Source organism: Rhamphochromis longiceps, linkage group LG9 (assembly GCF_057381845.1).
Source record: "Rhamphochromis longiceps isolate RC_006_pf linkage group LG9, R_longiceps_female_GT1.1, whole genome shotgun sequence".
Lineage (NCBI taxonomy): Eukaryota > Metazoa > Chordata > Actinopteri > Cichliformes > Cichlidae > Rhamphochromis > Rhamphochromis longiceps.
Window position 1 is genome coordinate 9,584,975 of NC_140565.1, and position 72,089 is coordinate 9,657,063.

Below are 72,089 nucleotides of genomic sequence, written 5' to 3' on the forward strand. Positions count from 1 at the left end.
CTCAGTGCACAGAGCTTTTAGGAACATCGGTCACAACCTGATGCTAATGACATCTGATGAAAGGTCGGGAGATGAGCGCGCGTGACGAAAATGCATGCGAGCGCCTGGAGTGAGCATCAACAATGAGGCTCTATAACAAGGCTCCAGAAATAATAACCAGCCAGCGCTCGTGCAATCTGTGACAAATGCTCGGCGGCGTGCCCCGACGATGGCTCGGCTTCGGCGTAATGATGCTTACCTGGAGCAAGCGGCAGAGGTTCTGTTTCAGGTTGGGAGTGAAGGATGCTCTCCCGACACGAGAAGCATTGACCTGGTTTCTCAAAATAGAGCCATTAAACGCGACGCAAGTGGAGTATTCACCGGGTCGAGTTTAGCAAACTTTTCCTCCCCTGCGACTCAGCTGCATACGCTATCAGAATAAATCACCTACGGCCTCCATGACACGGACTCACGGGCCAAAGAAAGCAGAAGAAGGAGATACTGAAAGGTCAAAAGTTTATCGAAGAGAAAGAAAAGTGTGCATTCAGCTCTTCACTCACGGGTAGACAATGGGATGAGGACGGTGAATGCGACTGGACAGCGCAGCTGACCTCAGTCACTCTGCCACATTCACTGCTCCTTCCACTTTTATATCACCGGATGCCAGTTTCACACCAAATCAATAGGAGCCCTATAGAATGGCTGACTTGAAACTAGCTGCAAAAGTAATGACCAAAAAAATATCAATATGTGTAGATAATGTGGCTCTGAATGACTTTATTGCCACGCCTGTAATAGAAAGCCATTATCATTTCAGTGCTGAATTCTCTAACCAATTGTAATTGCAATATTATAGCCTATTGCAGTACAGTTGTGGTATTTTTATTGATGTTCGTCTATATTCCTATCAGAGGAGTGACCTGGGAAATATTCCCAATCTTGCCTTGTTTATGGAGATTGCTTCCTGGTTCGGAATGTGTTTTAGAACAAACCCATGTGTAAGAAAAGCCAGGTTTTTTGGTTTGGTTAGTTTTGTTTTTTCCCCCCACTTGCCCACTTTCTTCCTGGGACAAGACCCAGCTGACAGCCACGTCACAGTTCATTCCAGTTGATCCAGGCAGCGTTTCCCGGCTGCCATTTTTTGTTTGAAGAAGATAAGGCAGGAGTTCCTCGGCTTTTATAAAGGATGTACCCTGAGATTAGTGTGTGCGTGTTTACAGTGGACTGGGAAGATAACTTCTACAAGGCATCTCAAATATGCAGGTGTTTGTGTATATTTGTGCACAAGCGCCTCACCTCTTCCATCAGCGCTTACCTCTCAATGGGACTTCCAAAGAAAAACAGTGAGGGGCCGAATGTAAACATGGCGCACTCTGACTGATGGGTGTGATTTTGTGTTATATCAGCCACTGCTATTCAGCTGGGGAGGGGGGCGTGTTTTGAGGTTGGTACAACACACTTCACGTAGGTGCTTTGGAGAGGTGTGTAACATCACCCGACTGTCAAAACACCTGGCGTGTTGCAACAAGCTGCTTTTCCGTGTCTTCACATGGGGTTTCTATAGGATGCTGTTTAAAGCACTTGCAGCAATGACAGCTGTCCGCTATGAAAACACCGGAGCTCTTTTATTACGATGAGTTTGTATGATCAGACTGATGCTGCAGTTTCACCATCTCAGGTGTAGCTTGCAGTAATGGCCAGGAGACTTTCTTCAGTTGTTGTTCTGCCAATTAAAGCAGCTCATCAGAGACTGTCGGTGGGACTGTTGTTAGTCTAATTAGTGGCCATAGGCTACGTTGGAGTCACAGTGCTCTGGCTATAGCATAAGCTTTTATATGAGCAAGTAATCACAAGTCCAGGCATAAATCCCCTCAAGAATGTTTCTTTACCTGGTAAACAGCAATGCAGGTCGTTTTATGGATCCTTAATGTTCTGATGCTCATCATTTTAGCACCTTTACGAATGTATTAGTACAAGGATATAGGGGCTTAGGTTAAAGCCTCCCATCTTTTCAAAAAGGTGTTTTGCTGATGTTTGATCTTGACAGTGCAGAACGATGTGCTGGAAGGTGCTTTTTTCACATTTATCTGCTTAAGGGTAAATTCAAACAAGCTGAAATCTCAGTTATTAAATATAGACATACACAGATAAGGCATAACATTCCGATCACTGACAGGTGAAGTGAACAGCACAGTGATTCATCATGGCACCTGTTAGTGGGTGAGTGATATTATTGAGGAAGTGAACATTTTGTTCTCAAACTCGATGTGTTAGAAGCAGGAAAAAATGGGCAAGTGTAAGGATTTGAGAGAGTTTGACAAGGACCTAACTGTGATGGCTAAACGAATGACTGGGTAAGAGCGGCTCCAAAACTGCAGCTCTGGTGGACCGCTCCTGGTCTACAGTGGTCAGTATCTACCAAAAGTTAGTGCTTATTCTGATGGAGCGTTACCCTGACTGGTCTGCAAGGCTCCCTTATGCACGTGGGAACAAGCTACTGTAACTGAAAGATGTCAGAATACACAGGGTAGCACAGTTTGTTGAGCTGACCCCGTCCACCTCCAAAAGCACCAACAATGGGCATGTGAGCATCAGAACTGGACCACATTGCAATGAAGAAGGTGTCCTGGTCTGATGAATGACGTTTCCTTTTACATCTCATGTTTGGCCCAGTGTGCGTGTGCATCAGTTACCTGGAGAACACCTGAACCAGGATGCACTATGGGAAGAAGGCAAGCCGGGCAAAATTCTGATGCTTTGGATAATGTTCTCCTGGGAAACCTTGGGTCCTGTCATCCATGTGGATGTTACTTTGACACGTGTCACCTACCTAAACATTGTGGACGGCCATGTAACCCTGTCATGGAAACGGTACTCCCTAATGGCTGTGGCCTCTTTCAGCAGGATAATGCAACCTGCCTCAAAGCAAAAAAGGTTCAGGAATGGTTTGAAGAACACAAAACCGAGATTGAGGTGTTGGCTTGGCCTCCAAATTCCCCAGATCTCAATCCAATCAAGCATGTGTGGGATGTAGTAGACAAACAAGCCTCATCCATGGAGGCCCCGCATCACAAATAACCAGACTTTAAGGATCTGTTGCTAACATCTTGGTGCAGATACCACAGCACACCTCCAGGGGTCTAGTGGAGTCCATGCCTCGGGGTCAGGGCTGTTATAGCAGCAAAAGGGGACCAAGATAATATTAGGCAGGTGTCCATAATGTTGTGCATGATGTGTGTATTGTTGATTCGGATTATACATTCTAATTGCTTATTTGTCATTTCACTTCCAACTGTGCTCAAACAGTCATTCCAGAAATGAGTGCCGCTCACCTTGAACAGGACAGCCCTGTCCCAAGGATGTCATATGGTCAATCAGACAAGAGAAACACTCATCAAACCGAGAAACAGATGTGCTTTCAGTTATTAGAACTATGAGCAGCGCTCCTCATGGTAAAGAGATCCATTCTGCCAACAAAAATAGATTAGTAAAAGCAGCACATCATCTAAGCTGATGACAGGTTTCTGGGATTTCCCAGAAGTACAACTCCTGCCAAACAAGTAATCTGAGTGTTGGTAACCCTCATGCCCCCACAAAGCTTGTTTTCTTTAAATCTTAGTTTGGTTTAGTGGGCCTTTGACATCATATTCACACTGGACGGGGACTTTTTATTTTGTACTTCAGTCTCTTCAATGTCAGTGTCCGCTGAACGGTGTCTGAGCTGCTTGAATGAAACAGATGGACAAAAAGTCACAGGAGGCGGCAGTTACAAACAGTCATCATGGCACTGCAGCAGAGAAGGAGCAAAAAATGAGATGGCGCTGATAAATACCCAGGAATACCGCAATGCTATTGAGCCTGTGTCAGGCGCAGTGGCCCGTGGACATGGGATGGACTCAAGCGCAGATTCAAAACCGGAGGCCAGGGGTGAGGTGTAACGAAAAGAGACTTTATTTTTACAATGCTCAGAGGCTAACAGAAAGTGCAGACTAGAATCAATGAACATAAACTAGATGTCTGAGGCGAGAGAAAAATACTGTGGTGAAAACTAGATGGCAGGGATAACTGGGTGCAGGTACTGGGCAGGGAAAACTGTGGCGGGCCCGGGCACTGAAACAGAGGACAGAGCAGTCAGGGGAATCCCACAGAGGGTTGCGAGTGAATCTAAAAAATAGTACACTGAGCTGTCTTACAAGCTTGCAGGTGGGGGTTGCGTGGAGGGGGGAGGCAGGAGAGGTCCAGGTGGGTGCTGCATGCAAGGCAGGGAGGCAGGCAGGAGAAAATGGCAGCTCCAAAACGGAGAGGGATTACCGGTGGCAGCAAACTGGTATCCAGGAGAGCTTGGTAGGTGGTTTTCAGAGGCTGACGAAAAAAACAGAGATACGGTTAATACACACGATTAGTCACCAAGGAACGGACGTGAGGCCGAGAACTGACTAAAGTTGGCAGATAATCTGGCGAAGACCAGTTGAGTGCGCCGGTCATAAATACTGCTGGTCCGATTGCCATCAGGTGAGGAACAACAAAGACTCCACCCAGTGGGGAGGAGCTGATGCTGTGGAAAACCACCCAGACCACGACAGCCTGGGAACGAACTGTGTGATTAGAGACAAAAATGGGTTTTTGCCCAGTCTGAAAGGGGCTGAACTCACTTTAGGATCTTTAAAGTAGTATCATAGTAATCTTAACAACTTTCTGTGTTCTCATCCAAATCAGGGGTTTGTTTTCTGCTGTCAAATCAAACTTTTGCTGCATTCTGCAGACTTATGAATGGAATATGAAGCAAAGATTGAAATCCCATGTCCTTTTGTCCTTTCACCCATCCTCTCCTGGACAGCAGGTCCCATCAAACAGTGTCATCCCGCTTCACAGCGATGACAGGTCACCATTTGGCCAGTGGATGTTTAACCAATCCCAAGACACCAGCTGGCACTCAAGCACACTTCACATTTCCCTCCAAAGTGAGCCTCCTGTTTTCCATCCGTGCTCCCGGGAACAGAGGGGAGGGCGGCGGTGGTGGCAGCAATTGAGGGCAGGAGCACTGAGAGGAGGAGGGGTGAGCTAACAGGCAAACACTAAAGGTTACCATCCACCATTTCACATCAAATATCAAGGACACCAGTAATTACCGCATACAGCTGAGAGGTTCCGACACAGGCTGGGGTATCTCTTCTATCTGACCTTGCGTCCACGTGAACTGAAATGCTGGAAGGGTGACTACACGGAGAAACAAAATAAAACTAGGAAATGACACTCACTAATTGCAATACTCCCAAAGTGCAGTGTACGCTCATTACATGTCAGGATGTGTCCAGTTTTCCCATCTCTTTTCTCCCTGGATCTAATCCTATTGCCGCTGCGCAAACACAGCCTACAATCCTCACCTTTTTGTCAATGTCGGGAAGCATAACACAGCATCTCAATTGGTTTTAAATTTATTTTTAAGGGGTAGCTGTGTCAGGACACAGAGGAGCAAGAGCAGGGAAATAAATGGGAAATGAAGGTAAAAAAAAAACTCCTATTAACATCCCTCTGTTACTGAGTGTTCTCTGTGTGTGTGTAGCTGCAGAATGAACCAAGGGTGTCAGCCTGTGAATTTTTGCTTGCTGGCTTTGTGGGTGGGCACAGGGCCTGGGGTGCATGTGCTGGCTGGGCTAATGCAGAGTCAACCGGGAGAATTTGATCCCTGGTTTGGAAGGCCAGGCGTATTGTTAAATTCCCGGATTAGGCGGCTGTAAAGGGAGGGAACGCTAACTGTGGTGGTCAGCAGGCTCGGCTGGGATCAGCACGCTTATTGAGGCTGTTCTGAGTGGCCGTCACCACCCGATAGCCCGAGATGACACGATGCCCAGCCACGTCGCCCCCCTCACCACTAACCCACATATCACACCTACGTACAGAAAGTCCCAAATAACTGTGCTAAAATCTGCCGTGGCTGCTAATTAATTCTCACAATAGGTCAGCCAGCTGCTCGGTCATGTTGGACATGCTTTGACTGCACGTCTGGATTAGCTGACAGTTTGGAGCTGTGCGACAGGGAATAGTTCTTGTGTATTATCAGATGAAATTTAAAAGAAAAAAAAGAGCACGCTCTCTATGAATAAATCTTTCTGGAATATGTTTACAGCTAAAACAAGATGAGCTCACAATTTCGAATTCCAGAGGTTTCGAATGCACAGCTCTGAGCCAAGAATAGCCATGATGCAAAAGTGTGACTGCGCCACGCATGAGACATGTCTTACAATGAAAGCAAGAAGTGTGGAGTCTCCAGCCGACAATGATCAATTAGAAACTCGCTCAGGTACCGCGCATGCTGTCATGGCTTATTTGGGTGTTGTTGCCACTGCTGTTGTTTATTGAGCCTCAGCCATTAGGGTTTCTTGGGGAAGAGGTGGTGTTGAGCGTGCGTGCGTGTTAGTGTGTGTATGTGTGTGTGTGTGAACCCCCCCACATCCTCTTGTTTTTCTCCTTAGGGAAGGCAAGCATGTCTCCAGTCATTACAGGCGGTGCGTTTGAGGTGAGCAGGGTGCTGTGTGTCTACGCTCGGCTCTTCAGTCATTTGAAAGCCACCCCTCCCGTCTGCCCGCCCGCTCCCCTGCTCAGTCTGGGTCTGTGTGTCGCGGTTGGGAGGCACTAGCTCGTGTCATTGCTCTCTGGGGCATTGCCCCTGCCCTGTTTGCCTGTCTGTTTACCTTTCGCTTAGTCTGCCATCTAGTCTCGTCCGTCTTCTTGTGTCACCTTGCTGCCGTGGCGTGGCAGGCCTGGCGGTGTCTGTCCTTTTAGCCAGGCTTCAAAATGACACTGGTTGGGAGATCATTGCAGAGACGCTTTCACACATTCTTTAATATTAACGACATGTTGTGCGCCTGCACATGTCAACATGTTTGTGCAGAGAAACGGCTGAGCGGCTTTCACACATGAATTTCAGACACTGTTGGAAGCATAGTGTCCGCGGTCGCTCTTTGTCACACAGCAAGGCTTGGCCAATCACAACTCATCGCTTTTTTTTAACGTGCGGGGTGACTGACACGAAGCGGTACATTTTGTCCCAAACCGTAATCTTTTACTTAACACAACAAAGTAGTTTTTAATAACTAAACTTAAACATCCATCCGTTTTCTTCTGATTATCCAATTCAAGGTCACAGGGCTTGAGCCATAGGGCGAGAGACACGTACAGGTCACCAATTGTTGAATTGCCACCAATGGTGCACACTGTACACATTTGGAAGACGTGTTAAAGAACACCTCACAAAATCTTTTAACAGCTCACCTTGTTTCCAGAAAGAGCCGCATTGGTAGAGCTAAGTAAACACTGTAATTGCTGATCATTTTGCCCCATAGACGAGGAGAACTGTCTCACATCAACATGCAGGTGAGTCTTGTTTAATGGCCTGCATAGACACACATCCAGTGCTGGAGGCTTCATGATACCCTCATTAGAAATGAGCACAAGCACAAACGAGCACCAGTAACGTAGCATTATACTGACATCGCAATGTTGCGTGACAGCTAAACGCGGGTTAAAGTGTGGTGTTCTCAAACGCAACTCCATCAGGTAGTGTTGAGAAAATTTCATGTGTGAAAACAGTTCAACTAAGTGCTCACAGAGCACTGACCATTAAAACAGGTTTATTTAGTTTTTAAAGAACTGCATGTTGTGCTCAGCAGGAGGCTTGAATGCTCTCAATATTTTGGTTTTAGGCTACCAGGGTGTCTATTCTCAGACTGTTTCGGGGACTCATTTTTTTCATAGTGTTTTGAAAAAGTACCCTTTTTTGCACACAGATAATCAGAATTAATATTTTTAAACAATCTATCAGAAATCATACCAACAATCTAAAGAAACAGCTGACAAAGAAAGTCATTGACATCTGTCAGAATGGAAAGTTTAAGGCTCTGGGACTCCACTGAACCACAGTCATAGCCATTATCCACCATGACTCATCCAGATGGTCACAAAACAACCCAGAACAGGAAGAAACATTTATTTTAACTGATTCATTCATCTATATATATATATATATATATATAGTGAGTGTGTAAATAAACACTTTATTTATAACAGATAAGATTAACGCATGCTGTCGTGTCTCTGTGCTAAATATGAAGCTAAGATCTGTTAGTAATTCACTGGCTTGATTGCTGAAGCTGACGTGATGTGCAGTTAGTCAGGTTTGCTTTAACTGCTGAGTAACTGTTAGCTGTAGCTTCACATTTAGCACAGAGACATGACAGATCACATGAATACCACATGAACAGGGAAAGTCGGCGAAATCTGAGATGCGACTTATCGAGTTGTTGATCTCATAACGATGTGACACGTTTTCCAAGAAGACGAACTATTTAAGTCTAAAGACGAAGTGGTTGTATTATTAGCTGCATATATGATCAAAGCAGAAGTAAAACTATGCATAGTGGTAGCTGTAGCAGGCTATCTGTTAATAGTGTCAGCAGTGGTTCTAAGTATCAGTGGTGATAACAGTAGCTGGATTAGAGCTAGCTCATTACCTGCCTTCTCTATCTCTAAGAGACTACTTGCAGATTCTGTCGGGAACAAGTCAGGCGTCAGTCTGCATCAGCATCTGTTTGACAAGCAATTGAGGCCATTAGTATGTACAGTTTGTACTCGGTGTATTTGTTTATGTCAGTCTTACTCCCTGGAGCCGGTGGTGGTGTGATGGTATAATTCACCACTCCGCCTGCTTCCCGGAAACCGCTGCTTGGAACAACAAGTTTCATTGGAAAGCAGTCATGAGATATGAATGAGTCACTCTCAGCTGGGCAAAGGTATCTGCTGAAGAGAGAGGAGGAGGGGAGGAGTGAGAGAGACAGAATCTTGATGATTATCATCTGATTGCTTCAGCAACCAGATGATGACAGTGAGCAGAGTTGTTTTTATGGCAACCTTAATGATTATTTATTAAATCTGCCTTTCGCTGTCGCACCAAGCCTATTACACAGAGTCGCTGCATAGTTTGTTTTCCTCTTTCGGACACACTAGCTACAGCCGAATGACAAATTAAAGGAAAAAACCTGAACGTGCCTGTGGAGTGGAGGCTTTTTAACACCGCTGCTTTCTGTGGTGGGATGAAGCAGTTTAGTCACCGGTCATGCTCTGTGGTGTGTCTTATCAATGTTCAAATGTCACCTCCATCAAAAAACTCCAAATGGGGAAATATAAGTAAAAGAATGTGCAATAAAATTGAAGTGACATGTGCAAGCAAGACACGTTGAAGCATCTCTGCTGGGTTGTAGTGGTCCAACACTTCACTGAGACAGCTGATGTAGGTTTTTCCTTTAATTTGTCACCAGTATGTATGTTACCTCTAATTGGAACTGAAACCTACACTGTGTGGGTCACCATAGATCAAAGTGTTCACTCAAGCATTCACCTATTATGTAATCTTGGGAAAATGGCCTCAGAAAGGGGCTATCGTGGAAACGATTAGGCTAAAGAAAATTCACAATGGAGCCTGACAAAAGCCACGGCATAAAAGGTTATGAAGGGAAACAAGGGGTTTCAGGATAGGATTTCCTTTTGATAGGGAAAGAAAACAAGCAAAGTTAAGGGACAGAGAGAGACTGACATAGGGGAGGAACTTGTAAAAGGAAATGCCGATGACACACAGATCAAATAAATGACATAACCGTTCAAAGTTCAGCAGCCTTCACTGGTAGGTGAGGTCATACTGGGTAGGATTTGTTAATTTGGCAACGACCAGCGGTTAGCAGCCGACTCCGTGTGTCCTAATGTACAGACAGGCGCTGAGTCGACAAAGCCTGTTTGGAGTCAACCTTTAAAAGTCACGACCTTAGTGAAAGGTGCAGCAGAGCTGATGTGTTTCCTATACAGCACGGACACCTAAAGTTCACACTCTGCATCAGCTGCTGCTGATCAGCTATCCTGACGAAAACGCAATTATGATAAAGCGCAGCTCACAATAAAGATTTTCCAAAGTTCATTGCTTACAGTGCCATAAACTTTGCTTGGATGAGTCTTACCCTGCACTTGGATTGATACAAGGAAGCAGGCTCTTAAAGGCTTACTCATACTGCAGTGCTCCTGCTGCTCCAAGTTTCACTTTAAATGGTTGTTTGTTACAACACAAACCAGGGGGGGAGGAAAAGTCCCACTTTGTTTGACCCAGTGGATGAAAACAAAGCCATTTCTCCACGTTTTTGCTTGTTTTGTTTCCTTTTCACTTCTGCCTTTATCGTAAAGTTTCATCCGAAACTCATTTGTGACCCAGATCTGTGACAGATCACAGATCAGGTGAGCACGATAAGCAAGCAGTGGAGTCACATTGTTCACAGCTGTGTGAGGACAAAGACCCCCTCGGCAGAAGACTGAATCCTAGGTCAGTGACTTATATTGAGATGTGAACTCAGCATAGGGCGGGAGGTGACTGTAAACGCAGATTTGGTAAAAGATGAGAAGGAAAAAAGGGTACAAAGCTCGTTATACTTATTGGATTTTTGGAATCAACTCAAAATGACATATTAAATCCACAATACAGTGTGAAACAGCTGCAGGCTGTGTAGTTCCCCTTCTCTATGTCAAATGGCTTTACCAAATAAGGAAGTTCCTCCCAAGTAACATGACGCCAGGTGAGTTGTGGCTTGAGGATTAAAGATTGACACAGGGATTAGTTTTGTGCATGGGGATAAAAGGAAGTCTAAGAATAGAAAAAGAGCAGTGGAGGCTAAAGACTGTATCTGCACAGACAGCGAAAACAAAAGAAGTTGAGACATTTTTTTATTCCCAGCTTGGCGAAATTTGTAACAACAGACTGTTTTACAAACGCGGTGCACTGGAGCAGATGTTGGTCTGCTTCGCCATAAGCAAACCCATCTCTGGAAATATCATAAAAATAATCCGCTTTTCCGAAACAACCCATTAACCTTTGTAATGAAAAAAAAAAGCGGCGAGTGGCTATCGTTTATCCCAGTTTATACCGACAACCTGAATCGACCACGAGCCAAACCGTCCGAGATGTTGGTGGCTGTAATGTGCAGAAAATAAATGAGAACAGGCCTCGCAAAAGCGATGTTTAAGCAGATATTTAATTAAAGTAGCAAAACAACAGTCACTTCCACATGAGAGAGATTGTAGATTACAGATATCACGAAACTGTGAGTCACTGTGAGTGTTATTCATGCACGAGGAATTCGCTGGCCTGTTTTCTGCAACTGGGTGATAGTTGATCCTGTACAAGAAGCTGGGAATACCACATTCAGCTCACTGTGCTCACGGTCATGTTGACCTGATAACCCCCCCCCCCCACACACACACACAGCTAAACACTCTTCTTTCTCCTATCTCACACCCTAAAGTGTACAGTGAGTGTACAGCCCAGCTTTCTAATCAGTGGGTTGGACCAGTGTTTATAAAGTGGCCAGCCCCCGAAAGAGCCAGAGAGTGCTGGTTCCCACAGAGGTTGGCAGAAAATAATAAAATGCTTAACATTCTTCCACCCCGTATAATGGTAGCAGCCTTTAGTGCAGTGTTGGCATCACTAGAGGGAAAAAAACAAGTTGCAGCCCCTGAATGCACCACCCCGTGTGAGACAATGACCATTGAACTGTCCCGCAGATTTTCCGGCACTTTTTAAGATCTACTGCTGAAATCGCTCCCCGTGTGACAGCGGCATTCAAACAAAGCGCTACTTGAAATCTTTGGCTGGCACAATATGTATTGGTAGAAGTGAATGAAGCTCAGCTTGTAGGGGGTATGTGTGGTCCTTTCACTGTTTGTTTTTTTCTATGTTCCAGAAATGTAGCTGGAGACTGTTTGTTTCATTTGAGCAGCGAGACTCCCGAGGGCTACGAGAGCATGTCTGTGAATCACAGAAACAGACTCACTGTTGCTACTCACTCGAGTGATAACCTTAAGGCTGTATGACACAGCCTCCACGGTCAGTGGTAATTTGCTGTTGTCAAAACACCCCCAGCATACGTAAGTTTATACGCTTACAAATTCCTGCTACGTTACGGTCCTTTGTGATTTGACACGGACACTTTTTTGCTCTTTGCGAACGGATTTCAAGGCAGCACAGCAACCACGTGTTTAAAATCTCTCATTTATTGAGTCTTTTATTTCAATATTTTAATGATTTATGTTTAAAATAATATAACCTTAAGGTTTAAATGGTTTGGTTAATCCTCACATATTGCTTGCTTGTGAGCTGGGTATATGCAACACATAAAGACTAAGAATCTGCATGCTGAAGCGAGGCAACGCAATGGTAATTATTTCTAAAAATCTTGCTTCTTGGCATGGTAACACTTTAATTATGAAGTCTCCAAATTAACTTTAATTACAATCGTTAAAGGGACCAAAAAAAGTAAGTGAGACTGGATGAAAACAATAGTTTTTTCCCCATTTTGTAATTTTGTCACGCATGTCTATTCAGAGCTCTTATAATGTCTCTTATAATGTCTTGCTGTAAGATATTTATCACATTCACTGTGCAATTTTCACCATCTTACGTTTATGTGACTACATTTGTGGGTAACATTTGCTAACTAGCACTAAACACAGTCCAGAACTGACCCCACTTTTTCAGTTTTGTTGGTATTTAGTTATAAATGATTGGTCGTGCTGACTTTTGTGGCGCTGAAATAAATGTGATTGGAAAGTTGTCACAGTTTATCCCCACAGTGTCATGAATTTGGACCCAATTTCACGACATGTCTATCCAAGAATACTAATAAGGCCAGATTTACTAACACAATGCACGTCGCACTGTTTGGAAAACAGTTCAAATTTTGTGAATCACCCATAAAACTAAGAAAACCTAAGCAGATCTACAAAAGTAGCGATGCAATACAATGTCTGTGAGGTTCATCTTCTAGGAATTATGGCGCTCATTTACGTAAATGTGAATCTTTCACTGAGTGGAAACATTTTACTGAAAACTTTACCTAGAAAAGTTCAATGAATCTCCACAGACTGCAGGATATATTCTCCGGGGACCACGAGTAACCACAGAATGAGTGACATTGCCATACATGTTTGATTCTTGATGTTGTTTTTGTTTCTTTGGGGGTTTTTAATCCAAATGAACAAATATCAACAATAATTCAATTTTTTTTCAAATCTGAAAATAACTGGTTCCAGTATTTAGTTGGATGCGCCTGGTAGAATCAGGCAGCAGTGCTGCATAATATCTTGTTGTTCTCCCCTGAGAAATCTCACCCACTGACATAACAATGAATGAGCTGAAAAAAGAAAAACCTCATCAGCATCATTTCATTTTTCTGTTGAGTAAGAAATCTGGCAATAAAATTAAATAGAAGGTATAAATGGACAATAATGGCACCTTTCCTAAGGCCAAGACATTCTGAGGAACTGTTTTTGTCTTTAATTATGGCAGAGCTGTTGATTGCAAATTAGCCGCAGAGCTGAGCTCAGCATACTTAAATTGATGTACTTTAAAGGTCAGTGATGATAAATATGGAATTAAAATGCTCTATTGCGTGTGTATAAAGACACAAACTAAAAATAAAAATCTCAAACGCTCGGGATGACCAACCCAGGCCTGCTTACCAAAAACAAAGAAAGATCTATTTTGCCCTCTGAGTGCAGCTTTGATCGGGGACGACCCTCCATCGTACTGGAGGTGGACGATATTGATTTCCACCCCAGTATATCAGCAAACTGATATATCAGCCTGTTCTGAATGCGAGCACACAAAGCAATTCACGACCCTCTATCGCCAAACATCACATGAGCATTGTGACTGATTGCTGTGTCTCATGTCCGCTCAGCTAAAACACACACATCCACGCACTCATGGGGCCCACTCTTCATCCTCAAGGTCAAGAGCTGCTGGGGGGCCAGGGGCTCCTCACTGACGACCTGATGGGGTTGACACCGCATGACCCATTGTGCCCACGTGTTGATCTGTCCCAAGCGTTGCCTGACAGCTGCACGTAAGGCAGGCGTCGCCCTAAACCATCAATGCATTTCAATGAGAGGATCTCAACATGTCTGTGTGTGTGTGTGTGTGTGTGTGTGTGTGTGTGTGTGTGTGTGTGTGTGTGTGTGTGTGTGTGTGTGTGTGTGTGTGTGGCAGGAGGGGGCAGGTAATGTAGCAAGCAGGGGACTGCAACAACACTAAACACATTTGCAGGCTGGACGAGCCTCAGCCACGTGGAGTGTGTAATCCAAAACCAGGCCAATGATTATCTCCCCCTCCCCACACGAGCACTGACTCAATTCTGATTTATGATTCGAATGAATATCGATTTTCCAGGAGCTCCCCCCCCCCCGATTCCTTCTCTCTTTCCTTCCATTTCTCCTTTTAGCAAAAGAGTGAATGATGTATGTACATTGATTTCCAATCAGTTATTTTTATTCTCATTTTATTTAAGCTTGGACAAATTTTCAGTGGCCCCAGAGGAGAGCAATGCATCTCTATCAATAGCTCTGTGCCTCATTACTAACTGGCCTTCTGATTGTAAGCAGGCAAATAATGAGTTTATTTCTCGAGTCAGCCACGTCTGCTCCAAGATGCCGCGGACACAAATTTGTTACCCAACAGCGTTTGACACTGACACTTAAAGTAAATTATAACATCAGCTCATTTATCTTGTTTATCTGTTGTATATAAATGTCTAGTGTGTTTGCATGTGGAGCTAAAGAAAAGGCTACTATTGGTAGTTCATTTTCTAAAATTCATTATTCTGCAGGTAGTTTAACTGTAATTGTGTCATTGGTGCTGTGGCTTTAACTTTACACACAAGAGGTGTGTTTGTGTATTTAATTGCTCATAAATTTAACTTCTCATTTGGTCATTTGCCCGATCACATTCCATTCAGTTTGATTTATATAGCACCAAATCACAACTGCAGTCACCTCAAGGCGCTTTATATATTGTAAGGTAAAAACTCTACAATAAAACCGGACCAATCAAATGTCCCGCTTTAGGCAAGCACTTGGCGACAGCGGGAAGGAAAAATTCCCTTTTAACAGGAAGAAACATCCAGACGTGACAAGCTGGGATCGAAGGGAAGGAGACAGGACAAAGGACACACTGTGGAAGACAGACAGAGATTAATAATAACTAATGATTAAATATAGAGTGGTGTATAAACACATGTGAATGAAAAAAGGTGCGTGAAGAAGAAACACTTCACATCATGGGAAGCCCTTAGTTTGCAGCCTAGGCCTATTGCGGTGTAACTATGGGAGGATTCAGGGTCTAAACCCTTTCAGCCCAACTGTAAGCTTTTTTACAGTAGAGAGGGTGTCTGGTTCCTGGATCCAAAGTGGGAGCGGGCCTGAAAGCTCCCAATCTACTTTATATATAATTCACACATAAAGTGATTTTCTCATTTCATACTTTTTTGTAGCTGGTTGGACATTCCAGGTGTTCATTGCAAAGGCAACACACGAATGGATTCACCATCATCAGCTCCCATTGGTAAATGCTTCAATTACTCGTCTCGAAGCTTTCTCGTGATTGGCCCACTTTGTGCCAAAAATGACTGCTTCACCTGTCAAAGACACAAGTCATGTCCCTTAAAAAAATAAATCTATCACTCTTTAAAATTGTACATTGTGTCACATTAAACTGGAACAAAACGTAATATCATTGCTGCATTGATTGCAGCTTAAAAAAGGCAGTGAAGAACTGCCTCGTATTCTTTGTCATTTCCAGCAGGGAGCAACTCCTTGGTTTCATAGTCGTGTGGTTGTGCAGAAATCTGAGGGAAAACAACCGTTTGGCTCACTTGCTCTGAGTTTATGAAACACAACCAACATGTTCAACTCGAGGCTTCAGGCTGGGACTTCTCTAAGCAGTGGCCGATGTCATGGTGGCCACATCTGACTTTTGTATACAGTCTGTGGCTGCAACTAATAAAAATGTTCATGTTTGGCTGTTCTTGATATCATACCCAATTTATCGGTTAATCCTCAGTCTATAAATAGTTAAATGTCCATCACAAGGCAAAAGTGACATCATTAGATGTTTTGTAAGAACTAAGCATCAAACTTTTTAGACGTAATCTATGTTAATCAGATACTCACGTCCAGTCATAACTTACAGGAAGGTGATAAAAAAAACTGGAGATCAGCCTAATCTCTCTTCCCAAACCCACTTTTAAAACACATCAGTAGGTCTCCACTGCACCCAGGATATTCAGAAAACCCCATAGAACAACTCACTGATTGGGTTGACAATGATTCATTGAAATGGGTCATCCTGTAATTGCTCTTTCCTGTGGCTACTGGCTGGGCTGGGATTACATAACGATGATAAAGCTCCGGACCTGGCCTTCTGAGATAAAAGCTGCCATGCAGGACCCCGTGCATTCTCTAAATGCTTCATCTAAGAGGTCTTCTGAAGGAAGTGATTACTGCGGAGCTGCCCACTATTGCTCCGACGGGACCCGGCGGCGTACTCTGTTATTCATCAAACGGTGTAAGCTCTGGCAACTTCGGAAATACGTGAATAATGAAGCCGGGCATATTATTGTACGATGATAAGCCGCACATTCTGTTACATTTCACGCGGTGACAAAAGAAGTTTTAAAAGCTCTTATAGAATGGACATGTCTGCTGAGTCCTGGAGGGGCCACAATGAATAGCCCCATTAGTAACATCAAAGCAGAGTGGAATTCTTTTGCAGGGCTACTGAGGCCAGCTCCAGGCTTCACAAGACATCCCATTGCCATATGACCAAATCAGATGCTCTGGGTGACCAACGTGACCTCACAGCTGAGAGCAGCACAAAGGGCGCTCAGTTGTCTATTCGGGCCAGCGACAGAAAAATAGTGCCACTTAGAACACAATGCAAGTCCTGTGTTGTGGTGTTGTTTATCTCATGAGGACCAGCTGTGCCAGGCTGTGCAGCAACTCAGTGCTGTGAACTTATGCAATAGCTGCAGGAAGGAGATGCCTCTGTGGCACGCGAGTAATTCTCCAAAGAGGAAATGATAAGAATAAAGCTGGGTGACGTAGAGTAATGGCCAGATATGTGATGGAATGCTACTGGAATGAAACGTCATCCGCGAGATGACAGGAAGGAATTTTGTGTTGGTGTAAACTGTCACGTTTCTCCTTTGATAAACACAACTATGCGTACTGTTAGAGTCTGCCTACACTAAAGTATAGGTATGTGAAAAGAAACATCCAGGCTATGAAAAATGTTAGTCTTGTCTGATAGTGTTGACTGTCATGCCCTTTTTAATTTTTTTTATAGCCTATAGCACATTTAAACAACAGAAGCTGACCCAAAGACAGGCACATTTAAATTTTAAGTCTCAAGTAAAAGAAAAAAAAAGTTTACAAAGACACAAAAAGTTTGCTTTCATCTTAACTAATTACTGTGGAAGTAAAAATCGTGGTGACTTAGAGTCATTAAGATGCATTCAGAATTCATCGTATAAATCATGACGCACTCCTCTCCCCTACAAAAGCTGCCTTTATAAGGTGAAAGTATCGGTATCGGCAATACTTGGGGCATATCAAAATGTGCAGTATGGCACAGCACTAGTACTTCTCACTTCTCATATTAAAACAAAAGATGAAGACAAGTAGTGGAACTATTCTAAAAGTGTGTTTTCCTCACTTCCTGTCTACACAAACACGGGGCACAGCAGTGCAAAGCTAGGCTCAAAGATTTGGTTAAATTCCCGCCTAAACATGGTCTAGAATGATCTTGGGAATAATTGAGTGTTAATTTATACAGGATTTTCTCCATGTATCATAATAATTAAATTGGGGTAAAACAAACTCTTTAACTTTGGGGAACTACTGTTGAATATTAATTCTGCGTTGTGCTCTTTTAAGTGCAAATTAGGGTTTAAAAAGATACTTTAAAAAAACCCCAGTAAGGGCTGCACTTGTCAAACCTCAACCACAGAGTGTAACTTTGATCTTCCTTCAGTAAATCAGCGATAAAGCAGAAGTCTACATGAATGTAGTCATAGAGGAGAACTGAGGACTAATGTTTCCTCTAATGACAGCGTGTGTCGTGATAACATAATATCCTGCCATCCATTAGTCACCGTGTCCCAAGACACGTCTTCACCGAGTGGAACTTTCAATGGCTCTTGTCAACACAAGCACTTCGCCACAGTTACGGCCTTGAAGACAACCCCCTTCAAACAACACTGTTGCAACTAATACTTGTGACAAAAGTTGCACACATGTACACAAGAGGTTTCACCACAGAAGAGAAACTGTTTCGGCTCACATGCGCTGTCTGTGGCGAAACACCGTCGACAGAAAAAAAGACTACGGCGAAAAGAGCCCGTCGCTGGTTATATATATGTGGCTATAAATACCAGCCAATCAGAGACGAGCCACTGAGAGTTAAACGAACCACTTAAAAGCGGAGATGAGTTAGCGGACCGACGCGATTGGTCGGCTGTGATATCATTCGCGGGCCCTTGCTCTTCTCGTCGCTGATTGGTGGAAAGGGAGGCGGGCGTAACTGATGACGACGAGGGGGCGGCAGAGGAGAAGAGGGAAGGAGGGGAGGGGGCATCGAGGTTTGAAGAGGGAAGTTTGCAGAGCGCAGTTGTTCCCCATCCAGTGTGGTGCAGTGTTTGCAAATACCTTGAACGAGAGCGAGAGAAGAAGGAAAGGGGGGGATTGACTGGCTGACTGACGCGCGGAGTCTTCTTCTGGTGCTGCTGCTGAGTACAAGTCGTTTGCATCGCGGAGGGATCGCTGCTGTGTCTTTCACTGGGTTTTCTACCTGAGAAAAATATATTTAAGTGCAGCTAAAACAAATTTAAATAATAAAAAATCACAAGCTCGGGGAAAAATGGATGTTCTACCCATGTGCAGCATCTTTCAAGAACTTCAAATAGTTCACGACACGGGCTATTTCTCAGCCTTACCGTCACTGGAGGAGTACTGGCAGCAGGTGAATATAAGTTAATGTATCCGCTAGCAGCTCTTTTTTTCCACTACTAAGTCTCAATTTGAGCCTGTAAGGCAAAGCGGAACTGAGCAGATTTCATGCTCTTCTTGCTGTAACACATGACACGGCGGACAACTTCAAATGTATTTATATGTACTATGTCCGTGTATGTACGCTGATAACGGTTGTACAAAAACAGGCTCCCGCTGCTTAGACGGATCCCGTTTCATTTTCTGTTTGGTTCTGAAGTTTGTGGCCGGCTGAAGTGGATCAGTGTGTCAGTCTGACAGCTGGAGTCCGAGATGAATGGGGAGAGAGTAACTCGAGCAGAATCGGCGTGCTGCTGCTTCACTGCCACTGCTCTGTTTGGAGCACGGCTTCTGCTTGTTTTTCGGCCGATGCTTTCAGGGCACTGGGGTGCTTCTGTCAACTGCTGACACATGCTGGCGAATGACAGCGGTTGTGGGAAGGAAGTGCAGTTTGAAATCAGCATGAGAGTAGAGGATGTCGTTGTCGGTGCTTTTCAAATCACAAAGTTATAAGTCTGTTGTGGGATCTGCGTTATACGTCTCTGTGCTTCAGAGCATTTGCTTTCCTTTACGAAGCAGATGTTTGTATCATTCTTGGGATTTGAATGGGCTCCACGGCATAACGATATCAAAATGTCAAGCCTCGGCCAATTACTCCTCCTCCTCGCATGAGTAGACACCAGCACAGCTGGAAAAATGTAGTGTAAAAGCTGCAGAGGCCTAGAGGAGAATATTTATAAAAGCTGCTGTCTCAGAACTCTTCTTCTAATGACCCCCCTCCTCCTTTTTTGCTTTTTAACTTTAAGGGCCCTGTAGAAGTTAGTAAATTTAGAGTCAGTGAATCTTTTCACAGCTGGGGCTTGGAGGGGCTGACAGTGAGGGGAAGGACTGATTGCATGACAGCGGTCCTGCATGAGGACAAGCAGCTGAAATGTTGGAGGGGGAAGTTGAGGAGCTTCCTTAAAAGGACTCTATATTTGTTGAGTGAGTCATTGTGGAGTGCTGAAATGACACTGCACGTTTGGCTGCAGGAGAGCTCAGAGCTGAGGCTGCTCAATGAACTCCATGTGGTCGCGTCGTGTTATGATGCCCAATCAGCGGTGGAGGGGGCTGAGCTGAGCAAAGGAGACACATGATTAGTGACGCCGGCATCAGGAAATGCAAATAATGGCGGTTTCTAGAAGCATGTGTCTTTATTTTTTCCCCAAATTGGCCATCAAAAGTTTAAAGTTTTGAAAATCGGGGCTTAGCTTTTAAGACGTATATCAGCGTGCGTCATGTGATACAAAGAAGCAGCAAATATTGGTTGTTTTTTCTTTAATTTTCCTTCTATTGCTTAATCAGTGCAGCCTCATTACTGCACATGCAGAAATAGCAGAAATTTGCTGGTTTCCCGCTGTAAGCGTTTAGCAAATATTCCACCAGCCAAAAGCATACTGGGGATGTGCGCATGCATGATTTAAAAGGATTTCCCCTCTCGCAGAAGCATTTTGCTGCTATGAGTGAATGTGCTGTGACTCATCTGTTCTTACTGTGTCTTTTTCTTTTGCATTCATCCAGACATGCTTGGAGCTGGAGCGCTACCTGCAGAGCGAGCCTTACGTCTCCACATCCGACCTCAAGTTCGACAGCCAAGAGGACCTCTGGAGCAAGCTGATCTTGGCCTGCGGGGATAAGGCCAAGGCCGAGTCTGACCCAAAGGCCCACGAGGAGGACAATCAGGACAGCCAAATCTTGGAAACCAACAGTGTGAATTCAGACGCCAGCAGCGAGGCTTCAGACAGTTCTGAGGAGCTCTCGCCCACTCACAGCTTTACCTCCAACCCTCTGGGCTCTGTCTTGGTTGGCTCTGGACCTTTTAGCCCCTCTGTCATTAGCACACCTCCATCCTCTCCCGAGGCCAACTCGGAGGCCAGCGGCGCGATGAGCAGCTGGGTGAGCACGCACGCCGAGTTGCACTTGCCGGTCAAAATCAGGAGCGGCGGCGTGGCAAAGAGCTCGGAAAAGACGGGACTTGCCTGCGGAGACGCATCTCCGGACGGCAGGAGGCGTGTGCACAGGTGCCATTTCAATGGGTGTCGCAAGGTTTACACAAAGAGCTCCCACCTAAAAGCACACCAGCGCACACACACAGGTGAGTCCCGGCTCTATCTGCCCCAGAGTAAAAACAGAAAAGGGGGATACAAGGAAAGACAGTACTTTCTTTAAAAACATAAAATCTCAGATTTTATTGAGTCGATGCCAGGAGTGCTGTTAATTCAGTCTTCCACCTTAATGGCATCGTCTGCCCATTGTGTCATGTAATTAAAGGTCCACAGTGCATGATGTCCTCAGCTGGAGCGCTGAGTATTAGCTCTGCATGGCTGGATAGCTAAACTGTGACCTAATCTATCTGGAATGTGACTGACTGAGCCAGAGAGAGAGCGAGGAGAGGGGGGGGTTTACAAGGGGGAGGGGTTGTACGTAGGAGATAAAAGGACTTCAAAACAGATTGGGTTTCACCATGGGAAAGGGGAGACTGGCTGAGGAGCCGGGGGGACTGAACTGGGAGGTGCTTTGACTGGTCATTCCAATGTCCCTTGTGTTTGATCAGCAGTGTGAAATTGCACTTGCGGCTTCTTCTTTTTTTCCCCTCCCTCTGTTTTGCATTTTAAATATCCCACACATTCAGCCACACTGCAGCACTGTTGACATTCTTGGCATGTTTCGAGCTGCATGCACGCAGAGCCTGTGAGCCAACAGGTTCAGTGGTATCCCAGGTTTCAGACAGCTTTGTCAGTCCGTCTTCCTGATTGATTTGAATGAACGAAACAAGCATGTCATCACACCAGGAGGAAATGTTAGCGCGGGTTTTAACCAGTCTTCTTGTTTGCTCCCGCAGGTGAGAAACCATACAGGTGTTCGTGGGAGGGCTGCGAGTGGCGTTTTGCACGAAGCGACGAGCTGACCAGACACTTCAGGAAGCACACCGGGGCAAAGCCATTTAAATGCAGTCACTGTGACAGGTAAGCTGGGCTGTTTATCTCTGAGCATCGTCACCGGGCTTCTGATAAGACTGCTTTTGTTCTCATGGGATCTGATTTTTAATTTATTATTTTCACTTCCCATGCATCATCCTAGCAGTGATGCTTGTCTTTAGACTGAAAGCACATTCATGTAGCCCAAAAAACTAGTACTCGACTAATGAATAGATCGCTCTGATATATCGGGTAATGCTAACTCAGTATACACATGTTGATATTTTTGGCCAGTTTGTCTAGTAAAAATGTGACATAGCATATTTCAGGCCCAACAGAAGCTTATGAGTCAGATGTCAAGATTGCTTGTCTGCGTTGATGTTTGGACTCTAATTTTTAGAGTCTTTGACACAAAAATCAGGAAAAGCCAGGCTGCAGGAAAAATGAAGCAACTGGCTTCTTCATATTACGAATTTCTCAGTTTAGGTCTGCAGATTGCAACGACTATCTTCATGCCCTACAGCGTGCCTCATCCAGCATCTTACTGACTTTCTCTCTCGCCTCCCCCCAATCTATCCACAGATGTTTCTCCAGGTCTGACCATCTGGCTCTTCACATGAAGAGGCACATCTAGAGCGGGGTGAGCGCCGAGCGACGCCACAAAGTGGGGGGGAAAAAAAGTTTTGAAAAGGGGAGAGGAAGGAAAAAAAAATGTAAACAAACGCCGCCTCCCGACCAGTCTCTTGGTTGAACTGTCCCAGAGCAGGGTGGCGGGAGAGTGTTCCAGCCAAAGCATGCCGTTTTGCACCATACTGAAACCCAGTGCCTCCGGGACCTCTCTTCGGAGAAAGGCGCTCTGAAGGTCGTCTGTTGCAACAAGAGGACAAAATCATGGATGGGCAAGTTTTTTTTGTCGGTTTTTTTCTTTTTGTTTTTTTTTGGATTGAGAAGGACTTAAAACACACACAGACACACACAAAAAGACAAAACTAAACAAAAAAAACAGAAGAAATAAAAAGAAAAGACAATTAAAGAGTGAATGATTTGTACGTATGGTGCATGATGTTTTGGGGACATCTCCCAGACAGCAGATACACTGGTACTTTACTAAACTGTCTGAGGCAAGCATGTGTGCACTGTGAATGTCTGTGATTGGCTACCGGACCCCCCTCCTCCCCATCTGGAAGAGAGAGGAGAGGAAGAGGAGAATTTTGGGGGGTAGAAGAGATGGGATTGGCGGATGGGCTGGTACCGATGTTGCTGTGGACTGAGCATTCTGGGAGAAGCATTCCGCTTGTGTTTCCCTGGTGGCGGTGTGAGGATGAGGCAGGGAGGAAGCTCCTGCCTGCCTGCCTTGTGTGGTAACCAGACTTGGGTGAGGGAGGGGGGGCCCCCCTGCTTCTCTGAAGCTAGCGAGGCCTTGGGTTTGACCAGAGCCAGTGACAAAGAGAGAGAGAGAGGTGCTGACATGTCACCTTCTGGTCTGTGTAACCTAGGGACCAAAACACCCCCCTACCCCCCTCCCCTCTCTTGGTCACTGTATGACAGGAGCTTTTTTTGGTGTTTTTGGTGCAGCTACTAAATGTGCAATGTGTTATGTAGCCTGGTTTATTATTTTTTTACAAGCTACAAAGCTCATTTGTAGTCCAATTGTATAAGCTGTGTGCTTAGAGGTATAACACAACTATACTATAACTTCAGTATCATAGACAGGTGTTGCATGGTTCTAGGGTTTCTTCATTTCCTGTTTCCACTGTAATCAGGACTCCAGATAGTTTCAATAAAAGTGCAGCTAAACGGCAAACAGTTAAATGTTACAATATTGTACATAAAGCCTTGACGATTTCCTCTTTTTTTTTTTTTTTTTCTTTTTTTTTTTAATATATATTTTAACACTTAAATCCATTGCCTTCATTCTGGTTTGTCAGATCACCCCTGCTTGCTAACATTCTCATTCATTCTTTGCCTTGAGGAGTCATTTTGGATTTTTTTGTACTTTCTTTCCAATAATGCACTGTTGACCTTTTAATGGTGCCTTATGCAAGTGACTCGGCCCTCTGGGGTAGCCGTGGTTTTGCTCCCTTTGGGGTGTCACATTTGTTGTCTGGGTGATTTGCGAAAAGCTTAATCAAGGCTCAATTACAAATGAAATTGCACCTACTTTGTGTTTAAACTAGTTTTTTCTGGCAGTTAATTTGTTGTTTAAATGTAAATGTTCACAAAAGTACCTTTTCTGAGTCAACTGCCTTTTTTTTTTTCCCCGTCTCTTTTTGAGTCGGAGCACCAGTTTAGTCGATGTAAATGCCATTAATTTAAGTTTGAACTTGTACATAGGACAAATGCTGTATGTTTAGAGCACTTAAATTCATTTATTAAAGATGTTAACTACTGTGTAGTATGTACTGAAGTCCATCACACACAGTGCTGCTCCTCTCATTCACCGGTGTCCTTCCCCACCCCACCCCGGTTTGACCACCCCCCTTTCCTTGTCCCTGCATCCCTTCGAGTGGGACTGAAGGGGGGAAAAAAGCTAAAGATTTATTGTAATTAACAGGCTGCAGTCGGACAGGCCTCGCCTTGTACCGCCTCACAGTAATGAATTGCTAAAGGCTTTGTTGGCATGGAATCTGTCACAGACTGCTGACTGTGTAGGTTGGTTATTGACCTGTCTGGAGAGCTTTGTTTTAGCCAAGCTGCAACAGTATTATGAAAACCACAGGAGTGAGCCGGGTGGGGTGAATGGAGGCTCTCAGGATCTGGGAAATTTGGCCACAAAAAAAGCTCATCAAAGTTTCTGTTTGGAGGTGGAGCGAGAAGGACCCTCAACGACAAAGTAGAGCCCAACCCCCCGACTCCCAAACCGCTCGGGCTTCTACCGATTACTGCTTTAGGATAAATCTTTGTGCGGCACTGTCTCTAGGTCAGCGACCCGGCTGCAGGAATCCAATGTCGCAGCAAGTTGCAGAGCGGCATGCTCCGACATATGGATTTCAGATGAGCGGGCACTGGAGACGGGGATGAGTACAAACTTGAAAGTGCTTGCTGCGATAGATTTTGGGAGCGCTGGCAAGGCCCTTGGCAGGCAAAGAGCAGGAACATCCATTCTGCGAAAACAGCAGCCGATACTGTTCCAAGTGATAATTGAGCCTTGATTCAGCCTCATGCTTTTTTTCTTTCCTTCTTGTCTTTGCTCGCATTTCTTTTTTTTCACATCTCCATCATCACTTTCATCTCCACTACCCAAACTACTCTGTCTCACACACACACACACAGAGCTCTTTGTTCTCTAAAATCTTTGTATTAAAAAAAAGGAAAAAAAAAAACTTTTGTAAAATTGTTATGTTTATGCTTTATGAAATTTTTATTTGAAATTGTTTTGCAAAATTGTTATATTTCTGTATGAATGTATTTTTTATTGGAATAAGAAATTCTTATCTGACCTTGGCTCGCCTCCTTTGTCTCATTTGTTGATTCTCCTCCTGAGTTATGCTTTATTACTGTGAACCCCCCCCCCCCCCCCCCCCCCCCTTTTTTTTTTTTCCATTTTCTTTTTGGGTTTTTTGTAAAATTTTTCCTTTTTTTTTTTTTTTTTTGGCTGGAGGAATATATTTTTAACTTGCCCTGCAGCTACAAAGATCACATTAGATCAGAGCTGTGGTTGAAACACTGCATACTTTGTTTCTGAACAACCTCGCCTCTTCCTGACTCGTACATACCTTTGTCTCTTGAATGACCATCTTTGGAGAAGCTGGCTCTCAAACACAGAAACCTTGGTGGCAAACATTCAAATTTTTGCTTGGTTTTTTGTTTTTTCTTCCCACCCCCAGAAAAGTTTCAGTAAAATCCCGCTACAGCGGTTTCAAGTCTAAAAACGACTGACTGCTCAGAGCTAGCTAGCTCTCATCAAAGCAGAATAAATAATTTATCTCCGTCTCCTACAGCCCGTGGCATTTAATTAGAGAGCCGATTTTATACATTTGTTAGATAATTACTCTACTTGACACAGATAATGATACAAAACAGCAGTGTATAAAGCAAAGAGTCTAGTTTAAGCTACAAACTAACAGGAAAATAAGAGTTAGATAAAACAACACCCTTCTTCTCTGCTTCCCGTGCTGATGACCTCGAATGGGCAGGCAACTTATTAGCACCTCTGATTTTCAGTAAAAGCCCTGTGGTTTCTAAATGAAGCTCTGCCTGCAGTTGGTAATTAAGCTCGCTCCTCCCGGCTTTGGAGTGGTGAAGAACGTTGTTTTTTTTTCCCCCACTTAAATCCTGGAGTTCCTTGATCTCTCAAAACTGCTGCCCTGCTTGGTTTGTCAACTTCACATCTACCAAGCATGCAAAATGCACCATTATTGAGCATTAAAAAAAGGGGGATAGCATTCCAAGCCAGTCCAAGCCACTCGCTTGACCCGCTCGTAGAGAAAATCCCTGTTCTGTGTTCTTTAACCTCTGCAGCTGGGAGCCAGGCAGATGTTGAATTCACTTTCCACTGCTGCTGACTCACATCCTCGCTGTACCTCTTGTGAAGTGGACCATATTGGATAAAGCTTCTCATGACTGTGGCATCAAGACCGCGTATTGCCTTTGATGTGTTCAGAGCGCCACGTGCTTTCCCACATTGATGCTGAAACCCGAAGGATTACTGGAAACAATCCATCACTTTTCAATCTCGTACGTCTTTTAATGTCTCAGCGGACAGTGCAGCCCAAGGCTCGCGTTTCCTGACAACGTGAAGCGCTGGAAATGCGGTTTTGTCATAAGGGCATGTAATAAATGACCAAGCAGTGGTGGAAAGTGACCAACAGCTACAAGCCATCTCTCAGAATGAGACTGGACATTAAAGATATAGTCACAGGGGACATTTTGTCTCCAAGCTAGTAGTTTTATTTTTGAGACTTTTGCAAAATATAAAATAAAATATTGGGGTTGGCTAAACTTTGTTTCAAAAGTTATGCCCTCCACTATGTTTGATTTAGTTAAAACACCCTCTGTTAAACATTTGTCATTGGTTTACTCCAATTTAGACCTTAAAGAGGACCTATTTTATGTCATATTTATTGTTACAATGCTGGATGCTTACATTAAGCATGGCTAAAGTGTTAAATAATGAGGACAGCATATGTGCACGTCACTTCCGTGAGCCTATAGCTGCAGTTTTGGCTCTCTCATTGAGCTGATATCCCTACTATGGTAATCTCAAGCACAAAGCTCTGTCCATGTGAACAGAGGCCCACCCACTCCCTGAGAGGCAACCAATCAGAGGAAATTTGGCTTAAATGGAGGTGGAAGAGAGCTAAAGTATAAGACAAATAAGGATTATTGTGAGTCATGCAAAGCTACTTTTGTAGAAAGAAAGAATAAATATGTGGAGCTTGATATCAACATAATAGGTCTCCATGTATATTAAGTGGAACTCTTAATGTGCACCACTTTAATGAAAACGTAATTGAGAGGTGTTGCTTTTGCAAGTTCAACATAGTGCAAGTGAAAGTGTTTAACTATTAAATGTCTTCCAAAGAAAGCCTGGAGTAGAACACATATACTAGGCGTGAGGAGAAAAATATGACCCTGCATGCACTTCCAAAAAAGTCTGCCGGCATCTCTGCCAAAAAAAAAAAAATTGTGGTGCCCTCTGAAAAATATCTTTTGACCTTTTTTTTTTCATTGTAAGTAAAAGAGTATAAAAAATAAACATTGAAAAACTAGCTTAAGCAAAGTATACAGCCATGTGGAAAAAGGGAAATCCCACCGAGAGCAATGCCTTTTATAGATTTTGTCAAACAAACGCTTGATCCTTGTTGATGTGGTGTACAGATAAAGAAGATATACCACGACACCTGCAAAAATATCCATACATTTAATATCCTCCTGTTGCCACAGAAGCTACTGCTCCTCCCTTCAACAGAAATAACTTCTTGTAGGCGTTTTACATAATTGTTATTCACGAGTTTCTGAGATTGGCTTGCTGAGATGTCTTTATTCCTTGAGTTGTAAGACGTTTGAACGTTTCCCTGTATATACTGCCTGCTTTAACCCCCCCACGACATTTCAGTAGGATTCGAACCTGAGCTTTCAACAGGCTACAACCCTTCATTTGATTTTTCCTAGGTGAATTTCCATTGTTTTTCTTTAGGATCCAAAGGACTCCCGTTATTTTCAGGTACTATTTAAAATTGTGCCTCTGAGTAAAATTCTTTTACACCTATGGAATATCCTTTAACTCTTGCAACTATTTAGATAATAGCATGGCAACACTGAAAGCACAAGTATGGCACAGTCCTAGCGAATAACTTGCATGCAATCTGCAGAATCATGCTTTAACAAACCTGCAGTTAGCTTATCTCTTGACCTCAGTTTCCTCTGATGCAAAAAATATCTCTAGTCCAGAATTTGATTTAGATGCTTGAGTTTTCATTATTATTAATAAGAAAAATCTTCCACCACTTTTTCAGTCAGCAATGAAAGGTAAATGTATTAAAGATAAAGTTTAAAAAAAAAAAAAGGCTAATCGAATCAAACACTAGCATGAATAGCATGAAGTTTACCTTGAGTTAGCTTGTTTTCCTGTTGCTGCTAACATTTTTTAATGTCAAAATCCAGCATCAAAGTCAGTCAACAAAGTCCTCCTCTAGTTTACTAAAGTCTTACTAAATGAAAACTACACAGTGGCCAAATTTTTCAGTGAACAAGCGAGTAAGTCTAGCTTCTGAAGGATTCTCCTCTTCTCTATCGTAGCTGTGGTGACAATGGTTACAGTGAACTTTGAAACAATAAAAAAGCAGTTCTGTTCAGTCAGAGGTTTAGAAATATGTTCCAGATCAAATAAGCTTACCCTTTTTTCACTAACCTCATGACGGCTAAATAACCCCTCCGCCGACCATGTAGACTGCACACAACAAAGAGCCCTCACATCCTCTAGTCTCCAAAATAGAGACTTACATTAAACTAAGACAGCAGTTCTTTAGCGCTGGCTTCTAAAACTAATTTATATCGTCATCACCAAGGCTAAACCAGAAACAGGCAACAAAGCTTTGGTGTTGCCTTTTTTACCTATTAGCAATTTAAGCTAGCAATCTAAGCTAGTTTACATAACAGACAAAAATGTTAAATGCAAAATTAAATCATCGTGTTGTGGCTGAAAAAGATACCAAAACCTTAATTTAGTGGTTAAAAATGTGCTAATTTTAACATACCGCTTACGTTATGGTATTGCACTGTTAAGAGTGTTTCTGCTGAACCTGGTGGAATATTTAATATTAATATAAAGTGAAATAACAGTTATTTGGTTGAGCAACCAATCTCTGAAGCGGTTGACAAATCATTTACAAAAAGAGTGTACTCTAAAGGCTTTTCTAATTTTACACCCTTACCCGACCTGGTAATGCTAGAAAAGATTGGGCACGTTAGTCGCCATCAATTCAAAGCTTTCTCAGGTCCATGTCAGCTGTATCAGTGGATCTCGATGAATGTGACTATCTCTCACTACATAATTGCAGCGGGATTACTATTTTATCATTCCCTTTCAAGCGGAAGGCCTTCCAATTGTGGATAGTAAAATAAATCATTATCCAAAATTGCTGTGAAATAACAGACATGCTGCAGGAGTGAGAGATTGCTCTGGCTGAGTTTCTCTCAAGCACGCACACACAAAATGGACTGTGATGGAGGTACACAGTGAGTTAAATGAGGGGAAATAATAAGGAAAGAGGAGGTTATCAGGCTCTGAGCCTGGTTCATTCAGCCTGCCAGACTGCAAGTCATCACATATGCAGACTTTACTCGAGCGTCAGGGCTTTCTCTCCCTCTCTTTCTGTTAATAGACTCTATTAGGACTTGGCTTGTATGGGAAATAGGAGTGAAATCAGAGGTCAGCGACCCTCCTTTATGTGCCTTGGCTTGAGAGAACCACAACAGCAGTCGCCACCGCTGTGCCATAATCGCCATCATCACCAGCCCCATCATCATCATTGATGGCGTCTGCCTCGCTAACATTGTCGTTCCCTTTTCAATCCTCAATGTCACTGTTGTCGTCAAAAGTGCCTCTCTGCTTTTCTTACTCTAATGCGCCCTAATATTAATCCTCCTCCTTGGATCCCCCTCCTTAAATAATGCATACTTCCTTAAACGAACCCCCCATAGTAAATTAGATTCTGCACTTAATTACCGTCTTGCAATTAGCAAAAAGAAATGAGAGAGGATCTAAGAACATTGCCCACAACAAAATGTACCAGATTAGATTTTTTTTGTTTTTTTCTCTTCCTCCTCTGTTTTGTTTTGTATTTAAGCCCCAGAAATATGAAGAGCTAAAGCTTTTTTACCGCTTTTAACACAGATTAATTTCCGTCTAAAGCTATCAGTTCTTTTGAAAATTGAGATGCAATCCTCAGAGAGAGCCCGGCTTGCCCCGAAAGAAGCAACAGCCTCTCAAGAAATCTGACAGAGACACAGTGTAGCAAAACCTCCGCCTGCTGATGTAACTAAGTGTGACCTTGTGGCAGAACCCGGGGTGAACCAGCGAACACGTCTGAGTCTTATGCAAAATAGCATGGGTAACTTCATTAGTACAAGTTTTTAGCGGGTGGATTAGTGTCTGACTAATAAAAATTATTTACAGAAGCCACTGGTAGGATTAACCCTGACTGATTTAAATTGTATTTTGCTTCTTTAAGTGAATTTATATCAGCAATATGATTAGTAAACACTAACTGCAGTTAGGTGTGCAGATTTACTTGCTAGTCGGCATGAATTAGCTGTAGGTACGGTGGCCCTGAGCGGTCAAACTCAGTACAACTTTAAGAAAAGTCCACAAAAGCACATGAAACACAACAGAATCAAACACTGCAAAAGCTTACAAAAATAAAAGTCATGCCGGAGCAGCTGCAGAGGTGACATGCTATTAGCCGTTTAGCTAATAGCAAACATGTATCCACGGTATTACTTGGATTGTGTGATTAAGAGAGATTTGTGTTCGCCCTCACAACAATCAGATGAATCCTTGCTTCTTTTACGGATGTAGAAAACAGTGTTTTCTGCAGTTTTGCAGCATGATTGTATTTGCTAGTGTTTCCTTAAGTTGCAATGCATTTGACCTCCCACGGCCACCACATATAGTACACGTCATAATTGTGCTCATCATAATTTTCAGGCATCAGAAAGAGTTTCTAATGGGAAGGAACTATTTATATGGGACAAAACGGAAATTTGGGAAGAAGACTAAGCCTTTCGCTTCTCACTCCCCTTTAGCTCCCTGAACTAGTACAGCAGGGGGTGGATGGTGAAAATAATAATAATAATAATCTGACAAAAAGTACCTAATGGGTCTTTGGGTAAAATGGATCAAATCCGTATTCAGGAACTGTTAAGTCACACAGGGTGGTGTAACTCTAAAAGACTGCTTTGATGAATACTGTGTACAACTCCAGAATACAGAAAGAACATATCAAACGGTGTTGCTGTGTTTGTGAGCTATTTTATTGTTTTGTTTTTGTTTTGGAATAAATCAATTCTCATTTTCGATTTGATGCCAGCCACATAATGACCAAAAGAATTTTCAAAACAGCCAATAAAAACAGTGGAAAAGTTGTGTCACGCTATAAAGAAACACCTGGTGGAATAACCCACAATTAATTAGGTTAATTGTCAACAGGCCGGTAACACAATTTGAGCAAAAACAAAAGATGGTAGAGACACCGAGCCTTTGAGAAGTTAAGGCAGGGAGGTCAGCATCCTGTGGTACATTATATCCTTCAAATACTGTGAGAATTGTGGAAGTCGCCACACTGACTTGGGACAAGATCCAAAAACACCACTCTTGGCTCAAGCTCATCTAATATGGACTGAGGCAAAGTGGTAGATGGCCCTGTGCTCTGATCAAAGGATTGATTGACTGATTATTAAATTTAGGAAATCGTGGATGATTTCCCCTCATCCAGGCTGAAAAGGAGAAGAAGCATTCTCTGCTTGTTACCAGCACAGAATTCAAAACCCAGCATTCATGCTGGTATGGGGGTGCATTAGTGCACGCGACATGGGTAATTTGCACATCCTCAGGGGCATCATGATTTCTGAAGGATTCATATATTATTATGTATTTGGTGCCACATATGCTGCTATCACCAGCAGCCTTTTCTGAAACATCTGTTGCATTAAATATGACAAACAATAAAAAAGGAGGCCCTAAACTGTTGAATTGGAAAATAACTCTAGCCCCTCCTGGAGAACTAGAAGAGAATAGATGGATTTATCACTATTTCGTCTGCTTCATCCATCCTTTCTCTTCCACTTATCCTTACGGAGGGGCTGGAGCCTATCCAAGCTATCATAGCGCAACAGGCAGGTACACACCTTTGACAGGTCGCCAATCTGACACTCCACTACAAAAGGAGACAAGATGGTAGCTATTACTGGCACAGGATTCACTCATCTCCCTTTTCTTTTGGCTACACATGAAGCTGCTGTGTTGCTAACGTTTTGTATTATAGATAGGTTTTCCTGAGCTGCCTTTTTGCTGGCCTTTGTTCATTGTGAAACTAACCTCAGCTCCTGTAAATCCTGTTCACAAGTTGTCAAATAAGCTCAACAAATATCATCAATTTCTCCCAAGCTGCCTGGGCTTGAGAGAAAAAAAGAGTCACTCTCATGTTGAGTCTCAGCCACTTCTAGATGGACACATCACAGGACCATATCCTTCACCTCTGTGGCTTTTATGTGTTACCAATTCAGCCACTGGCTACATAAATGGAAGAACTCACTTAACAGCTGTGTGACAAAGTTTAGTTTGCTTCCAGCAGTGTGGGTGGCATGTTGTCCCCTCTGGACTTACCGTTGCCGCGTGTGCTCACTGCTGTGACTCTTCAGTACTACAAACCCATACAAAGCCCTATAATTGACTTGACCTGACTTGACTCCAGCTCTTGTACACACTTGTTGCCTTCGGTGCTCCCCGTTCTTGCCCAAGTGTGGCCAAAATTTCAACAGATATTGAAGAGCCCACTCAGAGGCTTTAGGGCTTACCGGTACAATCTGCCAGCCTGTTAGCCTGCAGATATATTCCTGATGTCCGTGGATTTTGACAAAGCCTCTGCTTGAAGTTAGAGCGACAGCTGTAACTGTCAATATCTCCATTGCATTGATTTAAAAAACTACTTCACCTAATACTAACACAGAAAACACCACAGTCAACCCAGTACAACAAGGTGGACTGTTTGTGGGGAGCTGTGACTCAGGAGATAGAGCAGGTTGCCGGTCGGTTGGAAGGTTGTTGGTTTGCAGGCCTTTGCGGTATCCTTGGGCACGATACTAAACGAGTTGTTCCCGATGCATCCATCCAAGCGCATACACGAACGTGTGATTTTTGGTGAAAGAGGCTTGTGGTAAAAAGTGCTGTGAGTACTCAGTTAAGAGGTGGGAAGTGCTATTTAAGTACTATTCCATTGGCTGTCTGGCCAAATAAAGTTTAAAGCTCAATAAGATGGCATTACAATATAATTCTCTTGACAACTAAAGCTATAATACTGAGTTATCACCCAGCTCTGAATAAAACCTTACAGCTACATCATATGGAACAGTTTATATGAGAACAAAGGAAAACCACAAAGCAGTCGGTTGATAAATAAACATGCACATCACTGTAAATTGGCCACAGCGCGTGTACGTGTCTGGTTGTCAATGCATGCGTGAGTTGCTTTAATAGAGAGGCACACAGGCTAAGTGACGGAGTCGTCTCTGGGTTCACGCTCAGTCCTCAGAAGATGCATCTCCAGCACACGAGGTAAATCAGTCCATTTGAATACAAATCCGGGTCAAACTGGGTCACAATCATAATTGTCTCTGTAATTAGATTCAGTCTCTGAGTCTCTGGTTTGTGTCAGTCCGGCAGACAGCAGCAGTCTACCCAGGGGGGATGGACCAAAATACACTGTTAGCCTCTGGAGCCAGGGGTCGAGCGGTCAAGAAGGGGTGAGGACAGGATAGTGCACATTCACATATAATGGTCTCTGGTGTAATGGTGTTTTCGTCCATGCCCTTTTCCACTCTCATTAAGGCATTCTTGGTGGGTCGCGTTGCTTCAGAACTCTAGATGCGAAGCTTTGTCGGTTTATGTACACTAATGATCCCAGTTGTTATGGTGCCATCATGGCATTGGATGTCATTCCAAACAACTCGTTGCTATGTTGCCGCACGTAAGCACACTGACCAAAATAACTGCATTGTCACTTCTTGCTTCTGAAAGGCTCTGTTTTCAGCCCACACTTTGCCACCGCTGACAAAGTATTTTCCTCGAACCGTGCAGCCAAAGCACTATCTGAAGTGCGGGGATTTCATTTACAGCAACTAAACGAGATGTCAAGCTTTATAAAAGCTGGTATGATTTTCAATTTCTCTTGCCATTATATTGGTAGTGAGCAGAGACACTTATTACTTGAAGTCAAGGTCTGAGATGCTTTGAAAAGTCCTCTTCTCTCTTCTACAGGTTAACAGTGTGCATTTGCATTAATCACCATGACAACTGCCTCCTGACTGCGTGTTATGCCTGGCAGAGAAAGAAGAAAGCAGCAGAGAGAGATGGCGATAGCCTCGTGACAAGATGTATTTTAATTTCACACTATGTGAATATTTTCACTTCAAACTTGTGCTGATATGCATTCGGCTTTGCTCAAATTGCAATTATTGTGTGAAAAGATGAGGTCACACCACACTGGTTGTGTTCCTTTTTCAATCCATAAACGTCCACTTCATCTCGGTTTTAGAAATCCAGTCTAAGGAGGGTTTTTTCTTTTTCCATTTATCCATTTAAACGTATCATGTGCCGCTTTAGTGTATCGGGGTAAAGGCAGAGCAGTTACAGGAACTTAATGATATTGGAATAGAACAGATCTTTATTGTCACTGTTACAAGAACAATGAAAGACAGTCTGCCATCTCTCTGTTAGCAGCATGTACATTTTTACATTAAAATTCCTTTAGAATAAGAGAAAAAAATAGACTTAAAGTTATAGAGGGAACTTGTAATAACGTAAGTATCTATACAGATATGTACAAGTTATATTTGCCAAGTAAAGGCGCAGGTGCAATATAAGCTGCAATGTAATCAGTGGTAGTGCACATTGAGTAAGAGGTAGGAGTAGAGGTAGGAATGCTGGTTGCTATTATAATAAATGCGGTTTAGGGCAGCACGGTGGTTAGCACCGTTGCCGCACAGCAAGAAGGTCCTGAGTTCAATTCCAACATCAGTCTTTCTGTGTGGAGTTTGCATGTTCTCCCCGTGTTTGCGTGGGTTCCCTCCTGGTACTCTGGCTTCCTCCCACCGTCCAAAGACATGCAGCTAGTGGGGATAGGTTGATTGGATAATCCAAATTGTCACTATGTGTGAATGAATGTGAGTGCGAATGGTTGTCTGTCCCTGTGTGTTGGCCCTGCGACAGACTGGCGACCTGTCCAGGGTGTACCCCGCCTCTCGCCCTACGACAGCTGGGATAGGCTCCAGCGCCCCCCGCGACCCTGAAAAGGATAAGCGGAAGCAAATGGATGGATGGACGGTTTATAAATACAGTGTAAATGTCCATAAATGTTAACAGCACAGTTAACCTTCAATCAGGGTGGAGGTGGGGTGTGTTTGACAGCCTGTGGGTAGAAACTTTTATTGAGTCTGTTGGTCTTTGACCTAATGGACCTGTAGCGTTTACCAGAGGGAGGCAGGGGGGTGGAATGGTAAATGGACTTGTTCTTACATAGCACTTTTCTACTCTGTCTGATCACTCAAAGCGCTTTATTCAACTAATTCATTCACCCAATCACACAAGCACTTTTTCTGACCTAAGTGCTAAGTAGTCTAGCATTCATACACATTCACACTCCGATGGATGCATTGGAGAGCAACATGGGGTTAGTAGTAGTTAGTATCTCGCCAAAGGATATTTGGCATGCAGACTGGAGCAGCCTAGGATCGAACCACCGACCTTCTGGTTAGTGGCTGACCTGCTCTGCCACCTGAGCTACAGCCACATTATGGTCTAAAAACGTCATACGTCAAAAAACAGATGATGCATTGGGCTTTAAAAAGCAGCATCCCATACTTAGCTTTTGGTGTTGACCATCAGCAGCCATTGTTAGCTTAGATTGCTAGAAGCTAGCTGTGAGTTCCTGGCAGGAAAGAAAAGGTAGGCACCACTTTGGAATGTGAGGAATCCATTTCTCCTATGAGAAGTGAGACTAACTCTCCATCAAGCAAACACGGTGGCACCAACTTAATGCGCCAGCGCAAAACTAATCAACCTCGCTTCCGGTAAGCTCCGAACTATTAGCTACCACGTGTTTCCTCACAGTACACTGAGTGAGCACGTGTGGTTTGATAGGCTAAGTCTCAACGTCATTATTAGCTGCACAAGAATTAACTTTGCTAAATAATTGCCCTTCTTTCATTTTATAATAGGTGCACTAAATTTAGCCATGTTAAGCCAGTCATCAAGTTTTACGAGTTATTTACACTTCACTCCATAATCTCTCATTTAAACCTAAAAGGCCACAAACGAACAAGAATGCTCACGCAGAATATTAATCCTCCTCTCTCCACCTCCATCTCAGGAATTAATTTTGCTATGCACACCAGCATTCTTTGCACTAGACCCTAATTAATTTCTGGTCACACTAATTAATTATCAACAGAAAAAATGTGAAGAGCGTATAGGAAATACTGTAACGTTTAACAAGGAAAGAGGGGAGATTAAAAAAATTGCTTGAGGTGTCTACATGCTAAATTGTGTGACAGTATGACTGAATGTTGTTAAAGTCCTATCTGTCTGCAAAGCTTAAACTTGCTGAACTTTTAATATAGTGTGTAAAATGTTCGTTTTAAATTGCTTACCAAAGAAGAGCTTTTTTTTGTTACTGTAGGATACACATATGCAAATGGTCCTCATAGCCATGGAAAAAAAATAAACAACAGAAGAGGGAGAAAGGGCAAGCACTTTCTATTTTCAGCTGACATGCTCTCTAGCATATTTCAAAGATTAATTGCTACTCCTTGTGGAAAAAGACATCTGTCGTCCAATTATTAAAGTGATTGTTTTGTTTTGCCAGCTTATTCTTGGGGTCAAGGGGTGCTGTAGTAAAATATAAATGACTCTGGCTCTCTTGCATGCTGGTGCATAATGCTTCAGAGACGACACTCGGGAATGTTAAAAGGTTCCGTAACCCTGGAGCGACATTGAAGCTAATGGTGGCGACTCTCTGGGAAGCGAGTAGCTTTTTAGTGCCAAAGTCCACTCAGAAAAAGGTTATAGAAGAAGGAAAACCATTCATTGGTTATATGAAATCTCCATGCCTCTTACATTGGTGATTCTTACACTTTTTTTTTCTTTGTGACATTTTAAAGTGGTATTTTTACAAAAGAAATAAATTGTTTTTAAAAAAAAAAATAACCGGGTTTGTTGGAATTTTAAATCATTTCTATATTTTTATTTACAGTTTATCTTCATTTTATGAATGGATTACCTGTTTTTTTTTATCCTAAACATGATAATAATAAAAAATTTAAACCAGTTTAAATTAAAGAACCATGAGTAAATGAGTCATATAGCACTTTAAGTGGTCCAGTAGAGTAGAAAAGCACTATGTCAGTCAATTTACCATTTATCAGTGTTAATGTTATTGTCTTGCAATTACATTTTTGAGTAAATAAATCTTCATGTAACTCTTATTTGTCAGTTTCTGACTATTTATGGTTTTTAAAAAAATATGCTAAAAAAATAAGGTTTTAAAATTGTAGCAGTTTTGTGAGAGGACACCACAGGCTGGCATAAAAAGTGTTTGGAAAAATAAGAAAAAATAAGAGTTTGGAAATGACTACATAAAAACATTTTTTCAGTTCACTGAACTATTAAAGTGCACAGTGTACGTGTGGTTACTTGAACAAGTCAATCGCTCTCAACTTCATAAATCGCCGCTCAGAAAGCTATAAAACCAAAAGATACTAAACTAACACAAAAAGCTCACATGGGATCTGTGTTTGCTTTTTGGTTTGTGTGTTTTAGACAGTTGTGCACTGAAGTTCAGCCTTCATGTGTCAGGATTTATAGGGTAGGAAGCAACTCTAAAGCTACAGTGATACTAGATCAGCCGAGATATGCAAGTGAATAAGCAAAAGGCAGCGAGGCTGACTGACTGCACCTCGTCACGTCCGATAACTGCAGCAGACGGGCAACAGGTTATTTTGCATTTTAATTATGAGAAGGTCAGGCCAGGTTTTGTTCACCAGTCTTGTGTTTCATGTGATTAAACATGCACCGGACGCATAATTTATAGAGCACAGAGGACGCTTTGACCCCATCGAAATCTCGCATGTCTTTGTTGGTGCTATGTAAATAAAGACAGTAATTTATAGCAGAAAGATTAAAAGCTCTTAGAGGATGGGGAAAATCTATGATACATGTTGAGGCAATTTCATTTTTGTTCTGCTTCTTCAAAAATCCAGGCTTTTTTCTTTTTTTATCTTGAAGTGCTTTGTGTGTTTTTTAACTGGTGTTCTCGCCAAAGGAAACAGGAAACATCAATGACCAGGTAGCACATTTCCCACAGTAAACCTGCAGTTGAAAGTTCTTGTGCTGTTTCTACTTTCTGTCACCCAGCAGACTTCACAGCGGTTCCCATTATTTATTCTCACTGAGCTATTTTGAGGGCCAGCACACACACATGCATGGGGATGAAGAACTACACAGAAAGCATAGATTGCATTCTGCAGCTTGAGAAATTCTAAAAATGCTCGATGGGTGCAAACCAGCACCCTCCAGCCCCGCCAGATAACAAAAACGGTTGCTCTTTTAGTTCCCATTTATTTCCCATGGATTACTGCTCTAATTTACACCCCCTTCCCCCTAAAGGCTTATGGATGCCATTCACTTCATAACAGTAGTCTGGCTCTGCTTCACAGGATCTAGTTCTCAGACTTTAGCCTTTTTCTCATTTGCATACTGTAACGCAGCAGGGGAGGGAGGGCTAACTTTCTCACATGGGAGGCCAAAGACTGTGACATAATTGTTTGGCACATTATTAACACTCAGTGGCTGTGAATGCTTCACCCTCCTATGGTTGGCTTGAGAATACACTCCAGCAGAAATTGGAGGTTTATCTCATTTAAGCTAAAAGGGAGGGGCCACTAGCAAAATAAAGCCCTCACACCCACCCTTTAGGAAATGGTTGCCCACCCAATGTCCGCCCAGAGCAAAACAGAAAGAGCAATAACCTGCCGTAGCCTAGGGGCGGCCCCGCTCTTTGGCTCAGGCCCCAATTATGTCGTTTTAGACAGCGGCACTTTGAATGACAATAATCCACTGTCATCATGCCTGTAATGGTGTTTTTCAATATAGCCCTCCAGATCCACTCTCAATCCACAGCCGTAAACATCCTCTAGTATTTTTGAACAGACACCAGAGAGGACAAACAGCCAAGGTGACGACATCTTTACCCCCTGCTCCTCTGCTGATATTACTCTTGGCCTTTGAGAGCCCTTGGAAAATTTCCCTATGATGAGCTAGAGGCGTCCGCTCAGTGGAGAGGTGATTTCCATAAACCAGGTCAAGTCCAATGGTGGTTAGGACTGTGATCACTCATATCCACTTTACCATGAGGGGGTATTATTGTTTCGTCCCTCGGCCGACCTCTGGTCACTCTGCTGTGGACGGGTAAAGAAAAGTTTTAATCTGTAGGCGGGCCTGCTGCAGAGGTAAAGATGAGATTGAAGTTGGGTCTTTGAATCGGTCATTTCCAGATGATACATAATCAAACATTTCCATAGTTTCCTCATAAAGTAACAAAAGCATTTGTCTCATCTAAACTATAGAAACGTTCTCAAACTAAATCTGAGCGTGTGTTTTAAACCCACGAGACTAACTGAGACTAATTCAGTTGTGAACTCGGAAGATTGTAATCAAGCTAAAAACAATGAGTCATTTCCCAGAATGCAGCGTGGCAGTGTCTGTCACTTGCGCTTTCCTTGTGGTACCAACACAAAAATTGGTTTGGTTTGGATTTCCTTCTCATTTCAGAGCCACAAAAGGCTTTACAGTTGGAGAAGTAATTATTTAATCCTCTGCTAAATATCTAAGTCTCTAATTTTCTGGTAGTTTCATTTTAGTGGACAGTCAATCAAAAATTCACTGAGTGAAAAAAGGATTTCATCCTAACAGAAAACACGACTTAGTATTTGATGGAGAAACCCTTTTTGGCAAGAACAGTGGTAAGATGTTTCTTGCAGCTGGTCAGAGATTTTGTCCCACTCGTCTTTACAGGAACTCCTTTAGGTTGCTCGGCTGCTGCTGGGCAACTCAAAGCTTCAGTTCCCTCCACAGATATCGGACTGAGGTCTGGAGACTGGCGAGGTCACTCCATGACTTTAATGTGCTTCTTCTTCAGCCAATCCTTTGTTGCCATGGTATGTTTTGGATCACTGTTATGCTGGAAAACAAATCCAAGACACATTATCAGTGTTCCAGCTGAGGGAAGGAGGTTTTCATCAAGAGGTTTTCAAGAATTTATCATATATGGCAATGTAGTGAAGTTGTCCTGAACCCTTAGCAGAAGTAGCCCCAAACCATGTTTCCACCTCGTTGCTTGACTGTGGGGATGATGTTCTTTGGGTCATACTCAGCGTTTATCTTCCTCCAAACACGACGTCTTGAGTTGATGCTGAAGAGCTTGTTTTCATTTCATATGACCACAGCACTTCCTCCCAAGCCTTCTCTGAATCATTTAGATCACAGGTCTCCAACTCCAGGCCTCGCGGCCTGGTGTCCTGCAGGTTCTAGATGTGTCCTTGATCCAACACAGCTGATTTAAAAGTCTAAATGACCTCCTCAACATGTCTTGAAGTTGACACCAGCCCTTGAGACCTGGAGTTGGACACCCCTGATTTAGATGTTCACTGGCAAACTTAAGAATGGCCTGCACTTGTGAGCTTGAGCAGGGGGACCTCTGAGCCCCACAAGATGTCAACCCAGTACGTTATGGTGTATTAACAGTGGTGTTCTTGGTGACTGTGGTCCCAACTTCCTTCAGATCATTAACAAGCTCCTCCCATGTAGTTTTGGGCTGATCTTGCATGGAGTTCCAGAGTGAGGGTGATCTATGGTCATCTAATATTTCTTCCATCCATCCATCCATTCGCTTCCGCTTATCCTTTTCAGGGTCGCAGGGGGCGCTGGAGCCTATCCCAGCTGTCATAGGGCGAAAGGCGGGGTACACCCTGGACAGGTCGCCAGTCTGTCGCAGGGCCAACACATAGGGACAGACAACCATTCACACTCACATTCACACCTAGTGGCAATTTGGATTATCCAATTAACCTATCCCCACAAGCTGCATGTCTTTGGACGGTGGGAGGAAGCCGGAGTACCCGGAGAGAACCCACGCAAACACGGGGAGAACATGCAAACTCCACACAGAAAGACCCCGGCCTGATGGTGGAATTGAACTCAGGACCTTCTTGCTGTGCGGCAACAGTGCTAACCACCGTGCCACCATTTCCAACAAAATCAGATCAACAGTTGTCACCTTCCCACCAATCTTCTGATGGTCTTGTAGCCCATCCCAGCTCTGTGCAGGTTTGCAGTCCTGTCCTGTGACAGCTGGTGGACAGGTTGGAATGAAGAAACCGATTCTGTGGACAGATGTGATTTATACAAATAATGAGTCAATGGATTTCTCACACTGCATCATTTTGCAGCTGTTTTCACTTTCACATTTAGTTAGTCACACAGTTTTATGTTGCTGTACATTCTGAACATTTTATTCTGTTGTCTAAAGATAACTGTGCCCTTTTCTTTAGGGACTAGTTGATTTTGGCACATTTTATCTTGCTGCAAACTAGGTTACAAACTCCAAACTAACCAAACTGGTTTTGTTAACAGCATTTTTACTCAGATATAATCTTTCACTGCAACGCATGCTGATGAGCATTCATATGAACTGGGTATGCGTGTGCTGTGCTGCATTGCTCGGCTTCCCAATCAGATCTACCCACGGCTCATAACATCGGGTTTCAAAACACCAAGATGGCAGCTAAGATTGAGTTTGCTAACCAATGGACGGTATCACAAAGCACATAGTCTGTGGTAACGAGGGAACAGACTCAACTTGGAAGCTCTACTTTGTCTTTTTAGCGTATTTCCGATAGTATTCAGCTGTCCAATGGCTGCAAAAACCCAAAGTTTTGGTAAAACTGAAATAGAACTGCAGCAAAGCAGCCAAAGTTCAAAATGCATCCAAAAGTTCATGTCGAACTTGTTAAATTACGATTTGGAAGTGATGCAATATTTTGTGTGTTGTGCTTGTTAAGAAACATAGACGTAGATGGGTTTTTTGTCATGAATTTTAAAAAGGAAAACACAAACACAAATAAAGAGTCTATCAGTACTCCAAGGTATCCTGAACCTATTAATCTGCTGTTTGTTTTCAGTCATGGATGGCACATACAACAAAAACAACATCCTAGTTTATGTTTTAATTAGTTTGCCACTGTTGCATACACAAATCATAATTCTGCCAACACACCACCGTTAATGGATCCCAATAAATGAAATGTACATTTTGAAAATTGAGCAGGCACGCTTCCAGAATAAAGGCCAGTTAATCATACGCGGACACTTATTCATTGATTCTTCGCATCAACTCGACTTCTGATATCACACTTCCTTCTTATTCCCCCGCCAGCTATTCATTCCTTTTATTTGCGAGACAGGCTTCATGCAAGAACCATCCTCTTTTTTCTTTTTCCCCCCTCTCTGACATTGTTTGCTTTTGTTGGTACATATCCTGTTGTTTTGTTTTGAGGGTGTAAAGGTCTTTGGGAGACTGAGAAAGCCGTATCAACCCTGTTTAGCATAAAGCTTGTGGCTGGCCCCCGTCCGTGGCCTAATGAAAAGTAGAAGATAGGCTATGCTTGTCATGCTTGGCTGGCCCTGTGATCGGCAGACTGTGGACAGTTACTCTGCTTGCATGCCAATTAATCTCAGCCCCTGAATTTCCCACCGTCGCCGTTTTTATCCGCTGCTTGATGGGAAAAAGAAAAAAGAAAACTCTGAGGGTTGCTTTCGAACAAATGGTCATCAAAACAATTGGTGTTGAATTTATGTGCATGGCACATACTTTGTCTGGAGGTTTTATAGTTCAACACAGATTGATTTTGCTGAATTCACTCTGCTTGCTTGCTTCAGATATGGACATTAGAGTGTAATGGTTTTATTTAGCTGCAGATAAAATAAGGCAGCAGGAGTCCCAGTTGTGTAGGATTACAGCTTTCCACAGACTGTTAGATGCCTCTGAAGATCATATTTTCCACCTTTTGATATGGTGCATTGGTTAAAGGGCACTTTCAGCCGTATTAGCATGCTGCTCAGGCAGCCGCTGAACATTATTATTCTCTTTTATTTATGTGTCAAAGCAGTGGGAGGAACCTGGATCACAGCTTAGGCTCAAACGCTCTTGGCTCTGTCTCAACAGACAGCCCGAGTATCTTTAAATGGCCAGTCATCGCCATCGGAGAGCAGATAAAGATGGATTTCAGATGAAGATTCATCGGGCGAAAACAGACCTGAGCTTGCTGTTTTTGGCCCTCATCACGCATCATCTGCTACATGCTTACACGGAAATAAATAGTGGGGAGAAAAAAAAACGAAGCTGAAAAGTTCTCATACAGCTATTTTACAAATCAACAAAGAGCTGACAAAAAAATAAAGGAGGAAAAAGAGAAGCTCATTCATCATTAATAATAGACGGGCTGGCTAAGCTCACAAGGCAAGTGAGGAATCCAGGTTACAATTTATGGGATAAATATTTCATCGCTAACATCTGTCTGTGTATTCTGTGCCAGCGTGTTTTGAAGTTGTTACAAATGAACGTCAAACGGAAAGTAAGTGAACAAGCCGTCGAGGGACTGGAACAAAGACGTAGCAGTGCTGGGAGGAGAGAGAAAGAGGAGGGGCGGGGAACTGAACAGCAAACAATTTTCCTCGGCTCGTCACACAAATTAAATATGCAGCTTGGCGGACTTTACAGCATTGCTGTTATATGGAGGGGGGTGGCGGGTGAATCCATGGCCTCCCGTGCTCAGTGGCGTGTCTAGAAAATTTTTGTTGGGGGGGCCAGGTAGGGGCACAGATTTGGAGAAGGGTGGCAGATGTAATTGGCAGATAATGTTAAAAACAATTATATTAACCATAATTCAATAACCCTGTAAACCTAATAACCGAATGCACTTTTAACTCTTATTAGAATGAGATTTTAACCACTACGGTGCAAAGTTTTTAGATACTGCGTTGCTAAAGGACAAGAGATACAATCAGTGTTTTGTCAGTGTTTACTCAGCATTCAAGGACAGCAATATTTGCATAGTATTTTTACTGACATATACTGCACATATGTTTTGGGCAAAAACATTTTTGAATATTAAAATACGAACATTTGTAGCAAACAATTGACAAATTAGCCAATGCAAAACTTTATCTGCCTGTTAAAAAAAGAAGATAATCTTCTCACAAACTGGTGTTTGATTTTGAAACAGGAAAAAAGTGGGGAAACAACTGAAAAGACTAACATTTGAATGAAACCTGAAAGCAAGTAAATACTTTCTATGCTGCCTTATCGTAAACTTTGGTAATATTGATAAAGAACAACACTGGCTGATGATAAAATACAGTCAGCTGGCATGGTGACACTGCCAGTATTAACCTGCAGGGCTGGACTGGGACAAAAAAATTGGGCATTTTTACTACAGACCGACCCACCAGGTAGTAAAGCCATAAAGCCTTTGACTGAAAACAAATGCTGTTGTGACAGTGATGTACAGTCTTGTTGGTATATGTATGATTTCTATACATTTTACGTCAGATAAAAACTTTGGTTGTAAGATTTAGATAATTATTTAATAAAAACTAGGTATTTTAAATGAGAATAAGAAAGAAAAGTATTTCTTTGTGCCCACCTTTCCCTGTTAATGCCCTACCTGGCCCCCTGGCAAAACTTTGCTAGACCCGCCCCTGCACAGTTACCAGCTGTCTGCTACATAAAAAAGGATCCTGGTGTTATTTGTCTCTCAGAAACAGTTCATAACTTCCCTTCAACTCATTCATGTCACCTAAAAGGTAAACCTGTTTCTCCATCACAGCTCTGATGATTCAGTAAGGACATCTCCTGGTTTCATCTTCATGTTTCCCTCTCACCACATATCTAAACAGACATCATGACCAGCAGCTTTACAGCTGTGGCTCCAGCAAACATCAGCTGATACTAGAAATTAATATTAAATAAATTCTAACAACAGCTGATCAAGCTTAAACGTGCTGCTGTTGTTTAGCGCGACATCTGCTGGTTTCCTCTTTCTGGCACAAAGTGGGCGATAAATAAACAAGAGAGAAAAGCCGATCAGCTGATCATTGATCAGTTTCATGATTGAAGTAGCAACAGGAGAGGGAGGGGGAGAGAATGAGAGAAGAGGCAGCTGTGCAGCATAAAGACAGAATAAATCCAGCTTTGTGTCTTTTTTCCATTCTAGCTAAAGTCCGGGACAAACTGGTCTCTTCTCAGCTCAATACGAAACGTGTAATATTTTCTCTGAATGAGGGACCATTCCATTTTTTTAAGGAGCCGTTGGCAACTCTACTAACTAACCTTATGAATAAAATAAAGTTCACTATCAGTAACATCATAGCACCCACCCAGCTGTATAAAAACTCCGTCAAACTGGCTAGAACGCAGTATGAGTTATTGCAACTGACAGTAAAAAGTCAGCAACATGAAAATAAACTCCACCTAAACTTGGTTTATATCTGACCCAGATAGACTGCAGGTCATAACTTCTTACCTGAAGTTCAGTTCACCTGACACTCGGACTGGTGGCTGCTTCGGGTCTCTCCTCCTGCCTCCCCTTCCCTCATCCACCTGTTGCCTCTGTGGAAGCCCCGTCATAGCCACCACCAAACAACGGAGTTATTTCTACACATCGACCTGCATCTGGCCAATCCACCACCTCTCATTGTTCATGCCGTTACAAAAAAAATAAAAAATAAGTCACCGGGCACATGCCCGGTATGCCCGATGGCCAGTCCAGCTATGTTAACCTGCAGCCAAATCTGCAGCTCCATACAGCAATGTTACGACTTAGATTATATCTTATAACGCATAACTCTTATGTTAGCTGCCCTCAGTAGCATACTGTCTGAAATATTCCACAGCTGCAATAATTCTTTAAGTGTTATTTTTTCCTTGGTATTCTAATTTCACCGAAGTTTACTAAACTCAACAAACTTGATATTACTTACCGGGACATTTATTCTGTCCTCATTTTCTTTCACCGAAAAATTGTTTCCTGCAGTGCCGTCTTTCGCGCTTGGCTCTCCTACCTTTGCTAACGTGATGCACATAGCGCAGAAGCGATGCTGCATTCACTTACACTCGGATATCTGAGCGTCACCGTGAAAACATAATCGGACATTTGATATTTGATTGAATTTTATTGTTTTGCCTTTGGGGTGGCACCTGGGGTGGCCAGTCTGGTTTGGGGGGTGGCCTGTGCCCCCCCAGGCCACCCCGCTGGACACGCCATTGCCCGTGCTCCTAACCTCCCCCAACCTGACTATTGGGACTGTGCCACGGCTTGGACAGTGCTCACATTCTTCCACAGCTTATCCCAGGACTCTCTCAATTAGGCACTAATAGGCAACCACACAAAGAGCTTTTAAAAATATTTTACAAAAAAAAAAAGTACAGCGAGAACGAAGCAGAGAGAGCCCACTTTGCTTAAACATCCAAGTTTTTCTAGACTCTAATTGGCCGTACCGTTTCCCGTTTCCTGTTTGTATTTATTGTCGGGCTTTTTCATTAGATTACACCCGAAGGAACCCCACCTCCAACCCCTCCCTTTACCCATACAAGAAACCTCTCTGCTCACTTGAACATGGTCAATAGGAGAACATCAGCACCTAAGATGGGACGTGACAGCTCTGCTTTGACAGCCACTTAGAGCCACGGAGCACGGGTCAAAATGTCAAACGCCGCCTTGTGCTTATCATGCAGCTGAAAAGAAGAAGAAGCAGACAGACTCCGAGCCTTCGTCGCGGAGAAACACCAATAAGTGAACAATTAGAATTAGCGCCGGCTTCCTTTCTCTCTCCTGCTTTCACTCCCATCGTATGATCAAGAAGAGAAGGAATAACACGGGACGCTGATACAAAGCGCCGATAGTGAAGCGCCATGCAGACTAAAGCTGGTGCCACATCAGAGCACATCCATATGAAATGAGTTACTGATGGGGCTGTTTTTCAGCTTCAGAGAATATGGCACTGAATCAAAAACAGAGCCCCCCCCATCACCGCTACCAGCACCACAACCGTCTGCACATCTGAGAGTCAGTGTGGTTGATCAATTAATTATATTCTCTTTCACCTGTTAATTTATAGCAATTTTGGTTTCAAATGGAAATCTTAGCATGCCAAACAGCTTCCGCTTCTTTTTTTAAATGCGCCTCTTTCTGCACTCCAAATCCTCTCCAGTGAAGCCGTTCAAGCAGGTAGAAGTACAGCCGGAGCTTCACGAACGCAAGCAAAAACTTTCCAGCCTAATCCCCCGTTCTTCTTCATTAAATGTGCCACGTTTTCGACTGCGACGCGTTAAAAGTCGTGTTATTTTGCTCGCAATCAATTCTCGAGACACTTCAGCTGGCTTGAAAACAAAGTCAGTGAAGGTCATTTATGAAAAGCACTCCAAGTTCAGAAGCGGTGAAAGAGTTCGCCCCTCATCCACGTCCTCTCGAGAGAGCTTTTCTTTTTCTCAAGTGCCATAGCGGCCACAAGGACAACTACAAACAGTCGCAATTTAAATATAGCTAGTTATACAGGCGTCTCTCTGATGGCAAGCAGCACTGGAAGCACAAAAGTCCTCCACAGAGGAGGTAAATATTGTGAACGCGGTCGAAAAACTAGCTAATTTGAAGCGCTAAGAAAGAGCACGCTGTGAAAATGTAAACGAGTGTCTGAGCATTGTAGCGAGATGTGTGTGCGCAAAGCGGGAGCTCAAAAGCAAAAGAGAATTACTGAGGCATTTTACCACAAACTGAATAAATTGCAAACGTAATGGAAGGGTCAATATCACAAAAACAAAAAGCTCCCTTGCTGCTCAGAATGCAGATTTGGCTATTAGCATCTAAGCTTCTGTCAGGGACTGGTTTATATATAGCAGCAGTGTTGTATTGTACACCAAGACCTCACTGAGAGCTTACTATGACCTCAACTTGTGGCAATGAGCGGGAATGTCATGCATAACAGCAACACATGTTATATTATGTTCAGTATATCTTTTAACGTTATGCTAAATATATACCTTAGTATTTCCTAGAATTGTGTGTGCTAATTAACTGGGTTGCACACTCTCACATTTCCAGCATGGCTCTCACCTCTGTTCTCACGCCGCTGAAATCAAATCTCATGCAAAATAAGACGTTTTGCAAAAAGACAAAAACAGGTTAAACAGACCGTAGAGTTCATCCAAACCTTTAAGAAACTCTTTCTGGGATATTTAAAGGGCCGGCACTCTCACCCAGACTGATAGCTGAAATGTAATACCCGTGCCATGACTTCAGTGAGAGGGGAGTCTTCTGCGATGGTATGTTAAGTTATGTAACAGGCACAGAGTCAGAATGTTTTAACATTCACTGCTATATCTTATTGATTCAAATGCAGACTTGTGTATGTGTGTGGAAGTGATTGCTGCGCTATTGACTTGTGAATTTCACAGTTCACAGAAAATAAGCTCAGAACTGTGTAAATAGAGTGTAATGGAGTGAAAATCAAAGGGTGGTATACATTTAAACAGCCAGCTTGGTCTTACTGACATCTCTTCATCTTCAAAAACTGCTGCTCTTTTTTCCATGTTCATGCATTTAATTCATCCTACGATCTTATTTTTAGCCAGAAAGCAGTGTTGGACTTGAATCTTTTCTCAAAGTCCTTTAATCAAACAAAAGAACAAACCAAAGGAAGACAAAACAACCCTGAGATTTACTTCCTAGACAACACACCCCCCACACTGCCACATAACTTTGTGCTGAGTGCTCTAGTGGGCTGAACCAATGGAGAATGTACCATTAAATCATGCATCAAGGTAATCCGGAATCGCTTTACACCCTTTAAAAGGCACTGAAACTGGCTTTGCTGCTTAGCCACGGTCCTGCACCAAAACCCTCCCCGCCGCTCGCCTGCCCACCCTTCTGTTTTCCTTTCTGTGTATCCTGGGAACCTGGAGAAGTAATTACATCACCGCAGCTCTTCTTTTCAGGCTGTCCGATTGGTTGTGTGGGAACCTCGGTGCAGGAAGGAAGGACTTGCAGGTGCGTTCATAATTAGGAGAATAGAGTAGGCAAAGGGACTGTGCACATACTCTCTGCTCTGCTTTCGGTCCACACGGAGAGGTGTTTGCTGCAATTATTTGCATGTGTTTTTTTTCCCAGAGCTGCCGCCTATGATATCACCCGACATTATATCTTGCTGTGCTCAGGTGAGTATTTTCAAATGAGCAACTGAAGAAAAACAGCCAGTGCAGTTTAGAGTGTGAACACAATCAAAGGCGAGAGGTCACATGCGTCCAGCCTCATTAACTGCCTATTAAACCTATTGTGTTATTGCGGCTCCCAACCAGGCTGTTTATATCTGCAGCGCCGTCGTCCCTGCCCCCACCCCCCACACTGAAACATCCATAATTTCAAAGGCTCTCTTAATGAACGTGCAGGCCTGTCCATTAGCTTCAACTTCCAAACAGCTATTGTAGCGCCACAGCATGTGGTACAAAACAACAACAGACTGACACCATTTCTCTCTTTTGTTCCCTCTTTCTCTCCGTGCACATTATTTGTTGTGCTGTTCCTTGTGAAGTGGTGTTCCCATGCGACTGGCAGACGTCTTGGCGTGAACCTGCTGTAAAAATAAGAACAGGCCACTGCATTATTTATAGACGAGGCCACGGCTGTCTAGTGAATATGCTGCCGAGATGCAAAGCACACCTGTCACTTTCTGCATGATACTGGGAAGAAGGTGGAAGCGCCGTAAAACACATCGCTTTTACAAATAACTTTAGCTGAAAGTGAAAGCTGAAAGTCGTCTGCGCCAGTTAATGCAAAAGGCTCAAGTTCGCCTTGATTTCCCATCCAAACACAGTTGAAACGCTGAAGTTATCAGTCCAAGCTGAGCGCGGTGTGAGAGCAAAAACTGCATCATAGCCCAGCTGATGTTGACATTGTTCCACGCTTTCTGTGGGTGATGGGCCCACAGGAGGTGAGGGTTCAAAGAGCTGTGCCCAGCCAGGCTCTGTGGGCTAAGGTCCAGCCACCAGATGCTCTCCCTGGAGCTCCCTCCACAGTCCCAGTAACCCTATCCCAGGCAGGGTAAACTAGTAAGTGAGTAACTCCTGGATGAGATATTCCGAGCTTGTCCTTACAAGAGGAGCCCCGGGAGGTTGATCCAGGACACTGGATGTACTGGAGAGTTCATATTGCTTGGCTGGCCTGGGAACATCTTGGTTTTCTTACAAATGAGCTAGAGGAGGGGGCTGGGAAGAGGGAGATCTGGTCTTTGCTGCTTAGGCGACTGCTCCAGCGGCTAAACCCCGGATAAGTGGAAGAAAATGGATGGATGGACATTTAGGTGCAATTCCCAAACTTCCACTTTGGAATTAAGTTTAACTTAATTTTGACCCTGATGGCTATGTATCATTTAAACTTTAAGTTCTCTAATCAACAAAAGTCCAGCAAACATTTGAGTTGTTGGCTAGTGTTTCCCACAATGCACTGCCAGATCCTAATGTATGTATGTTGGTATGTTGGTCGTCTGTTTGCAGTTTTTGAGGTCCTTTAATTTTTTTAAGCCACTCTTTTTTTCCAGACCTTCTTTTGTTAGCACCGCCAGTTAATAGCAAGGTGCAAATCTGGCCTTGTCCAAAGATATGCATTTTGGGTTAGCTGGTGATTCCAAATTTGCTGTAGGCATGAATGTGAGCAATGGATGGTTGTCTGCTGTTAGCACAGTGATGGACTGGTGACCTATCCAGGGTGTACCCCTGCGCTTGTTAGTGTGAGCTGGGATAAACTCTAGCCCCCCAACAAAACTAAATTAAACAGTCAACAAAATGAATGGATGGATTGATGGACCTTTAGACCAAATCTCAGCTCTATTCTAATATATAGCACTGTCATGTTAAATGTCTTTTCATTGCGGTTTTGCTGGGTGGGTAGTACTATAATAAAAAAGGGAGGACTATCTAGAGCAAATGCACTTAAAGCAGCATTAGGGTAAGGAAGGAGGGCACATTTCAAGAGCTGGAGATAACTCTTTTAAATTCCTCGGCGTTTCAAATCGATTCTGACAGGTAGTTTCACCATGTTTATTTTCCTGTGTGTACATTGAACTGCAGCGTGCCCTACTAAACTTATTTTCAATTTGCTTAGTTTCACTCTGCTCACTTGAGGTCAGAGGATCTCAGCGGGGAGAAACCGGGGCTGTGAATCTTCCATCTCATGCTCCGACTGACTCTTTTGCACTTCAAAGTGTCTCTGTGCACCTTGAGATCACCAACTCTGCATCTCAGATGGAGAATAAAAGAGATACATTATGCTTTGAAGAAATTGATCCCCGAGGATGGCAAGCTGGATGTCAGCCAGCGTGGTTATGATACTGTTATGGTTCTGCCAGGCTGTTTTTTTTATCCTTTTGTGAAAGCGATACTATTAGATCTGCTATTACGAGTCAATAATCTTCGTCCCCGGTGTTGCCGCTGCGCTGATGTGTTTGTGGATGTCATGTCATGCAGAAGGGAAAGGTTGTCTGCACTTATATTCCAGGATGCAGCTGAGATTTGACCCAATTTGTTTTCAAGCTAAACACTCTTGCCTGTATTGGCAGTAAATCTTCACTTTATACCAGGTAGAATTAGATTTTAAAAAAAGGAAAAGTTTCTCCTATCACGACTCGAGTCGCCCAAATGCATTCTGCACCGAATCCCCCCCCCTCCAAATATAACTTCTCATATCAGATAACAGCAGGCTGAAGTATACAGCATATTCAGCAATCAATGTGAAACATGCTTACTGTTCAGCAGACTGAATGGAAAGAAAAATCCTTACTCCTGACACAACATTATTTCCACGAGTCTATTAGAAAATAACAGCATTTGCAAAGACGGGGGAGGAATACATTATCAGCAGTTAGGCTGAAATGACAACACGCATTATACGGCGATTAGTTTACACAAGGCAGCTAATGGATCCAATCACAGCACATTAATAAACAAGACACTTAGCTTTGTATCTACCTGAAGAGCCTCATCAATCTTTCATTGAGATAGCCACAGCCAGGGCCGAGGCAACGCCAGTCCAATATTTTGACCGCTGAGAGGGGGGGAACGATGTCAATCACTCTGCCTCTCCACCGCTGCTTATGCAGAAGTAAAGAAAAAATAAAACAAAATAAACATCTCTCGGATCAAAGCAATCAGTAAGATTATTCTCTCTGCCGTGCTGCACAAAACGACCGTCATATATCTGCAGAAGCCGATCGGGGATCAATGCCCATGAATCAATGATCGTTTTGGCAGGTGTTTGCAAAGACACCCCACCACCACCACCACTTCTCCACAATGTGCATTGACATTTTTGTCTGCTACAGGGTGTGTGTGGGGGGGGGGGAGGCTGCTAGAAACCGGCCTTATGAAGACTAATAAGCCTCGCATGAAAAGCGAATGAAAGCAAATGCCAAAGTTGTATAATTACTGCAGTATTTACTCGTGTGATATATTACCAATTTACTGCATGTTTCTCTAATTAGCCAGCCCCCTTGCCTTGTACACTGGTTCTGTCAAGTACAGGCCACAGCTAAAGGAGGGTGGGAGTGGGTTTTGATGAGTTCTGTGATGCTGTTAGAATTCCTAACAGCCACCAATAGAAAGCAATGAAATAAATAAAATGAATCGTCGCAGTCAGACACATATTGTAATGCCTGCAGCACTATAGCAAAAGCAAAAATGCCTCACTCCCGCATTGCTTACACAACAGGCAGGAAATATGACTTCAAAGTCGGCGTTTTCACAACTTCATCGCCAGAAAAGACGGAAATAAACTCCAGATCTGTGAGCACACGCGGGGATCAATCCGTTAGTCAGACAATTAATCACCTCAAAAATGCATGTTTATCATTTGTCTCCAACACTTCCATTCTGATGGATTACATGCATTACAGCCCTGCTTCCGATCTGATTTGTATGCCTCACTGTGCTGATTACAAAATTACACTGCTGATGCATTGGTTTTGTCAATACAAGACTGATGGCGCTGATGAATCCAAGAACAAAAAAAAGCACGTAAAGATTGTTAAATGAATGCAAAGGTAAAAACAAAAAAAGGAAAAAGCTTGAACAATTAAGCAGCTGATGGGCCGAATGACAGACAGGAGGCAGACAGAGCTGAATGGCAGAAGGGGGGGTTGGAGTTTTTGGCTTCTACTCCACTATTTCTGTGACTTGGGGGCGTATTCCCCCTGGTCTGCAGACAACCCCAGGCTGTTCTCTCAACTTCACCAAGTCTCTGTCTGTCTCTATCAGCCTGGGATCAGGGCTGCTCCGAGCTTGTGCGAGTGTGTGTGTGTGTGTGTGCCCACGCTGTCTGTTGCTTCAATAAAACCAGCCAGAGCAGACTGGGACCAGGGGGAGACTCACAGACAACACCAGCTCACAGGCACACAATAATAATGTAGCACAAACACATCGTGCAGCGCACATCCATAGAGAGCCATGCAGAGTAGCTGTGTGTGCACGTGCAGCTCCATATTCCACTCTCTCACAGGCACACAGACAACCATTTGGTGTGTGTGTGTGTGTGTGTGCATGTGTGTATGCATGTGTGCCTGTTAGGTGGGGAATAGCGGGCCTCCCTTCCCCTGGGTGCCAGGTGCCGACAGGACATCTTCTGCTGGAGGCAGTTATCTGAGGACGAGCAGAACAAGAAGGGGGGAGGGAAGACAGGAGGGTTTTTTCACCACAGTATTGCCTCCATGCTGCCACAACAAGCCAAGACAAAATCTATGCATGTCGAAAAGTATGCATGGTAACGTGTAAAATTACCACCTCTGACAAGACTGTGGATAATTTCGACTAATCCTCAGAGAATTTGCTCAGCAGATAAATCGTGTTTCTGTATTCTGCCCGTGACAACGAGGCGTGATCCTGCTTCCAAATTCTAAAGAAGATGCTGAAGAACACGTTTCAATGTTTTGGATAAAAAATTGCTTCATCAGCACTCTACATTTGGCAACAAGCCCTATCTGGATCAATGTTCAATGCAAAGACCCAATTTCTTTTTTGTCATTTCAGATAAGCCACTCCCACCTGCCCTTCTTTATGACTCCTGGTTGTTGCCTTGCTGGTTTTTCACTACACAGATATTGCAAAAAATATTCACTTACACATCAAAATCACTGAATTCAGGTATTCCAATCACTTCCATTGGCACAAGCATCTATGCATGCAGACTGCTTCTGCAAACATTTGGGAAAGAATGCATGGCTCACAGGAGCTCAGTGAATTCCTGCTTAGTACTATGATAGGATGCTACCTGTGCAACCGATGATGATCCGCATCATCGGTTGACTGGTTGTGTAAAGTGCTTTGGGGTCCTTAGGGACTAGTAAAGCGCTATACAAATACAGGCCATTTACCATTTACCACAAAAGTGGAAGTGATTGGGGAATGACAGCAACTCAGCTATGAAGTGGTAGGCCACATAAATCAACAGTGGGGTCAGCTGAAGCACATAGTGTGCAGAAGCTCTCAACTTTTCTGCAGTCAGTCGCTACAGACCTCCAAGCTTCATGTGGCCTTAGCTCAGGAACAGTGCTCTGGGTCTCTAGAGCAGTGGAGACTGAGACTGACCTGGCAATCTGACGGATGAGTCTGGGTTTGGAGGTTGCCATGAGAACGGTCCTTGTCTGACTGCACTGTGCCAAGTGTAAAGTTTGTTGGGGGTGGAAGGGATTATGGTGTGGGGTTGTTTTTCAGGACTTTGGCTCGGCCCCTTAGTTCCAGTGAAAGGAGCTCCTAATGCTTCAGCATACCAAGAAATTTTGGACAATTTCATGGTCCCAATTTTGCAGGAACAGTTTGGGGATGGGCCCTTCATGTTCCAACTTGACTGCACACCAGTGCACAAAGCAAGCTCCATAAAGACATGGATGAGCGAGTCTGGTGTGGAAGAACTTGACAGTCCTGACCTCAACCTGACATAACACCTTTGGGATGAATTAGAGAGGACACTGCGAGCCAGGCCCTTCTCATCCAACATCAGTGTTAGACCTGATGCACTTGTGTAAGAAAGGTCAAAAAATTACAATAAACACCCCTAAAGTTTGTGGAAAGCCTACCCAGAAAAGCTGAAGCTGTTATGGCTGCAAAGGGTGGATCAGCATCATATTAAACCCTATAGATTAATAATGGGAGGTCACTGAAGTTCATGTGTGTAAAGGCAGACGAGTGAAACCTTTGGCAATGTAGTGTATTTTGTTTAACCAGCACAGACACTCTTTTAGTCTAAATAAACCTGTTTCAGCTCGTTATATCTATAAAAGCAAAAAAACAAGAAGGACTCTGCAACCATCCATGAGATAGAAGAAGACTTCCCTTCCCAAGCTTGTGCTTTGCTGCATCCTGTACTGGTTGCTGACATTTTCCCACGACTAAAGAAAAGTTTATTTGTAGAAAAGCGTTCTTGTCACAAGCCGGTGCAGCGCCTCAGACCATTGTTTTCACCGATTGTAAACTACACTGAAAAATAATTAACTTCAATTCAAGCCTGGATTTCAGCTTTTATTTACAAAAAACTAATCAAAAGAAAAGATTTTCATTTTAATGTCTGCCGGTCATTGTTTACGAATGAGCTTAGATTTTTAAAAGGCTAATAACAAGCTCAACTTACATTGGCTAATAATCGTTGCTAATCCAGTTTTCATATTCAGAGTTTTTACCTGCTTACAGCAACTGGTTGCTCAAACGTGACTGATCGACTCTCAATATTCCAGATCAGGCAACTTTACACATGACATTTACATGTAGTCCAAATATACTGGAAACAAACCAGTTAAATGCAACACTACATATTCTGATGGAGTGGGGCACATTCCTGCTGATGTCTTCCTTCTTCTGATACGACAAACTTTGCTCAGGTTTATGCATTTTTTGGCTTTTCAGCCTCAGTTCATGAGAGCAAATCTCTGTCAGTTTGTTCACATTTGCTTACTTTGGTTTTATAAATTGCTAGATTGAAGATAACAGTGTGGTTTTGCTTTGCAGGCAGTTCTATAAACTGATAACAGAGATTTAAGCTCTTCATAAAGTACCTCCTCTTGTTTGCTTACACGCTCCTCAGACTCCGTATTCACGGATCCATCGCAGCACCGGGGCTATTCTATCTGCTGTTGCAGTGTATGGGATTACAAAGATGCACGGCCCATACAAGATTACAAAGACGCAGAGCGCAGCAGAAGCCTGTTCACTCCCTGCAGCATCCTCCTTGTTTATGTCCAGGGGATGTGGTAGAAGAGCAGGCTACCAGTAGGGAATCCTGCATGGCCGTGTAATCTGGGCTCTCCGCTTAGACACAGTGCATGAAGGACAGGCTTATCTCTGGAGGGCTCACTGTGAAACGGCTAGACACGGGACGGGGGGCTCCATTGCTGAATGGATCTTTTACGGAGACGGCATGTGTTCTACAGTGCATTTACACCTCGATGAAGCAAAGAGATAAAGCCTCGCTTTGTCAGCATGTGAAATGCATAAGCATCCTGGATGCTGGCGTAGGCATTTTGCAGCACTCGTATTATCGACTTGACACATGAGTTTTAGAGGATTTAAAACGATGAATGAACCAGAACGACTGGAAACAACTAAGCTAGTGATCCACTACACGTCATTTTCTCATCTAGCACTTACTTTAAAGCAAAGCAACTCTGCAAGTTGAGTTGCAAACTTTTATTTTGCAGCACCTTGCTGCATGCTCCTACACATTCCTTCTCATCTTCGCAGCCACGGGGTATTTTTACGGCATCACGGTAGGTTACAGCAGCAGTTTTTTTGTTTAAGCCTTCAGCGCAGTTTCCTGCACTTGTCTGAGCTTGTGAAGACCTTTGTTGAGTTTCTCCACCTCTCCCCAAGGGCATCTCCTCAACCCTGCACAACCCCACTGTCACATCATCCCATCCCGTTTTCAGTTTGTGTTGAGATTCCATTTCCCTGCTTTTGTACTCCACGCGCAAATCCCAGCTCTGGGCGGATCCCTACATAACAATGAGCCGCGCCGCTATCTGTGTTTTAACTGGCTCTGCTGGAGGAACTCTCTGGATCGCAGCCAAAACAATTCATTCACACAGAGTTCCTCACACGCCCATGTTGTTTCACTCCTTTATTTTGGAAACTCGACGGAACGGCATCATTCATCACTGGCAGAACTGCTGCAAATATTTTTCCTGTTCGCTGTTAAGGAGGCGAGCTGGTCTATAATTTGCTGTGCCACCTGAATATATTGCACATAAATAATTCAAACGTGAGCTGTTACAGTTGTTGCGGGCATTTCGTGATGATGACAGTTAACGTGAAAATGATGGTTATTCCCTTTAAGTTCAGCTCTGGGTTTATGTTTATCCGCTATAGAATCTGCACAAAGTTCAGTGAGTTCAAGCAGTGACTGTAAACACTGCTGTCTGTTAGCCAGAGCCTCCATTTTTTTAATCAAATCTCTCCATCCTGAGCTCTTGGCTTCCTCCTGTGTTTCTACTTCTGTGGCAGAGAGATACATCTTGATTTCATAATTAGTTTGTCGTCTCATTCCCAGTCTCTACCTGCCTTCCTGTCCACCCTGAGGACTCACACTTTATCAGCCCCTGCTATCATATGCGGGATAAGCTTATATTACTCATTTCTTTTTCTTTTTTTTTTACATGTTTTTATGGTCACTAAGTCACTGATGAACCACGGACTGTCTGGCCTTCATCTCAAGATAAACCCAGAGATCGAGCAGTGCGTGGGAGTATTTCTCTCTCCACGCACCCATACAAAAGTCACACTGTTATCAGCTTAAAAGGTGGGACAGCTCAGCCATCTGGCAACTCACCAGCATCAGATTCATTTGGAAATTTATGCCTCTTCTGATTAGATAGCACGTAATTGACACATTGTAAGCTCTGCTGCTCTTAGTTACTGTTGCTGCATGTGTCAAACTTTGCATCCAATCAGGTTGCAGTGGTAACAGCAAGCTCACATGAGACTTTGTTAGGAGCAAATCATTTCTGATGACATAACCACGGGATTCAGATCTTAAAAACTAGATGAGTAGTTTAACCTAATGATTTGATAAGTTTGAACAGGAAACAAAGATCTCAGACGTTAGTTTTGTTGGTCACATTTTCATCGACAGTTATACCCAAGAAAGAGAATAAAGGCTAAACGATTAGTTGTGCCAATTGGCAGACAGCTTTGTGACAGGGTAGCAAATGGCTGTGGTTAGCAAAGTATGTCACGTTAATGCTAATTTTGGCAAAAAGCAGAAACAAAATGAACTTAAAAACTTAAATTTAATGAACAGCCAACTGCTTAAACCAGAATTATACTTTCCATGTCCACAGGTCTGAGTGACATAAATTTCATCAACAGTCAGCGAGCATGAGATGTCCGCATGTCTATTTGGTTTTTTGAGACCCCTCTAAACCTAACTTCACAACCTGACACACACTTGAAATGTAACTAAACATCAGGCTGAAAAAGCCCAAAACTACTGTGACTGGCCTGTTTAGCAACATCGATTCCTCCTGTGCATTTCATTGCAGTTTTAAAATGTGTAGAGAATAATGATTGACTCAATATCAGGATGCACAATTGTCAGCGAATTCCTGGGGCGAGATTGCTAAAACCATAAGAGTGGACATGAGGGAATGTGCAAAGAAGCTATTGCACCAGGAAAAAACTGACCACAACAATAAGTGGGGATTTAGGAGGGAGAAAAATTCCAGCATTTTATTTGTTTCCATTGGCTGGTACTGCATGTGAAACACTGGGACAAGACCATGCGGTAATTAACGCTTTGTGCACCACATTCAAGCCTAAATGCTGGCAGCGGTTAAGATTCCCAGCAGGAGTCTAAATCAAGCTTTGGCGAGTCTTTCAGTACAAATGAATGCTGAAGAGTTCAGCATCTACCTCACAGTTAAAACACCCCCATCTTTGACTTATACCAAACTTATACCAAATTTCCTTTACAGGGAGCTCGCCAGGCAGCTACTACTACAAAACAATGAGATAAAACTGTTGCTACTCTAACGTTTCGAGAGCTGCAGATTTCTTCATATTGCAGACCCTGCAATGCTCGGCATCTGGGCCTGTAAATGTCTCAAACTATAACTCCTAGATTGTATTTCAGTGCCTGCCAACACAGCCTCCCTGCAGCCTTTTAACTACTAAAACTTCACACAAGAGTCTGTGGCTAATGTAACCTCTAACTCCACGCAACAGTGCAATAGATGTTAATTTATATGCTTCTTTTATTCAGTCACTCTGTACTCTTTGTAATCCATTTCTTAGTTTTCCTATCGCATTTTGATTTCGTGGATGAGAATGTGCGGACTCTTTAGATTCCAGATATTATTCTTATGCACGTTATCAGACGAAGCACAAAGTGTCACATTGCCAGAGAAGTTGGGGCGGAGATTTTCTCTTTTCTCCAGATGCATGTGAAAGCAGAGCTGGTACCAGTGGGTAAACAGGATATTGTAGCCTGCATACCAGACTTCATACCTTCATTTCACTGCAGTGCTAATTTAATCCCTGTTACTATGGCAGTAGAACACAGAGCTTTAAAGACACGTGGTCATTTGTACGATGTGGCTCCGGGCCCAAATATCACATCTTCTGCAATCGCAGATTTGCTTGTTTCCATTTAATGAAATCCATTTCATATGGTAGCATCGCGTTTCGTTTGTGACAGCGCTGCCAGCTAATTGAATTTCAGGAATGAAATCGGTGTGAGATATGGATCATCCACCTCAGTGTCTTTGATCTCCCGGGATCTTCCATTTCTGTGTTCAGATTTTTATTTGAAAAGGATAATCTGTTCCACAGGCAGAAATCATCTCTCAGCAGCCTTTCAAAAGGGCAAAGGTGATGTGAAAACGGCCATCGGTGATTGGTTTTAATGAGAGTGTGACCTTTCAAAGAAGCCCAACAATAACTGGGATGGCTGATTTAAGCAGAATCCATATCAAAGAAGCTCTGGGTTGCAACAGTGAGCACGGTACACGGCGGCAGGATGAGGAACTCATTATTCTGCGACTTGCAGAGAGAGTCTGAAGCAGAGAGAACTGGAGAGGAAAGCGAGGGAGAGCAGAGAAAACAAGTGTGGAAAAAAAAAGATTTTAAAATGATCAAAATTCCAGTCACAAAACATTAGGGCTTATGCCGGGTCTTTTACTCGGAGCTGACAAGGCTCTGCAACTCTGCCAGCTGCCAAGCATGTTGCATCATGAAAACACACTAAAGCCTCAGAGGAAAGTGCTGAACAGCAGGGAGGGATATGAACAGCATCAAACCACGCACCCCGCTGTTCCATACAGTGTTTTCGCTGTTTTTTTAAGGAACAATCCAAGACGCACGCCGCATACGTTGCTCTGCCAGGTTTGTCTGAAAGATCGTGCGCATTAAGCAGCTTTACAGGTGATCACGAATGATAATGCAGCAAAAACTACCACATAAATTAGCCGCCATTGTGATCCTTGTGTGCATCGGTGCGCACAGCTCGGCTCGAAGTAGGAATGCAAATGGCATTTTCTGCATTAATCCGAGACACGGTGATTGAATTGCAAATGCACTAAAGTCACTGTTTTTTAAATTCATTTAAAGGCTTTGAATAGTAATCGTTTCCTCTTTTCCCGCACTGCGCCGCTTAACACAAAGAGTTGGTTTTACCTTCCTCCAGTGCACGAACTGCTGACCAAAGCCGGCACACTAAAGACGAAGATGCTACAGTGTATGTAGTGCTTGAATACATTGCCTCACTGCTTTTCTGTGCAATAGTGCATCAGTTGCATAGCTTGCTAAAACACTTGTATAAGAGGGACTATTGGGAGATATGAAATAGAAGTAGCTAAAATTAATTGCATTAATAGTATCTGGGGGTCGTCTCTGATGGAAGTTCACGTGACCAGACATGCAGCATTAAGTAGTTTTACCTCTTTAGTATAGCTCTACATCCGTACTATTATATTTCTGGCAACAGTCATATGCTGACACATTGTCTAAGTTGTGTATGTTTGCATGGATTTGTTGGCATTTTGCTGGTTTTAGCACTTGCTCAGCGTACGTTTTAAACTAGGAGGCCAGCATGGTGTTATTTTTGAGCACAAGCAAATAATTTTTGCAAGTACAAATGTTGCCTTTTGAAGAGAAAATTATTTTGAGCGAAGAAAAGCTTAATCTGAGAGAACAAAAATTTATTGCTGCGTGCAAGAAATGTATTTCAGTGTTTGCTATTATCCCTCTCGCTCAGTTGTTGATATTTGCTCTGTGTGCTGACAGACATCTGCAGATCTGCTCTCAGTGTGTCGCTCCCACTCTCAATATCCCTGCTCTCTGCACGCTCAACTCTTTCTGTACACCAATAAAAATGTGCCACAAAACCAACCAGTCACAGACTTGGATGCAAAAATTCTGATTGGCTGTTTTGGTCTCAATTCAGCTTGCTAGCTACTGGAAACATCGTCCAAAATGTAGCTAAATCCAGGAGAGTGGTTTAATTTAAACTACAGGGTGGGCCATTTATATGGATACACCGTAATAACATGGGAACGGTTGGTGATATTAAAGTCCTGTTTGTGGCACATTAGTATATGTGAGGGGGCAAACTCCTCAAGATGGGCGGTGACCATGGTGGCCATTTAGAAGTCGGCCATCTTGGATACAGCTTTTGTTTTTTCAATAGGAAGAGGGCCATGTGACACATCAAACTTATTGGTAATGTCACAAGAAGAACAATGGTGTGCTCGGTTTCAACGTAACTTTATTCTTTCATGAGTTATTTACAAGGCCCACCCTGTAGATTAAAACCAATAATGGTCTTAAAAAATTAAATATTTTAAAATAAAATAATCAAACATACTAACCGAAAAAGGCAACATTTCTATGTGTGCTCAGAATAGAGGCACAAAAATAACGCCATAGGCCAGTTGTTATCAAATACAGCTGTCTGATTGGTCAGATCTGTTTTTTCACATGTGCAAAATTGGAACGATCGAGCTTGACCCAAAAAAAGAAAGCACATTTTTAAATATTTTTACAGATCCGGTGTGTAAAGGCTTTAAAGTCAGGCGTGCAGCTCGATATGTGTTTGTTAGCAGGCAGTGAACTCTTCTATTCATTTAGATTGAAAATAAACAATATTATTAAATTGTAACGTGACATATTCATTCAAATAACAACAACAGTTGCCTCAAGGTGCAAAGCAAAGACCCTACGACAATACTGAGAAAATCCCAACGGATACATGTCCCCCTGTAAGCAAGCGCTTTGGCAAGAGTGGGAAGGAAAAACTCCCTGTAACAGCAGGAAACCTCCTGTAGAGCCAGGCTGAGGGGCAGCCATCTGCCATGTGGGTTAGAGGAGGACGACAGGACAAAGACACCCTGTGAAAGAGAGCCAGAGATGAATCATAACTAATAATTAAATGCAGAGCGCTGTATAAACACACGGTGAGTGAAAAAAGGGGAGTGAAGAAGAAGCGCTCAGTGCATGTAGACTAAAGGTCACGTCTCTGGTTCTTTTCCCTGCATACTTTAATGTATAAAACAAAATGTAAGATGTTTTTTTGTAGCTTCTGGAGGAGATGGTGATAACTTATAATGTATCTTCATATGTCAGGGTTTATGTTGAAATTAATTAAACTAATAAAGGTGATGACACATATATACAGCACATGTTGAGCTTAAAATTTGTGATAGATGTTAAATTATCATTTTACAGCCACAGTGACATACTGTAGTTGTAAATGTCACGGCAGCCTGTGGTGTAGACACTCTTGGCTGTCCGTAATGATGACACAAGGAGGATCGGTGTAGCTGTGCCTCACAGCAACGATTTAAAGCAAGTCGCATAACAGACATAAAGGGAAGTACATGGTTACGTACTTACATCATTTATAGCATGTATGACTCCAAACAGGAAGTTAAAGGTTGTTCATGTCTCACTGTCCTCATGAGTCCTTGGAGCGTCCAATCAGGTTCTTCATTTTTGTAGTCCCTATCTAGGTTAGTGAATATTTATTTATTTATTTGAACTACAGTATGATTCCCTTGCACGCTCCAGAGGTGGAGTTCACCTTACAAAACATAGTTGGATTTTTTGGCATCTTTTTGCTTGAAATTAACATTAAAAAACGATAATTAAATCCAATCAAATCCCAATTTAAGTTCCAGGCAGGAAGAGGAAAACTCAGAGTTTCACACCAACAGAAATCAGCAGTCACTTCAGGAAATTACACTTGCTATAATATGTCCGTCTGCAGATCGTGCCCCAAACTCTAGCATTCATCCATGTGATGGGGTAATAAAAAGGAAGAAATGTGGTGAAGTGAATGAGGCAAGAAGCAGCAGTCATTGCTGGTATTTTCCTTTAACAGACACTTAAATCCTCTCACGTCTTCTCAGATGATTTGATTCCACACCTGGCTTTTATGACCTTTTCTTCTAACCATGCAGTATCTCGATAATGGCCTCTGTCTTTAGTTTTCTGGCAGCTACATAAACTTATCCTGTCACTCATTTTATTTGACCTGATTTGACTTGATTTATTAAAGACTGAATAAAGGAAAGCCATGATTTTAGTGCGCCATCCCCCAATATTTATATATCCTTAAAATCCCCTTTTAGATCAAATAAAAATAACAAACAAACATGCAAGTGTAGTCAGAATCATAACTTAGCTTAAAAGCTATATCTGCTGGTTTTAAATACACATTATAGCACTAGCCAGTTCAGTCACACTCTGTAAATAAAAGATGGAAATCACAAATGGTTTATTTAAAAAAACACCACATTTTAAAATATCTAAGTTACTTTAAATTTTAGCTTTCTTGAGACAGAGCTGATCACATTTATCAAGTTATCAGCGAGTAAAAGACTAATAAAGCACCTGAGTTTCACTTGCTAAAGCTAAATCGTAGCCTTCTTGCATAGGTTTCAGCTCAAAGTAGGTTATATTATTTGTCAGATACCTACTGCAGGTGGAAAGGTGCAGTTTAGGAACATGGATTAAATTGAGGTAAAGTCTGGCAGGACACCTAATTTAAACATAAATTTAAAATAAAAAAGCGCTAAGTTATTCTTAAAATATCGCCCTGCACAAGTGTTAACATGGCCTCACGTGGCTCTCAGAGGGTTTGATGTTTTTGGCACTTAATCACTGGCTTCATGTCTCAGCACCTAAGGCTGTAACTTAGCTAATGACTAAAATATTCACAGAGAATTTTCTTTCACCAACTTTTCTCCTCCATCAAACAGATTCTTCAACTCTGTCGCGTCAAAGCCTTAAAACAGTTTGAATGGTTTGTTATAAGCCAGGTAAAAGCTTTGGACTACTCCGCTAATCCAGGACTAGACTATAAGCACAACTGTCAACTGTGTTAAACACTTTTGTAACAGAGCCTTTTTAGCTTGTACTGTAGTCATTAGAGTTTGCTATTAATCCCCAAATAAATTCACCGTTCTTTTGAAGAACACACAAGTAGTTTTTACTTTTGATATTGCCGCCTACATTGCTACAAGCACTAAACAGCGGGGGTCTCACGGTTAACAAGCAAGCTGTTATGCCAAGTGCTCCTGTGGCTCGGGAACTCGAACGAATTGTTGACCAACCGGTTTCCTCGGGTGAGATACCGAACCACAGGAAACGTAACCCGATATTTAATCAGTGTGAGACTGCGTCTGTGCAACACAGAATCAGTGTGTTGTGTAAATGGGTGATTGTGCCATGTAGTTTACAGCACTTAAGTGGCTGATTGGGCAAACATATAAATGTAACCCATTTACCATTCATTTAAGAGGTAGGAGTAAGGATAACTAATCAAACGTACAATATACTCCATCACGTGTAGTACCTGAAGTTTAACCTCAGAAACTGACTGTGAAGCAACACTCAGCTGCTCCTGTGTTTAGTCAACACACACACACAGTGCTGCTGCTGTGACTGAGTCATGTTGACTCTCATTTATTGAGGCTACTTTGAATGCATAATATTAAAGTTTATGCAAATGCTGCTTGTAGAGTTTTATAACTCTTTTTATGACAATCTTGTTAGTTTTACAGCGGGGATTCGACTCTGTTCTTTCTCACGCTCGTGTGAGGTTTATTAGGCTCTAAATGTAACACGGAGGCATAGAGCTAAATAAAAATGAATAAAATTGAATGATTCGAGTTTTTCGTTTGAATTAGTTGAGCAGTGCTGTGCAATCCTGCAAATTTTGGTATCGATCCAATACCAATAAGCGTATAAAGATGAGTCACATGATGGCCACTAAATCATTGTGATTTTGACTGTGCGTGATTATGAGTTAACGTGCACAAAAAAGCCCTCAAACCTTCCAGCACATGCTGTTCAGTGGGCTACGTTGAACTTAGAGGATGGAATCAAAGTATCGATGCCATCACACTCATATCAGTCAGATACCAGTACAGTGGTCCCTCGCTATGACGCGGTTCACCTTTCGCGACCTCGCTGTTTCGCTGATTTTTTGTGCAATTTTACGTGCTTTCTTTTTTACAGCGCATTGTGTTCTGCATCTCCTCCATGCTGTATCTCCTGCTCAGTACAGAATGCTTCAGCTTGTCAAATTTACATTAATCTTCAATCGCTGGCAGTGTATGTTTGTAAGTCTTCTCCCCAACAAACACAACGTCGACCAAACGTTTTGCACCGTCGAGGGCACCTTCAGGAGCATCCAAAAGGCAGAGGAAGATGCTAACCATCATACAAATAGTTGGACTTCTGGACATGCTAAAGGAAGGTAGAAGTTACCGTATTTTTCGGATTATAAGGCGCGTTAAGTGAAACAAAACAGTCAGATAAGTCAAACTTTACTCAACTCATTCTTCTTGCTTCCTCCACGTCGTACCATCGATTCATTAATGTTGAGTTTTCTGGCAGCTGCTCTATTCCCATGTTCTGGACCTGAAAACAGGGTTTAATCTTTGGTTTCCTTCTATAATACTGGACTTATTTTTCTACGAAGGTTTGAACTTTGAGAGTGTTTAAACACGAGAGAAAAGTGTGAAAATGTTCACGCCTGTCTGAGAAAAGTGTATAAAGTGTGTAGTGTTTTACAGCCTCACAACATCTATAATAACTGTAAAAAAACAAAGTTGCTACTTCGCTGATTTCACCTATCGCGGGTTATTTTTAGAACGTAACTCCAGCAATAAACGAGGGACCACAGCTTTACTATATTTGGATCGATGTGCCCACCTCTGTTTATAAGGTTTAATTCCCAATTGATTTCAGTTTAACTTATTAATATTTTTCCATACAGATTAGAACAGTTAAAACAAAAAAAAGGAAAAACTTTCAGTTTTGTGCAAAATCCGTGCTGCAATAGTAGCATATGTTGTAGATGTCCCTTTTGCTGCACCGGGGGAATAAAGGCTAGTATGAAACCTCGCCTTGGGCTATAACCTTTGTTCTCTGATATCAAACCCCATACAATCGTGCTGTATGCGATCAAAATCTGAGAGTCGCATTGATATTCAGGCAAAATAGCAGTAGTGGCCTTTGAAACAATCTTTTCCATGCAAGACCATCCATTTTTGTTCCAAATGCAGCTACATTAGGACATACTATATCACAGAGGGAAACACTGGAGAATTCAATCAATGCTCACTTTGAAATCCACCCTAGCAAAATTTCTTCTATTTCGCTTTTCACAAAGCGTGATGGTGATCTGATGTGTGTGTGTCTACGCTGCACGGTGGAGTGTAAGCGTGGTTTGTGTATGTCGAGCATGCTGCATGTTGCAGTAAATCGGAGCAGATTCCTCCCAGGGGGACGTGAAGATGAACCGTGGGGAGGGTGAAGGATCGACAGAAGGGGGGTTTGAGGAGGGGGTGGGGGGTAGTGGCTGAGAAGCTGACAGAAACATTATTCAAATGATCTCCTGTGCTTTTGCTTTCTCTTTTTTTACAAACTAAATCCTACCATTTGAGTCTCGGTGAGACAGGAAGAGCTGAGGCAGTTCGTGAGTGTTACCCACCCCCCTCCTCGCCTTTGGCTCGCAAGCGCCAAAGGTCCCAGAGTCCTCTGGCAGAATTACACGCACCTTGGCCATGCTCGACTCAGGGGCCCTGCTGTTTATGAATCAAATATTTGATTTAGAAGGTCTGCTGTCCAGCGTATTTCCAAATGCCACCCAGACAATAGAAAGGTAACGGTGAATCCGGCTTATCTGAGAGAGACCGTCCACTCGCAGACTGCTGGGCCCAGACACTGTTGCTGCTGGTACTATGGGACTGAAAGAGCAGCGAGAGGACGACACGAGACGGAGATGGGGGAGATGGGGGAGAAGGGAATGGCGTGCGGGGGGGGACATATTGTGCTTTGATGGGTCGGCTTTCATTTTTACTGCTGTTTTTCTTCAGTGTGGCAGCGCAGCATTAAAGTCTTCAATCTCTAGCTGATATTACAGGACTCACGGCAGATTGTGATAAACAGCACTGCGCCTTCCTGGGCACTTCCTCTCTGAACATCTGTTGAAGCGTCACACGGCGACAAAAGCAGTGTAATTATAATGCACCACCTAAACCTGCCTACCGCACAGGACTTGGTGCGGTTCTTTAAAGTAGGTGTCGCTCTGGCAGACGAAGAGTCAGCCTGGAAGGGGGAGTGAGAGAGCTGGCTGGCTCGTGGGTGGATGCACATAGCTGTGTCTGTGCTTTCTGGCGCTTGGAAAATAACAAGTGACTGCAGGTGTGGTTTTTCATGTTGCACCATAGAATTACAGTGCTGATGTTCAAGTATTCAAGTCTGCTGAGTCATGTTTACAGGTACGTGGGGCCGTGTTACACAATGGGACAGGTTTCAACAGCTGTACTCAGTGTTGTTGTACACACTGTACTACACAGGAATTTTAGTTTGCAAACCTTGGCAGGTTTATATGTGTGTGTGTGTGTGTGTGTGTGTGTGTGTGTGTGTGTGTGTGTGTGTGTGTGTGTGTGTGTGTGTGTTAAAGGTAAGGTTCAAAGTGGTCTCAGTGGTTAATTAGAGAATTAGCTGTAACCTCGAAACTGGAAGAGTGCCTCCAGCAGGTTCCTGGAACAACATCAGAGGTCTCTGTTGATAAGAGCGCAGTCCGAGGAACAGCTAAGATACTCCACAGAACCCCTCACTGTCCCAGACCTCTACTAGAGGGCCTCAGTTTGAGGATCACACACATAGCACTCCCCAAAGTGTAACATGTGAAAATGCTTAGTATGAGGCTTTCTACTGTCATATATATATATATATATATATATATATATATATATATATATATATAATGTTGTATAGGACATAGCATGCAGCACTTCTACATTTGAGCATGGCTATATTGCCCATGTAGCCATGGTCATGTCCTTCAGTTTTTGAAGGTCAGCCAAGCAACTACTTCCTACTTCCCTTTAGATATCACTAATATCAGTAATATTGGTATTTATCGATAGTTTGGCTTGCTTCTCTTCTGTATATTTGGCACGTTGCTTCTGTTCATCAGAAAGTGGACGTGTCTGCAAACTCCTTTCATGCAGGCACACTGTGCTCCACGACCTCCTCCCTGTCTGCTGTGTTTGTAACGCCTTCCAGATATCTTGGAAATCAGTATGTTGAAACTTGAAAATGACATCACTGCTGAGTTAGCACATTCCAGAAAAAAACAGGATAATTTGGTTTGATTCTTAGCAAGCTAGAGCTATTCAGGTATCCATCCATCTATCCACTTATCCTTTTCAGGGTCGCGGGGGGTGCTGGAGCCTATCCCAGCTGTCATAGAGCGAGAGGCGGGGTACAGCCTGGACAGGTCGCCAGTCTGTCGCAGGGCTAACACATAGAGACACAGACAACTATTCGCTCTCACATTCACACCTTACACAAGTTACATTAATTAATTAACCCACAAACTACATGTCTTTGGACTGTGGGAGGAAGCCGGAGTACCCACTCAGACACTGGATGAACTCTGGGCCTGCACCAAGGCCAAGCAGGAGGTAAATGAGGATTATTTTAAATAAGTATAGTAGGTATAACAGGCCTGCTTTAAAACCCATAGTCACACCTCTTCCTGTTGAACCATCCCATATGTACTAATACTGCGCTCTTGTTTTACGGCTGCAGTTCACATCACGCATCAGTGTTGCACACACCTGTGACAAAACACAAAAGATGTTAGCTAATGTTGCACAACCCAATGCACAGTCAGCGCACATGGTGCAATAGTGGAACGTCTTGTTGCGTATTGGTTGAAACAGACAGGAAGAGGGTGCGGGCCCATATTTACAGTCCCAGGAAGGCGATAAGCTCGAGTCCACTCCTACACCACAGATCCTGAGAGCTGCACAGGTTCACAGGTCAGCGTTTAATAGCACAAAGTAATCTGCAGACAAACAGCCCAGCCCACTGTACAGTCACCCAGGTAAATATTGCTGCACTCATTTGTCTCGCCCTAGCCTCTCATGGCCTAAATGTACATTTCATAAATGTTGATGAGCTGCCAGGTGATGAGCGGGCCAGCGGTTATTGCTGTACAGCATGTCTCAGCCCATTGTTTGGGATGGGAACGCCCGTGATTAATTCAGCCGGCTACTTGGAATCACCATGTGGAGGAGGATTACAGTCAAGGTTATTGGCCTGGTGGCTGGAGGCCAAGAGTGGCAGACAGATAGAGAATTGCATAGAGAGCACAGAGGAAAAGGAAGACGTGTAAGATCCCCACGGTGAATGAGACTGCCTACTTATCAGCTGTGATGCGTGATGTGCAAACAGAGGCCTTTCAGGGCTGCCAGGCACACAATAGCTTTGTTTGCTATGCAATAGAAACTAGTTGTTCGCTGCTGAGTCAATATTTACTGCCTAATGGAATGTGTGCTCTGCTACTAGCCCTGATCAACAACACCAGATTGAAGGAGGGACTTATTACCTCCCCTCTCTGTCTTTCAACCCCCCATGATCATCCTCTGTCCCTCTTCGTCCTTCCCTCCCTCTCCTTTATCGTACTCTCCCCGCCGTCCCATCTTTTACTTCCTTTCCTCCCCCTTGCACTCTCAGAGTTTTGTTACTCCCTGTTCCTCCTTACCCTGCCCTCCCCTGTTCTGTCAGTCAGTGGCGTGTCTAGAAAATTTTTGTTGGGGGGGCCAGGTAGGGGCACAGATTTGGAGAAGGGTGGCAGATTTAATTGGCAGATAATGTTTTAAAAAAAAAATTCTACCAACCCTTAACCATAATTCAATAATCCTATAAACCTAATAACCGAATGCACTTTTAACTCTTATTAGAATGAGATTTTAACCACTACGGTGCAAAGTTTTTAGATACTGCGTTGATAAAGTACAAGAGATACAATCAGTGCTTTGTCAGTGTTTACTCAGCATTCAAGGACAGCAATATTTGCATAGTATTTTTACTGACATATACTGCACATATGTTTTGGGCAAAAACATTTTTGAATATTAAAATACGAACATTTGTAGCAAACAATTGACAAATTAGCCATTCCAATGCAAAACTTTATCTGCCTGTTAAAAAAAGAAGATAATCTTCTCACAAACTGGTGTTTGATTTTGAAACAGGAAAAAAGTGGGGAAACAACTGAAAAGACTAACATTTGAATGAAACCTGAAAGCAAGTAAATACTTTCTATGCTGCCTTATCGTAAACTTTGGTAATATTGATAAAGAACAACACTGGCTGATGATAAAATACAGTCAGCTGGCATGGTGACACTGCCAGTATTAACCTGCAGGGCTGGACTGGGACAAAAAAATTGGGCATTTTTACTACAGACCGACCCACCAGGTAGTAAAGCCATAAAGCCTTTGACTGAAAACAAATGCTGTTGTGACAGTGATGTACAGTCTTGTTGGTATATGTATGATTTCTATACATTTTACGTCAGATAAAAACTTTGGTTGTAAGATTTAGATAATTATTTAATAAAAGCTAGATATTTAAATTGAGAATAAGAAAGAAAAGTATTTCTTTGTGCCCCACCTTTCCCTGTTAATGCCCTACCTGCCCCCTGGCAACACTTTGCTAGACCTGCCCCTGCACAGTTACCAGCTGTCAGCTGCTTAGAAAAGGATCCTGGTGTTATTTGCCTCTCAGAAACAGTTCATAACTTCCCTTCAACTCATTCATGTCACCTAAAAGGTAAACCTGTTTCTCCATCACAGCTCTGATGATTCAGTAAGGACATCTCCTGGTTTCATCTTCATGTTTCCCTCTCACCACATATGTAAACAGACATCATGACCAGCAGCTTTACAGCTGTGGCTCCAGCAAACATCAGCTGATACTAGAAATTAATATTAAATAAATTCTAACAACAGCTGATCAAGCTTAAACGTGCTGCTGTTGTTTAGCGCAACATCTGCTGGTTTCCTCTTTCTGGCGCAAAGTGGGCGATAAACAAGAGAGAAAAGCCGATCAGCTGATCATTGATCAGTTTCATGATTGAAGTAGCAACAGGAGAGGGAGGGGGAGAGAATGAGAGAAGAAGAGGCAGCTGTGCAGCGTAAAGACAGAATAACTCCAGCTTTGTGTCTTTTTTCCATTCTAGCTAAAGTCCGGGACAAACTGCATCTCTTCTCAGCTCAATACGAAACGTGTAATATTTTCTCTGAATGAGGGACCATTCCATTTTTTTAAGGAGCCGTTGGCAACTCTACTAACCTTATGAATAAAATAAAGTTCACTATCAGTAACATCATAGCACCCACCCAGCTGTATAAAAACTCCGTCAAACTGGCTAGAACGCAGTATGAGTTATTGCAACTGACAGTAAAAAGTCAGCAACATGAAAATAAACTCCACCTAAACTTGGTTTATATCTGACCCAGATAGACTGCAGGTCATAACTTCTTACCTGAAGTTCAGTTCACCTGACACTCGGACT

The 72,089-nt window shown here is 43.0% G+C and overlaps 1 protein-coding gene across 1 annotated transcript; it reads left to right on the forward strand.

Annotated features, from left to right (window-relative positions):
- Nucleotides 1–18,479: 18,479 nt before the first annotated feature.
- klf6a (Kruppel like factor 6a) lies at nt 18,480–25,292 on the forward strand. The gene is made up of 4 exons (XM_085418165.1): nt 18,480–18,865; nt 20,452–21,025; nt 21,773–21,896; nt 22,431–25,292. Exons 1-4 carry the CDS (start codon nt 18,764–18,766, stop codon nt 22,480–22,482), a joined length of 852 nt encoding a protein of 283 aa, XP_085274291.1. The 5' UTR covers nt 18,480–18,763; the 3' UTR covers nt 22,483–25,292.
- Nucleotides 25,293–72,089: the final 46,797 nt, after the last annotated feature.

What these genes read in the sequence shown, in the direction of transcription:
- klf6a (XM_085418165.1), top strand. Translation starts at nt 18,764, where the DNA reads ATGGATGTTCTACCCATGTGCAGCATCTTTCAAGAACTTCAAATAGTT. An exon ending in ACACCAGCGCACACACACAG is followed by an intron (nt 21,026 to 21,772) that starts GTGAGTCCCGGC and finishes TTGCTCCCGCAG; the next exon opens with GTGAGAAACCATACAGGTGT. An exon ending in AAATGCAGTCACTGTGACAG is followed by an intron (nt 21,897 to 22,430) that starts GTAAGCTGGGCT and finishes ATCTATCCACAG; the next exon opens with ATGTTTCTCCAGGTCTGACC.